A 60,948-nucleotide genomic window follows, 5' to 3' on the forward strand; every position below is an offset into this window, starting at 1 on the left:
GGTACCAAAGACATGTCAGCATTGGAGAACCATTGACGTAGAAGGATGTTAGCGAGGCTTGGAGGACAACACAAGTTGCAAGTAATCACAAAACTAGGGACTAGTTCACTACCAAGCAGGTTGAGCACAATTTGCCTTCGTGGTGCAGTTGCACAGCAAGTTGGGTTGACTTGCATCGTAGCAAAACCAGCTTTCTTGAACTATATTTGACATCGAGGCTTCCATTCTTAGGCCAATCAATATCTCGAAAACCATAATCCAAGAAAAATATATGGTTAGACACCTTTCCAATTGCTTTCGAATTGCAAGGGCACAATTTTGACTTCTAGAACACCTTGACTGCGTTGCTAATCTTGACGTCAATTGCAAACACAACTTTCTAAAGTAAAGGATGATCACAGTCAACAGAGAAATTGCAGATTCTATACCCTTTTGTTTGCTGTTCATAACTCACAATCTACAGCTCCATTATGCATGAATTTTGGTAGGCATATAGATCCATGAGTCTTCTAAATACTCACCAAAATTCAACTCAAACGGACACCGTTTGACCATCCAAACAATTCATCTACCAAAACTGTTGTGTTCTGAAATGGCAGCAAACCGAGCCGACAAGATATCTCTCAAATCCAATGTTTTACTCAACCAATACTCCAACAAACTTGAGGCATCGACCTATCCTAAGTGAGGAATGAGGTCACCAAAATTTGAGGCCATTCCAACCACGTTTGAGTCACTAATTGCTGGCTCGAAGATACCCAATTTTTATGTCACAAAAGCTGGACAGATTTCTTGTTCTTTCTTTTCTTTGCTTCACACGTTGAGGTGTGTGTTTTGCACTCTCTAATCTTTCTCATAGTAGCAGCAGCTTTTCTCTAGCCAAGGATGGAGGCTATAGTCTTCCTGCCATGCTTCTTAGGTAACAATTTCCGCCGTTGATCTAGATACCAACTTGATGATGCACAAGCATTGGACTTGTGGGCTGTTTTCGCAGGGCACAAAACATTATTCCACATGTAGGACATTTCTACATTGACAAGGAACCATTCCTATATATCCTTCGGCACTTCGTCCAATAGAGTCCGGACACATGTGTTAGTGGCACCTTGGGGGCACAAAGATGCTGACTAAAACTAGGGACGTGCTTTCGCTAGCTCCTACCTAGCCGATACAACATCTTGTACTATATGCATGATTGTCCAAGATGGAATTGACTTGATAGCACATTTGGAGAAGAAGTAGCACTTGCATTGCAGGGCCAGGTTTGTTGTTTCCTTGATCAACATTGTTCTGTGAGATCTGGCCTTCATAGTTACCAAATAGTCGCTACCTAACTGAAGACTAACTTTCCTACTGGTAACAAATCAGTTGTTTCTCAACACTAAAAGTTCTAAATCTGCACTCTTGCCAACAATAGTTGTGATTGACGCATAACAGATGGTCGCCATCGAAGTCAGTAGGCAAGGGGTCACACTAGAGATGGTTGATCTCGACTGTGCGATCTGCATGCACATAATATCTCGGTCCATTTATCATCTGACTGATAACTTGTTCAACCTTAAGTGTGGTGCACCTTTCTGATCCAATGAAAATGACATAAGTTGCTCACTAGATGATCGACGTCATTACAGGGACAGTCACGTCGAGTAGAGTCACTTGTCTACCCTCTTGCAGTCTGTTTATGTTCCCGTTAGTGACCTATTCTTCAAAGGTTAACCGTTGGACTACTCCAGAAGGAGGTCCTATTGCATCTAGTTCAACATATAGATCTCCTGACATGATAAGGAGAGATAACCAAGGAAGAGCTCAAGTGAGAATAATATATCGGTGCAATTCTGCAATGGATCATGACTAGAAACCTCGATACCAGCGCGTGTCGAGCAGCACAGCCTTGTGTGTGCACCCACAGGAGGCTCTCGGTTTCGTCGCGGCACCGTAGATCGCTAATTGTGGCACCATTACTGAACATACAACCCACAAGAAATCTCACATGACATAAATTGGGTTGCATAGGAGCAAGCACTATGCGAAGGAGGGATAGCAAACAAAGATAGTCACAAGGTTAGGAATCAGCAAGGAGGCGATCTGAAGATCAAAACACAGCGCAAGAGAACATAGCTTAATTGCCAAAGACAACTAAGTATGAGATTCTTGATTAAATTCCACGCACGCCTCGCGTCTACCAAGGTGATTACCATATGAAAGATTATTATAAGATCTGGTCATGTTGAGCAACAACATGAGACCAAGACTGATAGACATCCCGAGACGTGGGAAGGTTGGAGACAAGATAAACAAGATTCAAGGGACAGAGCCAAGGCACTGACTAAAGATTCAGTTGATAAGGCAACGACATGATCTGCGAGGAAAAGGTTCCAAAGCAGAGTAGATAGTGATTAGCGTTGCACCAGCTCATCAGTAGAAGAAAGAGCAATGAGATCTAACAAGGATTTTTGAGCAAGGTCCTTCCACACAAGAGTGGGACAACCACGACACATGCAAGCAAAGAAGGGGGCTAAGCTTGGGTTGAAGGTCAAGCAAAGGCAGGGATAAAGGTCTTCGTAGCGCAACGTTCAAGGGCTAGCAACCACATGTACAGGCTTAGGCTCCTAAGAGAGAACTTAATTGAAAATGACAACCATGAGATTACCAAAACTTGGACGTGGTTCTAGGATAGCGCTCTTCAACACTCGTATGCTTACCGAGGACAAAAGGGGTGATAACTATGGCACTAATTAGATAACAAGCATACATACCCACCACTTGGCTAAGCTAGAGGACATTATAGGTTAAGCATGTAACCACAATTATTTCTAGCAAGGCTAAGCACACACTTTTCTCAAGCACTTCCTATTCAAGAAACATGGAACAAGGCATTCTTGTTTAACTCCACACAAGGAAGATAGTGCAATACATCGATCACAAGTTACTTAGTACTTAGAACAAAGGAAGGGAAGCATATTTATGCACAAGCACAATCATGATGCATGCTCGCCCTATTCGTCCTCACGAAATTGCCAGCCTATGGTGGCAATCACGTTCTATGTCGGTGGCATAACACGTACTCTCTCGATATATAGCTAGTCGTCAGCTACATTCAATCTACGCATTCGTGGTTAGCGTACCTGCAGGCAAATTCATTGCAGCCCATCCCCACAAGAGATAAATAAGCGCATAATGAAAATAGTAAACTAAGATACCCCCCATATACACATCCCTAGATATATATACTTCGGTATCCATAGCTACCCGGCAGATATACCCACAATTAAGCACCTTCATATATACATGTGTGTAATATGTAAATATTCTAGTAACCATAGCTAACTCTCCCCTAGACCGACAGTTGGATGGTCATACTCTCACAACTCACACTTACCTGGGCGTAGAGGCAATTGATCCATACAGTACCATTCAAGCGAATGGCATCCATACAATAGCACGCCGTATGGACAACGAAAGAAAAATTACAATACAGTACATCCCGCAAAGTTAGTACTTAGATAGCCACCAAATAGTCCTTAACTGGGCATAAAGGAGGATGTCGCTAGTATAGTTTTGCAAATAAGTTTTGACAAATTTGCCTGTAGCTAAAGTTTTAGTTAAAATAGACCTTTTAAAACCAAAACTTGGCTTTTAAAACTATGTACCTGATAGTATTATGCTTAATCTCGCTCTGATACCAGCTGTGACAGAACCGCCCAATTTATACAAGATCAAGTACGGTTGTCCCCGCTAACACGTTGACACACCCATACTTTCACTCATATAAACCCGGTAGTCCGCCGAGTGTCCCAAAAGACCTCGGTAAATCAACATCACAACCAAGATCGCGTGATTAAGCAAATACACATCACATACATCGAGTTGCAGCGGAAATAATATTACAAAGGGGTTAACAAATAATAGTACAAGTTTGGGTTTCAAAACTGATTAGTGAAAACAACATAGCTTTCAAATGATTACATTAATATAAGTTCCAAATATATGGCTAGCATAGTGACATCATCCGACAAAAGCATATAGATGAGAAGTAAGTATAGAATCACCGAGCCCACCGGTGGTTAGCCACCATCATCAACAGGTCGAGAACATCACCTGCAACAAGGTGGGATAAACCCTGAGTACTCGAATGTACTCAGCCAGACTTACCCGTCTTAAACCAAAATAAAGCGACACCAAGGATTATGCATGGCTTTCTTTAGTGGGCTAGCTGACTTGTTTGCGAAAAGCATAAGCTATCATGAAGAAACCATTTTAAGTACTTTGCATCATCTTTATTATGACCTATCCATCTAGGTAAGCACCTGTACTATAGCAATCACTTGATTAACCAATAACATCCAGTTACCAATTTAGATTTAGCATATCCCATATAATCTAGATAACCATCCTTGTTCCATAATAATTACTACGATGCTGTAACTCGAGTCAAGTGCTCACTATCCAGAAGCGATGGCAATTCGAATCGATTCCTAACCAGCTGGTGATTTATTCCTTACACAAACCTCACTCACCCGCTAAAGTGAGATATTGATCACCGAGTCAACTATCCAGGAATCTCGAGTTTGCCAGGAACCACATGTACCCAGGGGCCGACCGACTGCACTTTGGTCTTATCATCTCGCCCCCATGTCCTACCACACCTGCTCCAGCACAGTGCGCTGCGGGCAATCTACTCGGCCCGAATAATCTCCCAGCTTCGCGGTCGGAAGGTACTTTATCCGGCCAGCTAAATGTAAGGCATGCGTTCAACATGACTCGAGGCCCAACAACGGTCGGTCCTTAATCGACACAGACGGAAACTAATAGCACCCTAGAACCCTGTCTGGTTGCCTCCAACTTTTTCCATCCGGTCTCCAATTATCCATCACACATGGTTAATTCTAGGATATCATTCTTTCCGTAGCTAAATTCTTCCAGTAACCACCTATAATGTAGGTGACCGGATATCACCGATCGCTACCGATCTAAGCAAGGCTAAGCAGTTATTCGATCCTGACCTAACAGGGTAAAAAGGTAATAAGGTAGGCAAGGATAGTAATAAATGCATCAATAGTTTCAATCAACTCCTACAACTTAATGCAACAATATATAACTCATATATAGAAAGAATTGCTTTTATAAATTAGGAGACTTATAATGCTCTGGGGCTTGCCTGGGATCCGACACAAGTCAGTTCAGTTAGCTTGCACCGTCCTGGTGACGTCTCAGGTCCTAGCATTCGCTTAGTCCTTCCATCTTCGGGATAGATCCATTAAACAATGTCTTCGGGTTTGTCTCCAACATCTCATCCTTCACGTGGTTCATCTAGCGTACCTAAATAAGATGCAAGATGCATGTGTATGAATATGAAGAATGGTAATACAAGAGGCACCACATAAACATTCAAGACAAACACAAGATTATGCAAGACATAGACACCAATAGCTATTTAACTAACCTCACACAACTAACTATAGAGAGCAAGCTATTCACATCAAACCAAACATCGAGATAGCAAGTACAACAAGCATTGCATATTAGTTTACTTACGTTCTATTCAAATTACTTTGACTTGCCAGGTTTAGACAACCTAATATACAATTGCTCATCTTTAGTTAAGGCTTGGCACCTGCAACTAACAAGTTATTTTAATTAGCCTAGCATCTAAATCATCACATCAACTCATATTAAGCAAACAAGTTATTCACGGCAATCACAAAGTCAAGGCTGCAAACACCAGCAGCTAATTTTACTCATAACAGGAGTTGTACTAATCCAAAAGACATGCAACAAGACAATCTGGAAAGCTTATGAAATTTTCTACAATTCATCTTTAATCATATTAGCATGATTCTCAAGTTAACTAAGTTAAATATATCCATTTACAGAAACTGGTCCACAATTGACAGAAAGCAGTCATTTCTGAAACCCAACTTTAAACAGCTGTAACTCTTAAACTACTTGGCCAAATGACACCAAATTTTAATAGAAGCTAGATACATGAATTATCTATAACTTTTGTATAAACAAGTTTCACAACAAAGCACATTATCATGAAGAACTTTACTAAGTTCCCAGATCTGTCCATAAACCACATCGGCAAGAAAATAATTATTAACTTATATTGCAAATACATAATTGGGCAAAACCAACTTTACCAACATTTCACACATGACTAAAGAACACCAGAAAACCTAGTGTCCATGACCAAATAAATTCTTTTAATGCATTTCTTAATTTATTTTAGATAACAAGGTGACTTAATGAACATATACCAAAAGTGCACAATAACTTCTACAAAAATTACAGTGGCTCACATATACTCTCAATAGTCTAATGTACAAATGTTACTCTATTTAAATATGTATAGCAACCTCTATGAAAAGAACAAGTTGCTAAAGCAAGAATTCATGTGAGAGCGAGATAAACCAATAACTCACTCATACTTCACCCAATATTCATGAAATTTTTACCACATATCAACTATCACATGAGTAGCATGCCACAAAAATTTCACTTCATTTGGAGCCCTAGATCTACAGTTATGAAAAATAACAAATTTAACTAGCATTACAACCTTACTGCACAAATCTATTTTTACTGCCAAATATTTAAACTAAAACATGCCATATTATAGATCCACTGCATAGATAATTTCACAAGGATTCCAAAAAGTCCTCATTTACTATTTTACGAATTTTCTACGATTTACTATGAATTTCTAAAGTTCCTGCAAAATATTTACAAACCAGTCCTTACGGCACTATTCATATGAGTCAGTGGTTACGCACTTAGGCCCTCCCCTTTCTTCTAATTGTTGCACGCAGCCCCTCACGCGAATCAGAGCAGGGGAGGTCGTCGGAGATTGCTGTTGCGGCCGGAGGCTGCTCGTCGGCGGCGGTGGAGTGGCGTGGAATGGCCAGGGGAGTCGTGCGCACCCGTGTGTGTCCGCGGCTTGGCCAGAGGTGGGCCGTGGCACCTTGGCCACACACGCCGGTGGCATGCAGCCATGTGGCAAGGCGGCGGCGTTGTTCCGGAGGCCAATAGCTTGGGCGAGCATGTGCGCGAGATGGAGCAAGGCAAGGAGAAGGTAGTGGCAGTGGCTGTTGGGCTACGAAGCGCTCGGAGGTGGGAGAACGGCGGCGGCCAAACTCGAGCTCGCGGTGGCCATGGCCGTTCTTGGCGTTCGCGTGAGGGAGAGCGAGCGGAGGACAGTGAGTGGGAGAGGCGAGTGAGGGAGGCGAGGGCAGCTTCTGGTGCTCGGTTATATCAGCAGGGGCGCGATAGAGCGGCCGACCACGCGGCAGCAGCGCGCGGGAATGGTGGGGGCGTTCTCGGTGCATGGTCGCCATGCACAGGCACGCGTCGCCCTTTGAGTCATTCCACCAAGCAGCTGGCAGGCGACGACGTGGCTACATTAGAACCAAGTTTTGGGCATCTACAGGGCATATTCGGTTCTAGGAGCCTTAAGCAAAGTGGTTGCTCTCTAAGTCCTCTCCAACATTCATTAAGGGTGACTGGCCAGTAGGGCAGCAGGTTAGTGGTTAATTAAGCCCCAAAATGACAGTGTCAGTGCGTTCACAACGGTTAAGTAAACTCAAAATTGAGGACCAAAACGGAGTCAAACTTAGTCCAACTTTTTATATGCTCTTCTCTACCATGTATACTCCAACTTTTGTTTTGGTACCAAATCAAGTTGCTTAACAAAATTTGGAGAACGCGGAATGCCGACGTGTCAATGTCCGATAAGTGACAACGTAACTTTTGCTGTTTTTGGAGAGTATTTTTGAAGATCCAAATAAACTCCAAATTTGATGAGACTTGATTTATTGTTTCCACCATGAAAGGTACTTCAACTCATCTTAAGGAATCCAATTGAGATACCATATGAATTTTGAAGATAAAAATTCACAAACATTGTCGACTTGCCGTTGTCGATGAATTTCAGACTTAGAATATTTCTAAGTGCTGAAATCAGCAGTAGATTCAATCTTGTGACCTTTGTTTGTCCAGCTTAGAGATAGATTTAGACTTAGGTCCTTAAATAAAGTTTGTAGTACACAAACTATACTACAACTTTTATTTAAGGTGAAACCTTGTATCTTGAATATAAACCATTCTTTTACTTTGGTCAAAGCAGCATCTCGTTAACCCTTAGAATTAGAGTTTTCGACCAATTGAGGCCTTTTCTTGACATGTGCTCAACACAAACCCTTCATGACTTTTGTTGTAGAGTTCAATTAGAGTTGTTTGAGCAAGGTTGCAGGGGTTGGTTGACTTCATAGGTTTCCATCCACTTGATAAGCAATTCATGCAAAGATATGACTTATTATTTCATGTGACTTTTTTATTCCAAACTTCATGAAACTTTTCGAGTGCCCAATATAGATGGGTATTGATGTGAGACACATGAAGATATCCCAATCGCACCACCCAAGCATATATCTTGAAAAGGAGTCTATAGGCGAGCAAAGGTGCAATATTCAAATTGAGGTTGGGGCTCGTTTCTATAGGTTGGACCTTGACATCTTCATCATCACTTAATATGTCATGTTCGAGCTCAAACCCATTGCTTAACCGGTGGCAAACACCTGGGGTGTTACAGATCACTCTTGCAAGAACAATGCTTGAAGAGTACAATACCCTCGAAGCTCTATGGGCGGAAGTAATCAACACCGCATGCTATGCATCTAACCGCCTATTCCTTTAAAAGTTCCTTAGCAAGACACCTTATGAGTTGCTCAATGGGAAGAAGCCGGATGTCTCCTTCTTTAGGGTGTTTGGTTACAAATGCTACATCTACAAGAAGCGGCAACACCTAGGCAAGTTTCAAAGACGTTGTAATATTAGTTTTCTTATTGGTTACTCATCAAAGTCCAAAGCATATAGAGTATTTAATCATGCCACTGGCTTGGTTGAAGAAACATATGATGTGAAATTTGATGAATCTAACGGCTCCCAAGGAGCACATGAGAATCTTGATGATGTAGGTGATGAACCATTGAGGGAGGCTATGAAGAACATTCCGGTTGAAGACATCAAGCCTAAAGATGATGAAGATGATGTACAAGTGATTGATCCACCTTCTTCATCAAATGTGCCACAAGATGATGAAAAAGATGGGAGAGTAGAAAATGAAGATACTCATGTCTTCCATGAGCAAATGGTGGTACAAGCACAAGATGTTGATGCTCCACAACCTCCTCCTCAAGTGGTCAATAGAAGAAATACACCTCTACTACAAGATCATCCACAAGATCTCATCATAGGGAGTCCATCAAAGGGTATAATGACTCGCTCACAAAAACTTGCTTTATTTATTGCTCATCACTCTTTTGTCTCTTGTTTTGAGCCTACTAAGGTTGAAGAAGCTCTTTAAGATCTGGATTGGATAAATGCCATGCATGAAGAGTTGAATAACTTCACTCGCAATGAAGTGTGGACTCTTAAAGAGCGGCCAAAAGAAGCAAGAGTCATTAGAACAAAGTGGGTGTTTCAAAACAAGCAAGATGATCAAGGTGTTGTTGTGAGGAACAAGGCAAGACTAGTTGCAAAGGGGTTCTCTCAAGTTGAAGGTTTGGATTTTGGAGAGACCTTTGCACCGGTTGCAAGATTAGAAGCCATTTGTATCCTCCTTGCATATGCATCACATCATGAAATGAAATTATATCAAATAGATATGAAAAGTGTATTTTTAAATGGCTTTATTAACGAACTAGTCTATGTTGATCAACCTTCTGGGTTTGAAGGCCCTAGATATCCTAATCATGTTTATAGGTTGTCCAAGGCACTATATGGGCTTAAGCAAGCCCCAAGAGCTTGGTATGAGTGCCTTCGGGGCTTCCTCATTGAGAAGGGCTTCACAATTGGGAAGGTCGACACCACACTATTCACCAAGAAGCTTGATGGGCATATCTTCATTTGTCAAGTGTATGTTGATGATATCATCTTTGGATCATCAAATGAAGACTCTTACAAAGAATTTGGTGAATTGATGTCGAAGGAGTTCGAGATGTCCATGATTGGTGAGCTTACATTCTTTCTTGGTTTTCAAGTCAAGCAAATGAGAGAAGGGATCTTCATCTCTCAAGAGAAATATACAAAAGATCTCCTCAAGAGATTCAAGATGGATGAATGTAAGCCAATCAAGACTCCAATGCCAACCAATGGACATCTCGACCTAGATGAGGGAGGTAACCCGGTTGATCAAACTCTCTACCACTCTATGATTGGTAGCTTATTGTATTTGATCGCATCTAGGCCCGACATCATGTTTAGTGTGTGTATGTGTGCTAGGTTTCAAGCTAATCCTAAGGAAACTCATTTAATTGTTGTAAAAAGAATCCTTAGGTATCTTAAGCACACACCAAGCATTGGCCTTTGGTATCCCAAAGGAGCTAGATTTGAATTAATTGGCTATTCTGATTTGGATTATGCCGGGTGCAAAGTTGATAGAAAAAGCACATCCAGAGGGTGCCATTTGCTTGGTAGATCACTTGTGTCTTGGTCCTCCAAGAAACAAAATAGTGTGGCTTTGTCCACCGCCGAAGCGGAATACATTGCCACGAGTGCTTATTGTGCACAAATACTTTACATGAAACAAACTTTGCTAGACTATGGTGTAGTTCTAGAGAAAGTACCTCTTTTGTGCGACAATGAAAGTGCGGTAAAACTTACAAATAATACGGTTCAACACTCTCGCACCAAGCACATAGATATCTGCCATCACTTTCTTAGAGATCATGTTGCTAAAAATGATATATCACTAGAAGGTGTAAGGACCGAGGATCAATTGGCGGATATCTTTACTAAACCGCTAGATGAGGCAATATTTTGTAGATTGCGGAATGAGCTCAATGTGCTTGATTTTAGTAACTTCACTAAAAATTGAGCTTGTGTTGTTCCTTGCATTGCATTGTAATATACAACATGTTTAATGCTTTATATTGCATATAGGGATTGTCTAACATGGTTAAGATAACCGCCGAAAAGCGTGTGAAGAAGCTTAACCTTGGATCAAACTTGACAAGCAACTAGATTTACTTTCAAGTATTGCATTGCATATGCATGAATGTTGTTTTGTTGTTTATCTTAAATCGCCCTCTTATTGCCTATTTTCTTAAAAAGAATTATAGCCTAAGGCAAAATATTTTGAAAAACTTGAGGGTTTGAGAGAGGTCACTCACATCAGTCCCAATTGGTGTTTATTTGGATCTTATTGGAGTTGGGACTTGATTGGGAACAGACAGCGTGAAGGACTTTGAAGATTTGCTGAAGGAGTGACCGGACGCTGCACCGAACTCTGATGTCCAGCGTCCGATCAGTTCACAGGAGGTGAACCTGCTGCCGAAGGAGTGACCGGACGCTGAAACAGTGTTTTCCCAGCGTCCGGTCAGGAGGTGCTTTAGCGTCTGGTCGATGATGAAGACGTCAAGGCTAAGTGATCGGACTCTGGCTACGTCCGATCGGTGTCCACCGGACGCATCCGGTTGCGATTCCAGAGGATTTGGACCTCTCTGGAATCGACCGGACGCTGGGTGGTAGCGTCCGGTCGCTACCACCGGAGCGTCCGGTCAGTAGAAAACGTGCGGCATACGAACTCTCTTTCGGTTTCCTTCTTTATCTCGTGGGGGCCACCTTATAAGCTAATCTCCATTGCGGTTTTAACCTAATCCACCGCATCTCGACCTTAGCCACCGACATCGCCGCCTCCTGTGCCCATGCGCCGAGCCGCCGCCTCCCACGCCGCCTCGTCTCTGGTCGCAAGCCTCCTTAGCCACGTACCACCGCACGTCGTCATCCCCGTACGCTGCCCGCATCGCCAGCAGAGCCACCGTGCCCTTGCCTCCCACGCCGCCGCTCGCCCGCGCGCCCAGCACCACGTGCCGTCGCCGCCCGTAGTTTGCAGCGCCGGCATGTGCCTCGCCGTCGACAGCAGCGCCTCCCCGCGTCGCCCTACCTCCTGGCCGTTGCCGCCCTACTCCTCACCAGCGTCGCCGCCAGTGCCCTAGCCTCCACGTCGTAGCCACCGCAATAGCAGAGCTGTCGGCGAACTTTCACCGCAGCAGTGCCATCCACGTCCAGCGCCGGTAACTCCCTGACCTAACGCCATCGCACTTGATCTAGCTCAGCATCCTCATTGCAAGCACTGACTTGAATTGCATCCAGAGCCGTCGATCCATCACCGCAACCCTAACCCTCGATTCGGTGTCCCCTGATCCGTTCCTCCTCTCGCCATTTCGCCATTTCATCAGGTAGCAAGCCTCGCGTCTCTATTACGTATCTAAACTGCTTGCTTCCTAGGGTTTCGCATCTATTAGTTACATTGTATTTATTTGTATAATCCTTCTATTCCATCATGCAGCGAGTCGGTGCCATTGAGATCGTGTGGCAATTGTCAGTTAACTCGGGGCCAAGCTCGCGAGTAAGGATCGAGGCCAAGCCTCGAAAGTGTCAGCGGTAGTTGATCTTCGATAGAGGCAGTTGTTTCTTTGTCAGCGGTAGTTTTTCCTCAGATCCTTTAGATCGCTCGGACGAAGAACGTCGGAGGTGGTCCTAGTGATGAGGATCGGAGGCCCCCGCCTCGCCAGCCTATAGATCCTAAAGGCAAGGCAACCAAGAAGCTGGCTGTTAGGAAGCGCAAGTATCTAGATGCAGATATAGCGAGGGCCGCCGTAGTTGCAGAGGCCACAGAGCGTGCTGAGAGAGGAGGAGCTCATAGTGGAGTTGTTATTGCAGATCATCTGTCGCTAGAATCATAGGGTAGACTTGAGCGTATTGAGCGTCTTCATGGTGGTCCACCTAGGACTGTCATCATGCAAGGATGACGTCTTGCCATTGAGGAGCCTCAGCCTCAGGGGGAGTCACAGCAGGAGCCACAGCAGCAGCCCCCACCAGTAGAGCCGACAGAGCAGACTTAGGAGGGCCAGCAGGCTGAGGAGACAGAGCAGGCACCTCAGCCACAGCTTTGCCGCTCTAGTCGTACCCATGCCCCAGTCACACCAAGGGCTGACACACAGCGGAGGGGTTCTCGTCCATTGCCCAGACCATAGGGTCCGCCTCTTGTGATCCATCTTGACTTGAGGGCTGCCATGGCCAAGCAGGTTCAGCAGCTGAGATTTGTTGATTTTGAGGTATGGTTTCCGCTGAGGAGGGATAAGAGAGCTTCAGAGGGCTTCTACACTCCACTGCAGGAGGATTTCTACAATGCTTATCTCAACAGTGGGGTAGTTTTCAGATCTCAGAGGGTGTGCCATATTGACTCTATAGTTGCTGCAGCTGGAGAGCACATTCGCCCCTACCTCACATATCTGCCTGGGCTATCAGGTTTGATTGGATGGACCGAACTATATGTTCTATCTTGGGTTCGGCAGTTCTATGCTTCCCTCTAGATTGACCCGCGACATAGATATATTCACTTCGCATTCGGAGGAAGAGACTACCGCCTAACAAGCCAGAGGGTCAGGGAGATACTGAGACTTCAGGAGCAGCCAGTCAGACTTCACAAGGTATGCTATGGCCAGACAGCACCCCCTAGACGCCCTCATGGTGGTAATGTGCCCCCTACTGACTTGGTTCACCACTGCTTCACCGAGCCTTTCGACGAAGGATCATGCAGGAACCCCAGTGACCTAAATCCCACTGCTCGCATTCTTGAGGCTGTTATGAGGAGGACACTGCTTCCCAGGATGGGATACAGAGTGGGCTTGACACGTATATAGTTGTGGCTGATCAACTCCCTGATGCAGCAGACAGTCTTTGATATTTGGGATCTTATTCTATCAGAGATGGAGGACACTATAGCTGAGGGCTTCAGAGGACACAGGCAGCTACCTTATGCTCATTGGATCACATGTCTTATCCATAGGGCAGTCATAGTGAGGCCACCAGAGATGCTTGCTGAGTACAGTGGTGCCATGATAGAGTTTCCTGCCTATAACATGACACAGATGATCAGGCACGGTACACCCACAGCACTCAGTCAGCCGTGTCGACGTCCTGATGTGCCAGAGTCTGCAGCCCAGCAGGATAAGATCATCAGGGGTATTGCAGCTACTGAGGAGGAGCAGCTTGAGGCTTAGCAAGAGAGGAGCGATCCCAGTGACAGCTCAGATGATGATTACCAGCCTATTCGTCAGATGCCTGCGCGTCAGCATGATCATGAGGCCGGTAGCTCTAGTTCAGCGCCACCTACCCCGCAGATAGACCTCGCTCTCCTTGCTATACTTGAGCGGATGAGGCAGGACCAGGCACGCCAGGCTTAGGAGACAGCTGCTATGTTTGCATAGTTTCAGACTCGACAGGATGAGTTCCAGCAGCAGCAACAGGCGATCCAGCAGCAGCAGCTAGCTATTTAGCAGCAGACTCAGGCTCTATAGCAGCAGCAGCAGGCCATGCATCAGCAGCAGATACTCATGCAGCAGCAGCTCCTTGGATTTATGTAGCATGTACTGACAGCTATTGGGGCTCCACCGACAAAACCTTCGCCCCAGCTTGGTCAGGCAGCTACTACTTCGATGACTCCAGCATTACAGCCTAGTGGGCTTCAGAGTCAGGGACAACCACCAGTGCCATTTGCTTCTCCTACAGAGCAGGTGTCCTAGTACTTTGCTTCGCCAGCACTAGCCCCGTAGTTCACACCTTTTTAGACGGGCTTCACACCGGCTGGGACGTCTTCGCTGCTTGTGCCAGAGACCACCATGTCTAGGAGCCTTGGTGCTTCCTTTAGTGAGTTGACAGGGATGCCTACTCTTCCATATCTACATGGCCTAGGTCCTTCTACTGTTGCACCAGTCACCGGGACTATAGAGACGCTCCCTTCCTCAGTGGCATCATCAGAGCCTACTATAGTCCTACCAGCTCAGTCTATAGGAGCTCCAGTTCCTGATCTGACCTAGACAGCTACAGCACCGATACAGCTACAGAGGGTCAGACTGCTCAGAGCTCTGGATCAGATGATGATGCCAACCAGTTTTAGCTTGCTCCTCGTACTTCAGCGCCCGGCTCGTCCGCTGCAGCCCCGCCGACCGACCCTTAGGTTTTGGTGTTTGACGCCAAAGGGGGAGAGGGTTCGAGTATGATAGTCTCAGGGGGAGCAACTATTTAGGGGGAGCTTAGTTATTATATTAGCTTATATATTACATTTGGAATTTTTATGTGTGATACACTATTATGCATTCATCGTGTGTTTACTTTCATGCATTGAACTATATATATGTGATAGTGATATCTACGTGACCGTGATATATGACATGTGTGCTCTCTACTTTGAATTATTTATATGTCATATCACTTGTGTTATGCTCATTTGCCTTTGCTTCTGCGCTTTACTCCGATGCAAATGAGCTTTATTACTTGTACTCATGCTTATTTCATATCTTTTGAGTACATCATGTTGGCTTGGTTCATATAAGCTTGACTAACACCTTTGTTCTTATTGACAAAAGCTTATATGATCCAAGCATGTTAAAAACCTCAACTCTTTCACATACTCGAGGTGGTATTGTCATCAATCACCAAAAAGGGGGAGATTGAAAGCATCTAGGCCCCCTAGTTGGGTTTCGGTGATTAATGACAATACAAGATTACTATGACTAACATGTGTTTTGCAAAGGCAATTAAGTTAGGTCATGGTAATGGAGATCAATTGGGCAATTAAGGTGGTTATGCCCCTACGATGGAAATCGTTTTGGTTTTTAAAGGATGGACGACAAGGTTAAGGATGGACTAGTTCTAAGTGTCGATTGGAGTTGAAGAGACGCTTAGAGTAGTTTAGGACTTTATTTTTCCTTTGGCCGTACTATTAAGGGGGTATGAACGGGTAGCTTGACCTAGGTGAGTCCAGTGAGTTAGGTGTGGTGCACACTTGTTAAAACTAGCGCTAGGTAGCTCCTACATATGCGTAAGATCCAATGGAGCAAACTTCATTCACGTATGATCGAGAGTTGGAAGTGAATGGAGGGTCAAATACTGACCGGACGCTGGCCTCGGTGTGACCGGACGCTGGCGTAGAGTTCGGTTAGTTTATTTGACTAAGGTGAAATCGTTCGGTGTGACCGAACGCTGGAAGGTCAAGTGACCGGACGCTGAGAGCCAGCGTCCGGTCGTTTCCAGTAAGGTTCCAGAGAGGGAAAATCGTGATCGGACGCGTCTGGTCAGTGCTGACCGGTGTAAACTCTGGAGTTCGGGGTGTACTGACCGGAGCGTCCGGTCAACATGACCGGAGCGTTCGGTCACCCCACAGAGGCACATAATGGTTCGTTTTTTAGCCCATGTTATAAATAGAGCCTCCACTCGTGTGTGGGGGCACTTTTGCTCATTCCAACAGCTGAGAAACACCTTAGAGAGTGCCAAGAAGAGCAAGGTCCTAGTGAGGTGATTGAGATTCAAGAATCCCAAAGAGAGCCCTCATTAGTGAAGATCAAGAGTAGCAAAGTGTGCATCCACCTTCTCATTAGGCTTGTCGTGGTCAAGTGAGAGTTTATGCTTGTTACTCTTGGTGATCGCCATCACCTAGATGGCTTGGTGGTGATTGAGAGCTTGGTGATCATCCAGAGAGCTTGTGGATGACCCAACTCACATTGTGAGCGGTTGTGGGTGATTCACCGTGACGGAGTGTCAAAGAATCAACCCGTAGAGAGCACTTGATCCTTGCGCGGATCAAGGGGGAGCTACACCCTTGCGTGGGTGCTCCAACGAGGACTAGTGGAGAGTGGCGACTCTCCGATACCTCGGCAAAACATCGCCGCGTTCCTCTCCCTCTCCATTTACTTTGAGCATTTACTTTGAGCAATTCAATACTTGTCTTTACATTCATAGAATTGCCATGCTAGAGTAGGATTGGAATTTAGGTTGCAAGTCTTTTGTGCGGTAGAACACTTGGAAACACTTTCTAGGCACAAGAGGTTAATTGGGCTAACCGTAGGATTTAATTGTTGCAAAGAAATTTAGAATTAGCCCAATTCACCCCCCCCCCCTCTTGGGCATCTTGATCCTTTCATGAGTAACCAACAAGAAAACCAATATCACAACGTCTTTGAAACTTTCCTAAGTGTTGCCGCTTCTTGTAGATGTAGCATTTACAACCAAACACCCTAAAGAAGGAGACGTCCGGCTTCTTCCCATTGAGCAACTCATAAGGTGTCTTGCCAAGAAACTTTTGAAGGAATAGGCGGTTGGATGCATAACATGTGGTGTTGATAGCTTCTGCCCATAGATCTTCGGGTGTGTTGTACTCATCAAGCATTGTTCTTGCAAGAGTGATAAATGTCTGGTTCTTTCTCTCAACTACATCATTTTGTTGAGGCGTGTATGTTGTGGAGACCTCATGCTTGATCCCAACTTCATCACAATAGGCTTCAATTTTTATGTTTTCAAACTCTTTTCCATTATCGCTTCTAATCTTCTTGAGCTTCACTTCAAACTCATTTTATGCTCTCTTGGCAAACTTCTTGAAACATGAAGCAACCTCGGTCTTGTCATGAAGGAAGAACATCCATATATATCTAGAGTAGTCATCAACAATCACAAGACAATAAAGATTTCTTTCCAAACTTTTATATGTTGTTGGTCTAAATAAGTCCATGTGAAGGAGCTCTAGCACTCTTGTTGTTGACATAAAAGCTTTTGTAGGATGAGTGTTTGCAACTTGTTTGCCGGCTTGATATGCACTACAAAGCTTGTCCTTCTTAAATTTCACATCCTTCAACCCTCTCACCAATTCATTCTTCATAAGCTTCTTGAGTGAACTCATTCCAACATGAGCAAGTCTTCTATGCCATAGCCACCCAAGTGATGTTTTGGTGAATAGGCATGTCTTCAAGTTAACATCTTCGTAGGTGAAATCCACTAGATATAGGTTGTTGTATCTAAAACCCTTGAATATAACTTGATCATCATCTTTCTTAGATACAACCACTTCCTTCGCGGTAAACAAACATTGGAAGCCAAGATCACATAATTGTCCAACGGATAGCAAGTTGAAACTTAAAGAAGCAACATATAGAACATTTGAGATAGAATGATCATTTGATATTGCCACTTTACCCAATCCTTTGACTTTGCCCTTTGAATTGTCTCCAAATGTAATTCTTTCTTGGCCATCTACTTCTTCATCTAGTGAGTGTGAACATACGGGGATCATCGGTCATATGTTGTGTACAACCACTATCAATTACCCAATGACTTCCACCGATCTTGTAGTTCACCTACACACAAGAGATCAAGCTTGTTTAGGGACCCCTACTTGTTGAGGGCCCTTGACTTTCTCTACTAGTGACTTTATAACCTAAATTTTCTTAGGTTTATTCTTGTTGGGAGGTCCTAAGAACATAACTTTTATTTTTCCATTAGAGTCCTTTCTAAGCATGTAATGAGCATTGAAAGCAAAAGGTCTAGCATGCTTGGGCAAGGGTTGTGGTGGTGGAGTTTGACACTCATGGGCAAAGTGACCTTCTTGTCCACACTCAAAACACATCTTTGGCTTTGGCTTTGACTTGTGTTGTTGTTGTTGTTGAGCTTGAGCCTTCTTCTCTTGATTTGCCAAATACCCAATTCCACTTCTATCCATCTTTATGATGGTGTTCATGAGTAACTCACTTTAAAGATGTTGACCTCTTGTGAATTTGCTCAACCTAGTCTTGAGGTGTTCTTTTTCTATCTTGAGCTTCTTGTTCTCTTCTTTAAGCTCATCATGGTTTTTCTCTTTCTTGAGTCTCTTGTTCTCTTCTTTGAGCTTCTCATTCTCAAGAGCTAGATCACTACCATGGTCAAGGTTCTCTAACACAATGGTGTTGGTGGTTGATAGCTTTTCAAGATCTTTCTTAAGCTTCTCATTCTCATTTTTGATCTTGACATACTCATTATAGTCATCGGACTCAACCACTTGCTTGCCTTTGCTACTAGAACCTTGCTCAATGCTCTCAATAATCAAATCATCACATGATGTAGCTATATCAATCTTAACAACATTGTTAGTAGCATCATGTGGCTCATTGGATAAAAACTCATGAGAGATAACAAGATTATCATGATTAACTTTAAGGTTGGTATACTCTACTTTTAGCATGTTATAGCTAGTGGTGAGCTCATTATGTATCCCCTCAAGTTTATCATATTTTTCTTTAAGCTCTTTCTTAGAAGATTTGAGCTCCTTGAGTTTGGATGACATAGCATCATTTGCTTCTCTAAGCTCAACACTAGCCTTTTTCGCTATGTCACAATTAGCTAAAAGAGAATCATTCTTAAGTTATAGCTTTTCATTCTTAGCTCTTGACTTCCTAATGATCTTAGTGTATTGATTTAGCAATTTAACAAGATCATCATATGAAGGTAATTCAAATTCATCATCATCACTATCACTATCACCATTGCAAGCATGTTCATCACCACTACTGTCATCATCATTTGATACCTTTTGTTCACCCTTGGCCATAAGGCATAGGTGTGTAGATGATGGTGGCGGTGGTGTCGGTGAAGATGATGAAGAGTCAATCACAATGGCGGCCACCTTCTCCTTGTCACTATCATCATCGGATGAGCAACTTGATGAATTAATGTCCGTGAGCCAATCACCGACGATGTATGCCTTGCCATTTTTCTTCTTCTTGTGGAAATTCTTCTTGCCATCCTTCTTGTATGGCTTGTTTTTCTTCTTCTCATCTTCATCTTCATCACTTGCATCATCTTTCTTTCCCTTGTTCTTCTTCTTGTATTAGTCTTTCTTAGGCTTGGGGCATTGATGTGCTAGATGACTAAGTTCTCCATAATTATAGCAATCCATCTCGGAGTTTGGCTTCCTTCTAGTGCTAGTGAAGAACTTCTTTTTCTTGCCATCAAACTTGATGCCATTTTTGTTGAGCTTTTTTAGCATCTTGGCGGTTCTTCTCACCATGAGAGCAAGACTTGTATCATCAATTTCATCATCACTTGAGCTCTCATACTCAATTCTTGCTTTGCCCTTCTCTTGGCTAGCCTTGAATGCCAAGTCTTTGTCTTTCTTCTTGGTAGAGGATGAGCCATCTTGTGGTGTGATGTGCATGTACATCTCATGAGCGTTGATCTTTCCCAAGATTTGAGTTGGTGTAGTGGTGGAAGATCACCTTGATGAAGCACGGTCACAATATGCCCATATTTGTCAATGGGGAGGACACTCAAGATTTTTTTTACAACATCGGATGTTGCATTTGAGTAAGTCCAAGCCCATTGACTTCCTCTACAAGAATATTTAAGCGTGAGTACATTTTATTAGCACTTTCTTCCGGAAGCATCTCAATGAATTAAGTTTTTCATAACAAAGATGATAGCGTTCCTCACGCTCGCTCTTAGTTCCCTCATGGAGCGTACAAATATCCGACCATAGTGCATGGGCGTCCTTGTGGTTCCTCACCCGGTTAAACACATCTTTGCAAAGGCCCCTAAAGATGATGTTTCTAGCCTTTGTATTCCATTTTTCGTAATTCACTTCATCGCCTTGAAGGTGCGTGGGATCCCTAGGTTTTGGGAAACCTTGAGAGGTGGCTCTAAGAATTCCAACATCTAGAGCTTCAAAATACGCCTCCATGCGGATTTTTCAATAAGGAAAATCATCTTCTTCAAAGATAGGAGGAGGTCCATCCCCGTGAGACATCTTTCTCTAGGCGGTTAAGCTTAAATATATGAGCACGAGGCTCTGATACCAATTGAAAGGATCAAGATGCCTAAGAGGGAGGGTAAATTGGGCTAATTCTAAAATTCTTTGCAATAAATAAACCCTACACTTAGCCCACTTCCCCCCATGTGCCTAGAAAGTGATTTTATTGATCTACCGCACAAAGTTTAGCACCCTAAGTTCTAATCCTACTCTAGCATGGCAATTCTAAAAATATAAAGACAAGAATTGAATTGCTCAAATGTAAATGCTTAAAGTAAAGAGAGAAGAAGGACGCGGAGATGTTTTGCCGAGGTATCGGAGAGTCGTCACTCCCCACTAGTCCTCGTTGGAGCACCCGCGTAAGGGTTATAGCTCCCCCTTGATCCGTGCAAGGATTCAAGTGCTCTCTACGGGTTGTATTTTTTGACACTTCGTCATGGTGAATCATCCACAACCGCTCACAACTTGAGTTGGGTCATCCACAAGCTCCGTCGGATGATCACCAAACTCCCAATCACCACCAAGCCGTCTAGGTGACGGCGATCACCAAGAGTAACAAGTAAGAACTCTCACTTGACCACAACAAGTCTAATGAGAAGGGTGCATGCACACTTGCTACTCTCTTTTCACTAATGAGGCCTTAATCTTGGATTCTCAAATCTCAATCACCTCACTAGGCTCTTGTTCTCCTTGACACTCTCAAGGATGTTTCTTAGCTATTGAAATGGGCAAGAGTACTCCCTTGAATGAATAGAGGAAGTATTTATACCCCCACATTCAAAACGAACCGTTATGTGCCTGAGTCAGCACTCTGCGGGGTGACCGGACGCTCTGGTCAGTTTTCCCCGCCACAGAGCCGTTAAGTTGTGACCGGACTCTGACCAGCGTCCGATCAGCACTGACCGGATGCGTCCGGTCACAAAAACTGCTCTCTGGAACCTTACTGATGTTGACCGGATGCTGGCGCCCAGAGTCCGATCACTTGTTGTTCAGCGTTCGGTCAGTAACCGGAACCTGACCAGCGTCCGGTCAGCACTGACAGGACGTGTCCGATCAGGATTCTCCCTCTCTGGAACCTTACTGGGGTTGACCGGACTCTGGCACCCAGTGTCCGGTCACTTTTCACTCAACGTCCGGTCGGATCCAGACAACTTCGCTTGATCAAATGAACTGACCGGACTCTACTGTCAGCGTCTGATCACACCGGGACCAGCGTCCGGTCAACATTTGACCCTCCATTCACTTTCAATTCGAAATCATATGTGAATGAAGTTTTCTCCAATTGATCTTAGGGCTACTTAGGAGTTACCTAGTGCTAGATTTGGTAAGTGTGCACCACACCTAACCCACTAGACTCACCTAGGTCAAGCTACTAGTCCATACCCCCCTTAATAGTACGGCCAAAGGAAAAACAAAGTCTTAAACTACTCTAAGTGTTTCTTCAACATCAAACGACACTTAGAACTAGTCCATCCTTAACCTTGTCGTCCATCCTTTAAAAACTGAAACGATTTCCATCGTAGGGGCATGACAACCATGATTGCCTAATCAATTGCCATTACCATGACCTAACTTAATTGCCTCTACAAAACACACGTTAGTCATAGTAATCACGTATTATCATTAATCACCGAAACCCAACTAGGGGCCTAGATGCTTTCAAAATGCTTGCAATGTACCTCTAAAACACTTGAAACATTTGAAATGTGAGCTTGCAACATGCATTTTTCACCCTTCTTCCGTGTGACGTGGAGCATAGCGGGGAATGGACAGTTCGGCCGAAGATGGTGGCGCGGCCTAGCAGCGGCCAGCTGCAGTTGCGTCTGGCCTAAGCCCAACCAGCGATGCCCCCCTCTCCTGGGGTGCTCCCGGCAATGGCCGTGAGCAAGAGGTGGACGCTGGGCCGCGGCGCGTCAGAGACGGAGATCTTACTAGCTGTCGACTAGGCGTCCGGACCTCGTGGTGGAGGCGGCAGCGGCGGTCGGGCGGCTGCAGTCTCCCTCTCCACGGGCGAGCAGCGGTCACTAGTCGGGAAGCAGCACCGGTCGATCGACAGGTTTGCTAGCCGCGGTGAGCAGCCCAGCGGCGCAGAAAGCGAAGGGCGGGCGATGCGGTGGAGGCGCCCACGGCGGTCGATGCTTAGTGGGGAAAGTGTCGCTCTTTTTTTTAGAACTGTGTGTGTGTCATGAGGGGAGGAGGATTGTGGACCGGTCCGCAGGCCCAGCTAGAAGCGTCTGTTAGGATGGATGCGGGACGGACGCCCGCGCTGGAGCATTAGCGTTTCTCTTTTCTCATTATCTATGTGCATTACATCTATTTCATTTGACATAAATTCATCCAATAATGTTACTGTTTTATACAAATAATTACTACTCAAATCTAGAAATTCAAGTTTCAATTTAAATTTAAAATAGATCACATAGTTCGTCCCATCACATAACATGAAACATAGGAACGAATCACTTCCCTTCTCCATTGCTGTCACCACTGCTAGCCTCGCTATCTTCACCAATTGCACCACTTTGATCCACCGAAATTGTTAAATGACGCCATCCGCTTAGCTGCAACTGCAAGATGAGCCCTCATTGCAACAATATATGTTTCCATATACGGTTCTAGAGTGGTGATGTCAGAGAATATGATCCTTTGTTCTTGCTCCCACGTCAACCTCCGAGCCTGTTTTGATCTGCCTCCACCTTGCTTTCCTCCAGTGATACCTTGAGCTCTTGTATCATCTTCCTCTCCTCTCATCTCTTTAATTTTTCTTTCTCCAAAAATGAGGTTTTGAAGGACCTGTTTGTACGGTCCATCATCCACTCCGCTCTTCATTTTCTCCTTCGCCTGCTTTCTACCAATTGGCCTTTTCTTATCAGTTAGCATGGTTAGTGCCACTCTTGTCACTTGCCCCATCTTATCCATCACAAGATGGGTTTTGCGGAAGCTACATTGTTGTCCTAGGGGTCTCTTGTAATTGTCTAGTGACATAAGCTTAGGACAATGTCACACCTGTAACCAATAATGAACAAAAGCATAGCCTTGTGCTTCGACGCATATGCTCTGTGGCTCTAGCAACCACACACACACACAAAAAAAAAAGGTCAATTCAAATTATCATTATGCTCTCTACATAAATGAGAAATATTTTTTTACGCTGCCTTTATAATGATGTTCCAACAGTACTCAAGGGTGTTTGCAGTCGCCACCCTCAAATGTCCCCGTTTGCATGAAAATTGGCATGAATCCTTCCTCATTGTCAATGATAGGATCAACGGTAAATGTTCTCCCATGGTTCACACAGCTGGATGTCTTCTTTCTTGCCGTAGTCCATGATCTTTTACATCCCTTTGAAGACCCTCTAGTTGCTTCATTACTGTGGGTGATAAGAGCTTCTAGAGGATGAACAAAAGAGATGTAATCAATGTTGGTATAATTGGACATCATCCCAGAAAAATCTCCAGTTGCCATTCACAATTTAGTGACAACCAATTAAATAACAACTCGCAACAAGTTAACAGGGCAAAGGAGGTTTAATTTAAATGCTCAAAACTTAACATCGTTCACGTCCACTGCCAACTGAGAACCGAATTCCTAGGCAACAACTTTGGCATCAAAACTATGGTTTTTGAAGTACATTGGGAGCAAACTAGTTGAGACCCCAATAAAACATCCAGATTCAACGAAATGAAATGGAGATATCCAGGGCATCATCTTTATGCATTTTCGGTCATAGGGTACTCAAAGACCACCTCTTTCCCACACAGCCTACGGTAGACCGCAGTGTAGGTCTCCAGCTTGTATTCGGTGTTGTTCTTCTCCTTTGGGTCCAAGAAGATCTGAATGGCATCACAAGAAAAGGTTCAGTACTTACTGCAAGATGTTACCAAAACCATAAATTGTATCCAAAACAATTGTAACAAACAAAAGCCTAGGCAAGTTTTAAGTGTTTATGTACAAGTGAATACAACTCAGTAGAGATGACAGTGACAACCTTCAGTTACTGAATAGGAAATGTAGATTATCTTAAGAAAGCAAGATGGAAGCATATACCTTGATGATCTTGGCACCATCCAGGCGGTATCTGACACGCTTCCCCACAATCTCAGCTGGGCAGACAACATCCTCCAAGATGCCATCATGAACAGCAGTCAGAGTTCTGGTGCGAGGGCGCTGAACAGCTGAACCCTTCTTAGGTGGCCTCACGATCCTCCTTGTGGCAACAATTACCACATCCTGTGACGAGTAAAATACATGATCAAGTATCCTGGCAAACTTGACTGTAATATTGTGGCCCAAACAAGATTGTTTAGCCAAAAGTTTCTAAACATCTTCTATAGTACGAGAATCACAATAAAAACAAACAGACTCATATTATGACAACAAAACATATATCTATATCACAAAAAGACCAAGCAAGCACTCAAGTGCTAACAAAACAAAAAAATAGAGGTACTATGTGTAGTACAAGTAGATATGTCTAACATGTAATAAATTGGCAAAGAGAGTCAGAAGTTTCTTCTCGTTTCATCAAGAACTAATAATTCAAACATTGAAATAAGCCAAAGGAATCGACTACATATATGAGGACGACAGTATTGACAATCAGCTGTGACCACAGCTTAGCTGTTCATGACAACCAATTTTATGGGAGAGTAATAGAATTACAATAGGATGGTAGCTTAGGTGCTACTAAATCTCCTAATCCTGATAATAATCAACATGAGTTGCATACATGTATGAAGTCCCACACGGCATCTAAATCCATTACCTCGTCCTAGCTTATGCAGTAGCTACAATTAGCATATAAACTAAACACAGCAGTAGAAAAACAAAACGAGAAATTCACCTTGCCGCTGAATTTCTTCTCAAGCTCCCTGACGAGCCTGACGTGGATCTTCCTGAAGGCCTTGCGCAGGCGGTACGGGACGTGGATCACAACAGCCTTCCTGCTCCCGGCAACATCCATCTGGCTGCAAAGTCACAACAAGCATCGTCACCCAATGTCCAAACCAAAAACCACAGGCTACTACATCTCAACAGGCGACAATAGATAGTAGGAAGAAACGGTAATCTTACATAGCATTGTTGATGTACAGGTCCTTGAGGTCGCTCTTGAGCTCCTGGTTGCCGTTCTCCAGGTCGAAGAAAGCCTGCAGGTACAGCAAAAACCAGCCGAAAACACATCACAACCCCGACACATGGGCAACCACACACAGAGCACCAGTCCGAAGGAAAGGAAACGCAACAGTGGGAGGAGAGAGGAGGGGGGTTGGCACTCAGCTCACCTGGGCGACGGAGTCCTCGAACTCGGAGGGCTCAAGGCCCTTCTCCTTCTGGATCTTCTTCCTCGCGGTGTACATCTTGCCTTCCCTTCGCCGCCGGACCCTGCGGCCAAGGAGGAGATTCGGAAAGCAGAGCACGGATCAGCAACCAGCGCACGGGGAGATAATAATCAGAGAACGCGGCGCCAGATCGATGGTGGACTCGGAGGCGGAGATGGGATACCTGAGCGGGAGGAGATGGGGTGAGGAAGCGAAGTGGAGGCGCCGGCGCTAGGGTTTGGAGGAGGCGGGGTGGATGCTCGGGTGGGAGCTCTTATACGCTTCGTTAAAACCCTAGCCCCGGGGAGTGGGCCGACCAGGCTGGGTGGAATGCCAGTACGTGAGACGGGCCGAGTATTTGAGAAGCCTATTTTGTGGCCGGACTTGAGAGGTGTGTTACACTTGCGCGTCTTAGGCCCATAGCATTGTGGCCCAATTGTATCACGGAAAGGCCTTTCCTTTGATTAGCATCACGGGCCACGGCGGAGGTTTCCGGAAGTCAAGAGGCGAGACGTGAGTACGTGGCTAATGTGTCGTAGAGCTGCACCTTACACGCATGTTCCATCGTCAGCTGCCGGATTTTCCATACGCGCAAGCGCAACCGTGCCGTGCCGACGACCAAGTGACCAACCAAACCCATGCGAGGAGGAAAGAGCCGTCGCTTTCGTTCGGCAGGGGGGGGGGGGGGGGGGGGGGGGGGGGGGGGGGACACATCTTCCTCGCCGCTTCTGGCTTTTGATTTGATCCGGTCGCATCCAACGCGCGACCTGGTGAACCAGGACGCACCCTCCCACGATTCCTTTCTTCTTCGTCTCCGCGTAGCAAAGAAGTAAACCTAGAATCAGAGCAAGAGATCGCACGCAGGAAGGAGCAGCGACAGCAGCAGAGAGATCGCCGCCCAGGCCCGCTCGCCTGTTTGGAGAGAGGAAGGAAACAAGAGATGGACGAGATCATGAACAAGGTGGGCGCTTACTGGCTGGGGCAGAGGACCAACAAGGAGATCTCCTCGGCCGGCGACGACCTCGAAGTCCGTGAGACAAAACCATCCCATCCCACCCCTGCTCTTTCTTGCAGCTTATGTCTGGTTAAATTTCTGTTTCATCCTAGCGCCGTTCAGCTCAAGCAAGTCTCACACACAGCTCTGTTCGTCCTTATTATGCCCTCTGACGAATAGATAGAGCAGCTGAAAGTTACAACAGTCATGGATGAATCGATTAGTGATTTTAATAAAAGTTAGTTATAGAACAGCCATGAGCCATGGATGAACAACCCTGGTTTCCATCATCCTTTTATCGGGATACTTGGCATCATGGATTCATGGTTCTCTTAATTAAAGCTGAGTTTTTTTGTCAGACATTTTCAGAGGGAAAAACGAAAAAGGAAAGGTCTTGTCTCTTGTTTGCTGATTTGCTGATCGCGCCGATGATGTTTCCTACTGCATGCAGTCGCTGTCGACCAGCGCCGGGGACGGGGCGAAATGGCTAGTGAACAAGCTGAAAGGCAAGATGCAGAAGCCGCTGGCGGAGCTGCTCAAGGAGCACGGCCTCCCCGTGGGCCTGTTCCCGCGCGAGGCGACCAACTACGACTTCGCGCCGGAGACGCGGCGCCTGACGGTGTACATCCCGTCCCCCTGCGAGGTCGGGTACCGCGACGGCTCCGAGCTGCGGTTCGACGCCACGGTGTCGGGCACGCTGGGCGACGGCCGCCTCACGGAGGTGGAGGGGGTCAAGACCAAGGTGCTCGTCTGGGCCAGGGTCACCGCCGTCAAGGCCGACGCCGCCAAGGTCCACTTCACCGCGGGAATCAAGAGGTCGCGCAGCCGGGACGCCTACGAGGTCGTCAGGGGCGGCATCACCGTCGACAAGTTCTAACTTAATTTTGCTATCGCGGCTCGCATGGGTGGACGAGCTTCCTCTTGCTTGCTGCACGATGAGATGGACGAGCTTCATCTTGCTTAATGCTTATTACTGCACGCTGAGATGGTTGCTTGCAGGAATAAATTCTACAGTCATTTAGCTAGCTGAGAAATTTGCTTGCACCGGTGTGTTTTGTGCTTTGCTGTGAGAATTTAATACCTGGAAGGATTCAGAACTTATGCTCATTGCATATATCAACATATATGTTTCGTGTCAGTACAAAATGGCCCAAGCAGAGCTCAAGACAGCTCGAACAATCTGTCAGATTTTAAACTGAGTGTGTGGCAGTTTATCGGAACGACTGAACGAGGATTAGATGTGAAAGAATACACGAGAAGCTGCTGCTCCAGACGCGGTGGACTGAAGGAGATGCTGACAGTTTTGCTTAAGAAGAAAAAAAAATACATGTCTTTTGTAACAAAAAAAATGCACCAGCCGGCAATCGAACCCGGGTCTGTACCGTGGCAGGGTACTATTCTACCACTAGACCACTGGTGCTGCTTTGCTTCTGGGGGAACTAGAAATATTAAACTTATTAATTATCTCTAATATAATAAACATATCCAATCAGGTTTCTGCGCCGCCACGGCAGCAAATTCATGCTAAGCGCCCGTTTGGATCCTTAAGGATTCTAAGAATCCGGATAAAAAAAAACATCAGCCTAAAATCTCTTCAAACAGTCTAGGATTCTATCAGATTTTACACACAGACACAAAATCCAATAAAATACATTGAGTTTTTTAATCCTGATTCTTAAAATCCTAAAGGATCCAAACGGTACCTAAGCTCGAGTTAAATCATTAGTCATTGTTCATTCCAGCCACATAAATAAACATTTAACGTATTACCAACCATGTTCAACGAAAACAAAGCCTTTGCATTATAAAAAAAAAATCTGGGGCTACAACAATGCAGATAAGCTTGCTGACACTGAGCAATTCTGATCAACACATGGAAAAAGAAGTATTCTCTTCTATTATTTCCTCACCCCGAGGCTGGAAAAAATAGTACACCAAATTATCTGGAAAGAAAACATGGTACAGACAGATCTTTGTTAGACAGATATTGATGTGCCACATCTCAATTTCCAGTGATAGCTCTTGGGCACAACATCACAACAAATGCATCCTGGAGCTTCGTCTTTCTGTCAGCTGAGCGAGTATGCTTCTGTATGGAAGTACATTGACTTCAGGAAAAATACATGGGGCTTAGAGAAATGCCCAGACTATTTCCGCCTTTCTTCATTGAACCTTTCAAAAAATGACTTTGAGGCCTCGTATGTAGACCAACATATCGCAGCCGCAGGTGCATGGAACAGCATTCTTGGCTTCCATCCCCTCATGAACCCGGAATACCCATCTCGCTTTATGATTGTTCTAAACACATCGCCTATCGAGCTGCTTGAAAAGCGCTCACAGCCGCACACACCCTGATCACCAAAATGAGTGTTACTATCTTGATGAAACTGAAAGCAGGTTGATAGAATTCACATTCACAAAGATTAAAAAAAAATATATCAAACCTTATAGAAACCATCCACAATAAAACAGAATATACTCCCCTCAGTCCCAAAATAAGCAACTTGTAGAGGTTTAAAATTTGTCTTAAAAAATAGCATCCTACATATTCTACAAAAACATGGGACACTACCTCCTAACGCGGAAGCTAATCACGGGTGCATGCAAACTATAACTACCAAATCCAAGAGATATCCTCCGGGAAAGGAAAGGAGATGAGGGTAAATACGATTGCCAACATTTTTAATCTGCGAGAAAAATATTTATTTTGCCAGCTGCGTCTTTCCTATTGATTTGCACCCAAACCAAGAAAGACTTTATGATTCACTTAATGGTGCATTTGCACTTGATAACTTCCCATAGAATATGAAACACTATTTTCAGTATACAATTCAAGAATTAAATGAAAAAACAGTTAAAACAATATTCAAGCAAGGTCACACTGGTCTATACGTTACAGGAAAAGCCTTCCCAGGTTGTTTTCATGTTCCTTTCATGTATATCCATTTGTTTCTCTTTTTTTTTTATATCATGTTTAAGCTGGCGGAATCAATGTAGATCATGGAAGCTAGCGAAAGATAAAGACAAACAGATAAGTCAAGGAGAACATGTGGTATTTAACAAGAATGTTTAACTTAAACATAGCCAGACAATCATAACATTTAAAGTTCTTCAAACACACACCGCAAATGATATGACAACCAAACAAAGGAGTAGACTGGACAGAGAACATGCAATCGGTGGAGACTGCAATCTAGAATTCTAATTTGACGTCACGTTAAGTATAAACTCTATATGTGATAGACAGGTTATTCAAACATATTTGAAGGCCCGGAGTTTGAACTACAAAGTTGCTGATGTGTGTGGTTAATGATTTCTAGGAGTTTCCACTTCGATTTTCAGCACAAATTTGCAGGTCAGCTCAAGGTTAGAGAAGGCGCTAGGCGGTATCTAGGCGGTGACCCATCGCCTAGAGCCTAGGCGTTTTTCTAGTCGGTGGCTAATACATGCATAAATACTTAAAAGAAAAGAAAACATAGGAGATCAGTGGTCATGGAATAGGGAGAAAGAGAAGGCCCATTTAACAGCCCAACTCTCCCACATTACAGCCTCTCCCGCATCTCTCTCTCGCCAGCATCTGTCTGCGCCCGCCGCCACCCCGCATCTCTGTCTGTGCCCGCCGCCGCCGCCAGTTCCTCTCCCTCTCCCGCAACTCTCTCTCAGTCCGCGCTTGCTGCCTCTCTCTCTCAGTCTGCGCCCGCATACGCCCGCGCCTGCCGTCTGACTCCACCCGAGGCTGCTCCTCCCCCACCGGCCCGACGTCCCTTCCTCCTCCACCACCTAGGTACCACCTACCCCCCTAGGCAAGGCGGTACCCCTCTTCCCAGCATGGAGGCGCGCCTAGGCGAGCACGGAACAGCGCCTTGTTGAACACTGGGTCAGCTATTGGCATGTGCTATACCATCTCTATAGCGTCAAACAATTATACCTATTGCTTTGACGTTGATTTCTCTTAATTCTTATATCCAAAATTGACACAACATGAATCTAGTCCTTATATGGACATGTGGCTCAGACTCCGTTTGGAACACAGGATTTTTCCCCGAATACTACGTTTTTCTTGTGAAATTCCTGCATTCCAAACTGGCCCTCAGAATTACATCTCACTCTTCAGTGGCAGCAGCACTAAAAAGGTTTTGTTACTATGTCACTAGGCTTCCACAGTAATGCCACTGGGCATCCTTAGAGCAGTGATCACCACTAGCAGATCAAAGAAACACAAAAGGATACTAGCTTCATTGCACAATTGTTTCCAATAATCTTGGAGATGAATAGGATAACTAGATCCTATAAGAGATCCCTCCTTTTTGGTGGGTAAGCCATCAGAAATCACTCAAATCAGCTCTAATATTGTTGCAGAGCATTAAAAATCAGAGCTTTGGTCAGATTGCAAATCAAGTGCGCTAGATCTTCACCTGGCACTGTAGCTGCGTCTTGACAACATCGAGGGGCGTGGTGACCGCCGCGGCAAGTGCCCCTGCTGCGGCCCCAGCGGTGGCGTGTACGGCGAGGGACTCCTCATCGGCGGCCATGTCCCCGAGCATCCGCTTGGCCGCCTCGTAGGTGGCAAAGTGGACAGCGGTGTAGGGTGCGTTCATGACCACGGTTGTCCGGTAGGAAACGAAGAAGGCGCCAGGTCCCTCGTCGCGCAGCACGGTGCGGATGCAGTGCCCTACGCCCGTGTAGGGGCTGCTGGTGAGCTGCAGCCGCTGCTTGACGGTGTCCATAGGCGTGAAGACCGCGTCACTGGCGACGGTCGCGACGACCCCGGAGGCGGCGTGCGCGGCGGGGTTGTTGGGGCCGAGGCGGTCGGTGAGGGCCGACTTGGCGAACTCGTAGACGGAGAAGTAGACGGCGTGTGCGGGGCCCGCGCCGAGCGCCATGGCGGGGAGTCCCCGGTAGAGGGCGAGGGCGCCGCCCTCGCCGGCCACGGCGTTGCGCAGGGCCGCCCCCAGAGACAGAGCCGGTCGGCAGGGCGTCATGCTGGCCTGCATGTGGGTCTTGAGGGTGTCGACGGGGAACATCGCCGTGTGCTCGACGACGCCGGCGACGGAGCCGGCGAGCATGTACTGCCAGAAGCGGAGGCCATCGTGGGTGGCGTCGGGGACGGCGGGGGTGCTAAGCACCGGATTGGAAGGGTGGCCCGGCGGGGTCGTCGGCTCCTCAGCTGCGGCGGGCAGGAGGCGGTCGGGGGTGCGGAAATCCGCAGCCATGGAAGGCGGCTGCGGCAGGGCTAGGGTTTTGAGCGGGGAGCACGGGGCGAGGCGAGGGGAGCGCACGAGGAGGAGAAGGAAATAAAGAGGAGAGATTTGAGGGGAAGGAGGATGTCGCCATTCAGGAGGAGGGGACGGCGAGGAAGAGGAGGTGGTGGTCAAATCGATCTCGCTGCATCCTTCCAGTTCCGGCCTCCTTGCGCTGTTTCTTGACGGTTTTACTGGGTGCGATTATAAAAGATTGTAATTAGTCACGTGACCTATTAAAAATTTTGAGCGGTTACTGGTACCATCAGTAGAAACTTTTATATCCTCCATGTCATTCCATTCCAGCTCCTTACGGTGTCGAACTGCGCTGAAAAAAAATCTAGAATGCCCTTATATTTGACCGCCATGTTAAATTTCCTCTAGTGCCACTGAAAGTTCTCCACACACACAGGCCAGCAGCGCATGCACAAGCTAGTTCCAGACTACTGCATGTCCACACCACCACCATCGGACATGTATTAGGGACATTTAACCCCATGTGCACCAGCACGTGGCGTTCGGTTAACCGAAACCGATCGGTTCTTTTGAAATATGGAAACCGATCAAATTCGGTTTCGGTTCCGGTTATGACCGAACTAACCGAGGTGCTAGGAACAGAGAAAAAAAATCACAGCATCGCACATCGAGTAACACAAATCACTAATTCTAGCAGCGATGAAGAACAAAGCATCGATTTCTAGGTTACAGATCGAAAAACGCGTCTCCTTGCTCGCCCGCGCCTACGGCCCTGCGTGGTGCGCACCACCTCGCCTGCGGCCCGCGCCTCACCCTACTCGCCTCTGCGCCGCTTGCCTAGCTCGCCGTCGCACGGCTTGCCTCGCCCTGCTCGCCGCGCGCGCGGCTCCCTATCTCACGTGCTGCCGTCGGATGCAGGACGAAAGAGAGGGAGGCACGGGGCCATGCCGGAGCGGAGGAGCCGCCGGATCTGAGAGTTGAGAGGAGGGGAAGGGAGATTGGCTGCGCCATGGCCAAGTCGTCCGAGCGCTTCGCCTCCGCGTCCGCGTGACGCGCAGCCGAGGAGCACCGCCTCCGCATGATGCGCCGCCGCCGCGGCTAGCCTTCGCGCCTTCGCGGGCAGGGGAGGGGAGTGGGGAGCGACGGGATTGGGGGCAAGCGAGGTAGCGAGGAGCCGAGGAGGGGAGTGGGGAGCGACGGCCGACGGGGTAGCGAGGAGCCGAGGAAGGGAGTGGGGAGCAGCGGCCTGCGGGGTAGCGAGGAGAGCCGAGGAGGGGAGTGGGGAGCGGCGGCCGACGGGGTAGTGAGGAGCTGAGGAGGGGAGTGGGGAGCGGCGGCGATGGGATTGGGAGTGGCGACTGGGGAGGGATTAGGTCATTAGGATTTAGGGGCAGGCGGCCAGGCGGGGTGGGATGTGAGGGGCGTGGGGCAGGCGGGGCAGCGACCAGCGACTCAGCGAGGAGGGGATTAGTTCGGGTATTTTGGTTAACCGAGCACTAGAACCGAAATAGTCGTAGTAATTTCGGTTCTTCAGAACTTGGAACCGAATATTTCGGTTTCGGTTATTTCGGTTTCAGTTTCGGTTATTTCGGTTCGATTCTCGGTTATTTTTGCCCAGATTTACCAGCGCGAAGAGGTTGACGGCGGCTGCGTAGCCAAGGACCGATGCGGCGAGCACAGACGTGATCCGAGGTCGTTGACCCACTCTAGGCTTTCCAAGTCTGCATCATGCCACACCACACTACAACGATGTCGCACCTCCCCAGCATAGCTGGCCCCGCCGCATGGGCAAATGCCGGTATCTGCCAGAACATGGAGATGGACACGGTGTCGTCCTCGGCATACAGGCCATGCCACGCGATGTCGCACAGCTGAACCATGTCCAACATGCCCACCGCGCCCATGGAGAAGATGGAAACGACAAGGCCGATGCCCATCCGCTGCAGCTGCGTGAACCTATGGGGCCGACCGATATAGGAGGGTACAATGACGCGGTCCTAGAGGGGGATCCAAACGATGACACCGATGGAGTAGTGATGGTGTCCACCATAGAGAGAGTCACTGGTAGCTCTTGAGCTCCTCCACCAGCGTGATCGAGCACAGGAGCCAAGCGCTCGCCGCCACCGACGTCGCTGGCGAGGAGGCCAGTCAGGTGCACTCGACACGACGCCGCCGCGTGGGACTCCATCGCCTGGAGCATGTAGGAACGTGCAGGAACAAATCCGCACGCGCAGGGCGGACGCGGTGAGCTCCATGAGAGCACGCGCGGGCGGCAGCCGGCTCAAGCGGCGACGTGCACGGTCTGCGAGCTGTCGGCACTAGGTGGGCGCATGGCGAGCTCCACGGCACTTGGCGGCCACGTGCAAGCTGGGCGGCCATGGTGAGCGTGGTGGCGCTGCACGGCCGTGGCGAGCTCCGCAGGCGGCGCGTGAGCTTCCCGGAAGGGCGGGGGCACAGGATCTGGGGAGAAGAGCACCCTGTGGCGGCGTGAAAGGTCCTTGTGTGGTTTTGGTAATTGAGTGACAACCTAGGTGGACTAATTATGTTTATGTGAGATACATAGGTGATTAGTCCACAGGTACATATGTGTGAGTAACATATGCCATGAAGGTGAAAATGGTTTGGAGATGTTGCAAAGCTCACACATGTGATGATTGAGGAGCTCATTGCACATGAGACATGACATTGAGTCATGTGATCAAGGTGGAGAAGATCAAGACAAGACTTGGCTTGATGGACCAGTTGCAAGCATGAAGGGCAAGTCGGAGGCTTTGGAGCGATGGACCGCATGGCGGTGAAGCTTGAGCAAGACTTGGCACCGATGGACGAAGGCAACGGTTAAAAGCAAGTGATGTCAAGATCGATGAACCAATATGATCACGTGATGATATGAAGTGGATCATATCATTGTTGATCATGTTGGTGCATGTGCTGCATCAATATTAGAGGAGATGGAATGGAATGCGCAAGGCAAAGGTATAACCTAGGGCATTTCATTTCATCGGTCATAGGTGTGTAGAGAAGTTGATGACCGGGTTTAGGATAGATGGACGTACTATCAAGAGGGGCAAACTTGTTTGCATATCGGGCATCTAGTGCCACTTGAGTGATCTAACTTTGCATCGTCGCTAGGATTGAGTGGCGTGGCAAGTTGAGTGGCTAATCCTTTGGAAAACGTTTGTGAAAATGCTAACACATATACATTTGGTGGTGTACACTTGGTGGTGTTGACACATTTACAAAGGAGATGAAGTTGGAGTTGATGTGAATCAACTTGGCGAAGGAACGAAGAGAAGGGTTTAAAACTCCACCGGCGGAGTGTCTACCCGTAGAGTGCGGATAGTCCGACGGTGCCACCGGTGCCCTATACAGAAAAGAGAAGTCCCACATAGTGGACCGGACTCTGGTCATGCAGTGATCGGACGCTGGGTTCCAGCGTCCGGTCAGTAATGGCAGACAACGTGCAGGCGTCGGTCATCGACCGGACGCTGGCACTAGAAGTGATCGGACGCTGGCGCTGGAAGTGATCGGACACTGACTGTGTGCGTCCAGTCAGGGTGACGTGTGGTGACACAGGCAGAGCAGAAAGGGCAGAGAGTGACCGAACGCTGGTGCTGCGTCCGATCGCGATCGACCGGACGCGTCCGGTCATGTCTGGTACCTTACTAGAAACGACCGGACGCTGGGGTTGCTGCGTCCGGTCAATTGTTGCTGCAGCATCCGGTCGACAGATGACCGTTGGGATCTGCGAACAGCGTTTGAAAAAGGGGACACATGGCATGCATCACACGACCGGACGCTGGGGTTCAGCGTCCGGTCGATCGAACCGGAGCGTCCGGTCGTCCCAAGTTTTGCCCAATGAAGGGGTAACGGCTAGTTTAACCCATGGGGCTATAAATAGAAGGTGGCCTCGGCCATGGCTGGTGCTGAGCACCTCGGGAGACTTTGTGTCCATGCTTGTGAGTGCTTGGGAGCCCTCTATCTCACATATGCTTGATAGTGATCATCCGATTGTGTGAGAGAGCGATTCTAGTGCGATTGCATCGAGTGGCACTAGGTGATCGAGTTGCAAGCCGGTGGTGCTTGTTACTCTTGGAGGTTGCCACCTCCTAGATGGCTTGGTGGTGGTCTCCGTCGAAGCCCGCAAGAAGCTTGTGCAGTGCTCCGGAGAAGAGCTTTTGTGAGGGGCATTGTGCTCGCCCCGTGGGAGCCGCGAAGAGCAACTCTAGTTGAGCGTGTCATTGAGCTACCCTCACTTTCGGGATAGGTTCTTACGGTGCCCGACGTGTGGGCTTGGCGGGTGATGCCAATTAGCCGCCGAACCACCAAGTGGGTGGTCGACACAACGGGGACGTAGCGTGTTGGCAAGCACATGAACCTCGGGAGAAAAATCATCGTGTCAACCTTATTCTTTCCGTTGGTTTGCATCCTCGTTACACAAGCTTGTAATTACTTTCATATACATTGTGCTTGTGTAATTGCTCTTGTAATTAGTTAGATTATGTAGCTTACTAGTTACCTTCTTGCTTGTGTAGCATAGAAGTAGCTCCCTTGCGTGGCTAATTAGGTTTGTGAAACCTTGTTAGTCGCTTTGCTTAGTTTGTGTAGCTAAGTATTTGCGCTCTCTAATTTGACATTGGTTGCCTTGTTATTGAGCATTGCTAGTGAGCTTAGTTGGCTTTGTGTTTTTGCTTACTAGCATGTGTAGGAGCTCCCTTGTTGCTTAAAGTACTAGTGGCATAGGTTTGTGTAACATTACTTATAGAATTGGTTAAGTGAGCTCTTGCTAGCCCGGCACCTTTGTTGCTTAATTAGTATCTTGAAAGGTGCTAGAGAACATAGATAGAGGGGTGTAGTCTTAGCTAGACCGATAGTTTTAATTCCGCACTTGATTCAGTTAGCCAACGTGATTAATTTTAGAAATGACTATTCACCCCCCTCTAGTCCGCCATCTTGACCTTACACGGCGCCAGGCGATGAAGCCATGTCGAGCAGCACCCGCGCCTGCTCAGCGTGGTCAGCCCGACGAACTTCCGCTTGGCATGCTCCATGAGCACTTGCGTCCTCCTGGTCCAGAGCATCCAGCAGCTCGCGTAGTTGCCGGCGGCTCAGCCCGGCCAGGTACTACGTGACGGTGCCGCAGGGGCGGATGTCGGGCGTGAGGAGCGATGTGGCGTGCGTGGCGCCGTCGACGCCCACGCCCTTGGTCGGAGGGCGGCGGCGGGCACTGCTCTAGGCCCACGCGGAGGTCGCGGCCACGGAGGGCCCGGCCATGCAGGTTGCGGCAGGCGCTGAGGGTCGTCTCGTTGTCGAGGTACTCGACGAAGGCGACACCCCGGGGCCAGCTGCCGCCACCCTTGAGAGCCCCTGCACCTCGCCACCTCCGTCACCGCGGCAAGCTGCTGCTGCAGCAGCGTGCAGTAATCCCCTTCCCCCTTGCCTTCACCTGCACCATCCCCGCCATGCGCCGAGAGGGGTTGCGGAGGCCGGCGAGGTCGGAACGGGGCCACGCCTGCCGTAGCTGGTCCTCGGTGACCAGCAGTCATGATGCGAGGAGGCGGCCCGGCCAACGTGGGCGAGCTCCGGTCCAGCCGCGCGCGAGCTCTAGACCAGCCACTGAGAGCGGCGTGGGCGAGCTTGCCCCCGGAGCAGCGGGAGGCGGCAGACGGCGTTGACGTGCAGAGGATAGAATTGGGAGAGGGGAGGGCATTTTGGACTTCTTAACTAGACGGGCCCACGTGACAGAGTTGCTAAACGGAGAAAACTCAACGGATGCGTAGAGAGCAAATAAATTTAGACCGATGGTATATGTGACTGTTCAAAATTTTTAATAGTTTATAGGTAATTATAATATTTTGTAATGGCATGTAGGTAAAACCTCCTGTTTCTTCCCCTAGTTTTTCTGATTCGGGCAATCTGGGTATTCCGGACTCCGAACAGCTACATCCCGGCCATCGGATTTGTATATTTGTATTTTCTAGTATATTTTCTGATTTGCTGTGTGCAAGCCGAATTGGGACTAAATTATTGAATTTTTTTACGAATTATTATCTGGTTTATAAGCAGGACGAAGTTGGGTTTTGTTTCTGTTGCAGAGATCAAGTCGTGGTCTAGTTCTGTTGTGTAAAGGTGACTAATTTGTCTGTGTTATATTGGACGCTTTGACCTGGCTAACCAAGTTTTTTATTTGGAAAGATGAAGCCAATTTGTGAGTGCCATTCGTACGTGTGATATCGGTTGTGCGCTTGGAAGAAGGGGCGAGGAGAAAGGCAAGTCCAACACGAGGATCGCAGGTCAACAGCACCAAAATTTGCAGGGAATCAGGGATCCACATACCATCAACTTCACGATCAGAGATCATATGATCTATCAGATATATAAATATACAAGTTAAGTGGGCTGTTATCAACTTGCTAATGCTGCATCCTGCATTGATACGTGAGACTCATTGGATGTTCCTCCAGGAACGAGGGAGAGAAAAAATATGCTACTCCAACACGGTGGCTGTGAAACGAAAAAAAAGGAGGGCAATGGCGGCCTGGTAGCAGTTGGTACAAGCAACAGCCACTCTCTAAAAGCGGGCAGAATATTCAACCTGGCAACGAGTAAAGGGTGCCACCATTACAAACACTGAAGCAGCCTGATTTCCCAAAACACAATCTCAAACACGTGACCGTAGCGCTCTAGCGCGACCCAGCTCTCCCTCCTCCTCTCCCGCGCGACCACGCCCACACACCGGAGACCAAGAAGAAAATGACGGTGGCTAGGGTTCCGGCAGGTTAGGGATCTGCTATCCGACGAGCTTAGAAGGGTTTTTAGGGTGGAGGCCATGATATGGCAAGGAGGGTCGGTGGAGGCGGGAGAGACAGCGGCAGGGCAAGGTGGCGGTGGCGGCGCCGGCTGGGACGACGGGAGACGGCGGTTGGATGGGGCTTGCGGCGGGGGCGTCGTGGCGGAGCTCATCGACGCGCCGCCCTATGTGTCGGGGACCAATATTAGGGTACCCGAAGAGGAGGAGCTAATTACCATCAAAATTGATTCATCCGCGCGACCAAGAGCGCGACTACACCACTTGCCGAGCTCCGCCTCGCCCGACCCCCGAGGGCTGGCTCCGCCTCGCCCGACGTCTGAGGGCTGGCTTCGCCTCGCCCGACGTCCGAGGGCTGACTCCGCCTCACCCGACGCCTATGACGACATTACCACGATACCGACCTAGGAATCAGGCGGAGCAGATAAGGCAAGACGCTCGAGTCAACCGCAATACCGAGGACCGTGCCCTGCACGCCTGCAGGAAAGTACCGTCAGGATATAACAAGAAAGGCGCTTTGCGACGTTCTAGGCATGTCAGAGCCCCAAAATAGTGTTGTAGGTGCCGACATTTGCCTCATAGTGTTGTGGGCGCCGTCATTTGCCCTTAGGCACGGATCCTGACGGAAGCTCATGACAACCACTACGGTCCAGGAGGAAACTCACATCACCCACGGTAACGGACGTGCAGTCACTGCGCCGTCTGCTCCCTGTATGGCCGCAGATCAGCACCTTGGTCCGCCGCGCCGCCCGTCGGGGCGGATGGGACGTGACAACTCGCTGACAATGCCAGGACATGGCATCATCAGCGGGTAGACACTCAGCGTGGCCTTATCAGGGTCAGCAAACATGCACCCAGTGTGGGGCTATCTCCATCACCGTCTGCCATGTCAGGGGGGCCCGCACAGAGGAAAATGAAGACCCGGCATACTTGAAGGACTTCCTTTTGCCTCTCATTTTCCTCTTTTCTCCCATCTGTAATCCATACTCTCTCTTGGCCTATAAAGGGAGAGCGTAGCACCCCACTAAGGGGGTCGAATCAACACATCACGCATCACATCACACATAGCTGAGCAGCAATCAAACTCTCAGCACCATTCGACCTCTCCGTCAGAGACTTGGGACCTATCCCTCTCTCGTCCGTTTGTAACCCCTACTACGAATTTTTCAATGCTATAACACGAGCAACAGCCACGAACTGGACGTAGGGACATTCTGCCTGAACCAGTATAAACCTTGTGTCTTTTAGCACACCATCCGGACCAGACACGTAAAACACAAATTTACTCGTTGGTGTTTACTCGAAAACACCGACACTATGATTAGGAGAGGACGGGGCCGAGGGGGTGGAGGCGGGAGGTGGGTGGCGCGGCGAAGTGACGGGAGCCGCCGATGGTGGAGACGGGACGGGGGCGGGGGCGGCGGGGTCTGGGGCACGCGAGGGAGGTGGACGGTGCGGTGAGGTGGCGGGAGCCTCGGCATCAGTGTGAAAGGGCAGTGGAGGAGGGCTGCCAGGGGGGAGGGGTGCCGTCGTGAGGAAGACGACAGGGTTCGCGCGACCCGTCGCGCTGTTAGCGGGTCCTTCTCAAAATGGGTTCTCCCCGTATGCAACTTATTTAGCCATGCTGGCCTTCTCCATTCGCTACATCAGAGCAGTAGAATATAAGGCAACACAAGTTGACAAGAGTCATTATAATCTACAGCTTCGTGATAGAAATAACCAAACATAATCAGGGATCACTTTTGTTTTCTTTCCCTTCCCAGCTAAGAGTCCTACCTGACTACTGGATCCAAGGTTTGCGATTACATGCCCAAAGAATTTTGCGACCAATACAGATGAAGCGCGGCCAGAGGCGCGAAGGCCGCCAGCGCCTAGTCTTCGCCTTCCTTGATCGCCGCCCTGACGACATCGAGCACCGAAGATGGCCCTCTACCAAAGACTCGACAATTTCTTTCCTTCCAAATTGTCTAGGCAACAAGGAGCAGCAAGAGTCGAACAGGGCCTGGACGCCAGGTCGATCCAACCCCTTGTTGTATCCACCACTCGCCGAGTTCCTGTACACCATCCGGCAATAGGGTCAGCAGATGTATGGGCTCCAACAGCGCGTGCCAGACTTGTTTGGAGAAGACGCATCCGAGGAACAAGTGGCACGTTGTTTTGGGTGCCTGATCACATAGAGCACATGAGTCGTCGTCTTGAAGGCCATGCCGCTTGCGACGGTCGCCGAGCCAGAAAAAGAGCTCCCGTGGCGGCGCCTTGGTACGCCAAAGCTCTTTGGCTCCCAGGAGCCTGGTTGATCCTGCAAAGAAAGCCCGGTACGTCGAGGAGACCGAGTACGCCCCAGAGGAAGACCATCTCCACACAAAACGATCCGGTTGCAGCGGCTGCAAGTTCTTTCCCTTCCCCTTTGCTGTGGAATCTGCAACATGGCATCGTATTATGCCCCGACAGACTCTATCAGCATATGATAACTTGCAATTGCAACTCCACATCAACACTCAGAATCAAATTCAATTACATGATGAAAGGTCACAGTGTAATTCACAATTGATCTTCCAAGAGTAAAACAAGTGACCATCATAAAGTCACAACCATTAAAAAGGAATCTGTCAATTTCAAGCAAGTTCTCATTTCCACTACACCATCATATTGGAATGATTCCAACCCAGCATCCAAAGCAGCACGTGGCAAAATTGCGCAACAGCAGCTCTATTTCAGTGAAGTGAAGCTGCCTTCTAATGTGAGATTCACATTCTGAAATGACTGATGCACAAAGATCGTGCTAGAGAGGAATTGCAGAAATAGGCTTTTTTTTTAGTGAAACAGGAGGGGCTTGCGCCCCTACTGAAATTTATTAGAAAAAAACAGGCAGAACAGAAAGTTCAAGGACTACGAATTACAAGCTACAGAGGACAGAGAAGAGCTCAAGAGACAAAGAAGGAAACAAAGAAAATAAGCATGATTACACATTCTGAAATAGGCATATTTATCTCTGCAAGAAAAAGGAGCTCCATGTTTTGAAAAGATAGGAAATGGAAACATAAATATAAACACTTTGCAAGATTCCTTCTTGCCATAGCTCACAAAAAACAGTTACATTACTTTCTAAGCTAAAAGAATGGCAAGAAATGAAGCAAAACTACCAGCATTCCGAATGATAATTAGTTCCTCTACTCACAATAAAGTCACATCACATTACTTTCATTACATTTTCACAAGAGTGATTCATCTGCCTTCCATTGAACAGATTTCTAGCCTTCCAATGCCAAAAGAACAACAGAGAATCAGCTATTGGAGGTCTCAGTCTTATGTTCTCTTGCCCACATCCAGAGCACAAGCATCAAGTTGCAAAAAAACTATCAGAACCTTAGTGTTTGCATAACTTAGCCCTACAAGTTCATTCGACAGAAAGATTGTATGATTCAGATTGTGAGATTATCTTTGTGTAGAAGAGTTCGCAAGCAACAAGCTAAGCTAAATTCATAACAAAGCATGCGACACCAGTCTGTTTCATGGTTCCAAATCCAACCAATCATTTGCATAATAAAATGTTCATCTAGATAAACATACTATCAACCCTCTAAACAGTGTAGATTTGTGCTACAGCATTTGCAAAAATTAGTAGAACGGATGAAGGTGAGGATTTTGGAAGTTTACATCAACCTCATGGCACATTTGATGGTGATGATGGTACATGTTCAAAATTATAAAAATTTCACCAGAACTCTTGTTGCATGGCATTCAAATACTCCATCCCTTTCACAATATAAGTCCCACTTGCATACCTAGGAAGCAAAATGTTGAGTAATAATGTAATATATTACAGAATTGTATCATACTTGTAACTATTTAGATAGATCAGTAGGTTACGGAAAGCATGATTAAAGCAGGATTATATTTATTATTATGCTTCCGAGGTGGACTAATATTTTAAAATGGAGGGATTAGTTCTGAAAAGGAAACCAGAATTAAATAGCTCACCACATTTGATTGACTATTACTCGCATGGTGAGATGATATTATTATGTACATAAATCATACCTAGGTTTTAGTTCAGACTTCAGACTGATGCACACATTATGTAAGTTTGAGACAAAACGATTCCATACTTGAAAGCAATGAATTGTGATCATGACATCTGTATTATAGTGCAATGGTGCCATTTGTTATGAAATAATTGTTGACCAGCAACTATTTCGGCTACCGCCAAAAAAAGTAAGAGAAAGAAAAGAAACCTAATTACAGGTAATATATGAACCTGTTGATTGTAACTGCAATCACTTGTCCCAGTGAAAGTTCAACCAGATACAGCCTAAAACTAACACAAGGGATAAGATACATGACTCATTGACAGTACCTGTATCTCGGCAAGAACAAAGATACATCCTGCTGTCCAGTCCATACTATCATGTGCTTAACTGTATGGCTGCCAATAAAATTTCTTGAATGCCCACCTTCTCAATGGTATACAGGGGCGTATGTGCCTTGACCATCTCTGTTGTAACTTACGTGACTTCTTGTTGCAGGAACAAAGATAGTCTGGACAGATGGATGAGCAAGTTATAAGGTTACATTTGATGATTGATGACACTCAGAACATGAAAAGCAAGTAAAGGAACTCTAGAAATTTTCAACAGACACCTGTAAATTGCAAAACTACCTTTTCCTTTCAGAAGGAAAAAACAACAGCATGTTTCTTATTGCGACTGGTCAAGTGCAGGTAACTAAATACTCTGCAGTACTGAAGACCTTGGTATATTACTGCTATAATTGAAACTTGTTTACAAGTATAAATTACTACTCATTGCACCCATCATGTGAAGTTTAACACTAGGGCTGGTTGTATTGGTAATTGATAAATGTACAGAGCAAATATAACATGTAAATCAAAAGGGACGAATGAAACGAAATCCTCACATACAGCAGGTTGCTAGTAGAGAATAGCAATCATTTAAAAGTGAATATACATCTCTTACCTTAATGCGTTGGGGCAGACCAATCCAAAATTCCAGGTTTGGAATGGCCTACAATATAAGAAAAGAGTAAGACAAGTAGTTCAAAAGCATCATGAAGTTGAAGTGTAATGGATGGAGTGGGTTCCTAAGTTAACTGCTCACAGAAATATCAGCACAAGTGAAGGCTGATCTAATCACAATTTCAAGGGAATGTTCATTGTTTACAAGGGGGAGCTATGATTCACTTGTATTTTTTATTAAAAAAAAATATGATTTATTGATAAATTTACATTCTTTATTCGTAGTTTGTTTTACCGTAGTTGTTTAATTAAATGCATTTCTTTCACAATCCAATTAGAAATTGGGAAACCCAATTGAACAAACCAATTTCCACCAAATCCAAGTAGAATGGTCAAAAAATTTATTTCATAGCCAGGTGGACCTTGTTGTCCACAAGCAATCAATAGTTTCACTGCCGCTACGTATATTCAAGAAACATGAAGCTGGAATCGAATCAATTACGAGATTAAACTTGTGGTCTCACAGATTGATTTTGGTAAAACTTCAGTACAATTCAACATTTTGAGGAGCAAGTTGTCTCTAAACACTGGGCTCAACTACAGTCCAAATTTATTTTGAAATCGTGCCTTGAGGAGTTGGTCCAACTCAAGACTAATACAAATTTTAACAAATTATTAGTATAAGTTTTCTTTACCTAGAGATCTATGTTTGAATAGGAGTGCTTGGAAAGAAGCTATTGAAGTGCATGAACCGTGACTAGGGGCTCTTGGCGGGTTTCAACTCTAGCCTACCCCAACTTGTTTGGGACTGACAGGCTTTGTTGTTGTTGTATTAGTAAAAGTTTTCTTGAGCCCATTCCCAGTGCTGGGAACATTAATCAAAAGTTATCTAGCACAAAGTTAGGACGAAATGGTACTTTTCCCTACAGATTTCGGGGAACAAAATTATTTAGAATAACCATCAATGCGCACACGCATGCAGATGTATAAGTGAAGTGGGAGTTGTGTTAATGAGATTTTTCATGTAACTCTAGTGATTAAAACTATGGATCGGAGCTTATTGATGAGAAACCATGAGAGTTACAACTAGCCTTACCAAGCAAATAACATCAAACTCCATATAATTTGACATAAAACGAATGAGGCATATAAATGGAGGACTCTTGAAAGACAAGCTTTACCTCTACAGAATGAATGCCAAGGAAATAGTATCTGTAAACTGCTCCAATCAAAATGTACCCTCCAAGAAGGCACAGAATTCTGCAGAAAAATTAGACATTAATCAAGCTGAGAACTGCTAAAAGAAAAAACTGTGAAACTCTGCGATGATGGGAACTCACAAACAAGACTATAGTTTTGTATTAAAAAGAAATGGGCACCCAAATTCAAGGTAAAATAGACCTGAACCAGGGAGGTTAGGGGTGTATTACTCACCCCTTCCAGTAGCTGAGCTAGATTCCATTTCTTCCTACTGCAGATTAATTGTCTAATATAGCAGGTTCCAGGTTCACATAATTATATGCAGCTCAAAAGAACATACGTCATGAACGAAGTGCTTAACCATCCCCAACCACTTCCAGAAGCAGAAACAGACCTTGCACAACCAGAAGGGTGTTTAAGTGTTGTAGCCTGCGAGGTACAATTATGTTAATGTCTTAAGGAAACAAAACTGCTGTAGAAAACTGCACCATTGCAATTTTTTTGGTACCCACATAATCACAAAGACCAGATACGACGAATTTGTCTGGTACCTATGAGTGAGAGGAAATAAAATAGCAAGGTAAAATAAGAGGTGGCAGAGAAACAAACAAAACAATAAACTTCAAGGAGATGTAAATGAAAGAATCTACTCACTTGGGCTGCAGTTGACTCGCAAAGAACGGAAACAGAAATAGAACACTTTGATGAGAACATCTTAACAATGATACCCTTTTGAGGATTACTCTCGTCTATTATTTCCCCAATGAAACAACAATCATGTTAATTCGAGACATCGATACAGAAAGAATAGTTCTGAAAGAATTTTATGTCATTCTTACCAACTAGAGATATATGGGATTTAGATAAACTCCCAATAGTTGTGCAGACATCATACCCTGCAGACAGAAAATGCAGGTTAAAGTTACACACATTAACAATTTTTACCGATATTTGAAAAATGGAAATGGGGGACACCAATGGTCCCACAGGTACCATTCCTGATACACAATTAAGAAAGTAATAGGGAAAGACTGCTGAAAACATATCCAATCAGGACTCAGGAGAGAAAAAAAAGCTACCTCGAATATAATTTGACACAAGTGCACTGCACTGAGTTCCACACCTCGATGGACCACCACAGTCCTATTATGTTACATAAATAGTTTGATTATTGTACATAAATAGTTTGAAAAAACATAAATAAAGTAACAAACAAGAAAATATAATCTTTAACAGCACTCAATGCGAAGGTACAGAGGAGCCTAAATTATTAAAAAATAACGTTATTTCAATCAATTGGATCCCATGGTCTAAAGTTTAGCCACCAAACTTTAGACCACTTTTCTTGAGAATCCAAATGGGTGGTCTAAACTCTAAAGTGATGTCTAAACTTTAGCCAACCTCACAAAAATACTATTAGCTCATTAAGACCACACAAGTGAGCTAAAGTGGTCTAAAGTTTAGCCCTTAACTTTAGCCAACTAAACTTTAGACCATGGATCCAAACAGGGCCTAAGCTTGTCCTTGGCATGACAATTTTTCAAATTATTTAATAAAAGACTGTCACCTAGCACATGAATAAGCTAATTGCAAAGATGAAGTGAAGTATCACTTATAATGCTCCAATCTTCCAGTGATAAAACGTATCCTTCGTCAAATCTTACCAAATACAGCTAATGAAGTTGCTATTGAAACCGTGTCCATAAAAAAGAATACACACACAAAATAGCAAATGACAAGTAAATAAATTGGCAGGGTGGATCAAGTGGCGACTGTAACAAGAGGGTACCACAAAAGCTAAAAGGCAAGTTTTATAGAACGGCGATTAGACCGGCTATGTTGTATGGAGCAGAATGTTGGCCTACAAAGATTCGACATGTTCAACAACTGAGTGTTGCAGAAATACGTATGTTGCGATGGATTTGCGGTCACACAAGAATGGACCGAGTTCGGAACGATGATATACGTGATCGTCTAGAGGTAGCACCAATTGAAGAAAAGCTTGTCCAACATCGGTTGAGGTGGTTTGGCCATGTCCAAAGGAGACCTCCAGAGGCACATGTGCATTGTGAAGTCCTAAGCCAAGCTAATAATATGAGGAGAGGTAGAGGAAGACCGAAATTGACATGGGGGGAGGCAATAAAAAGAGATTTGAAAGCTTGGATATACCTAGAGATCTATGTTTGAATAGGAGTACTTGGAAAGCAGTTATTGAAGTGCCTGAACCGTGACTTGGGGCTCTCGGTGGGTTTCAACTCTAGCCTACCCCAACTTGCTTGGGCCTGAAAGGCTATGTTGTTGTTGTTGTTGTTGATAATACAATCAGGAAAGGCTGAGACAAACTCAATATAGTTCCAGATAAAGCAATGCAACAAGGGATGATGCTTTGCTTATTCAGCGCGAGCATGGAAATTAAATGCTGAAGTGGCGTGAGTGCCAAGTGTGCAAATGATCCGTAATGGAAATCCTAGAGAAAACCTGAACATCTTGCGTTTAACTGATGGAATAGCTAGACCAAGGGAGTATACCTCACAATTAAGACACATAGGTGGGTCAAAGTTGAATAGCATTTCATCGCAAAGCTGCACGCATGGCACAAACAAAACTATCATTAGTGGAAGACCAAACCTTGAAAGTCTCACCCCTCCAGAAAGAGAGTGTTTTAGGAAACTCAAGAGTCTATTTTCAGTTATTAACTAGCTTATCATATTAGCTTTTGGAAATTTAGAAAGTACTATCTGCCAGCATATGCAATACGCACTCATACATAAAGGAGTATACTATCTTAACCAACCTGGAACCAGAGTATGGAATCATTCACAGCCACCTTGTAAAACCTGAAACACAAGATGGGCATTACATTATTATATGGGACACACTCAACATATAGGTATAATAAACACAACAAATGCCATTCCCCAGAACAAATATTTCTAACACATTAGAATACAAGTATGCAACTGAGTCAAGCTGATTGAATTCAAATTTGGCGAGGCACACTTCTAAAGGCTGCCCTAGCCGCCAATGAGTCTGGAGGTCTTAGCTTCAACTCTCAGCAAGTAAGACAATCAGGCCCAGTAATGAATTCGCGGCAATCCCCATCCCGATGGACGCAGGGGAGCACTGTTTGGTACACTGGTCTTAGTATATAGTAGTTCGTCATGGGTACCTACGTCACGTACCCGTCCTCGCTGAGCACGCCGTGGCGGTGCGCCGGCGTCGGCGCCTCGAGGGCGAAGCTGTAGAGCTCGCCGCCGCGCTCGACGGAGAACTCGCAGGAGCCGCCTTCCCCCGCACCGGTGAGGCCGCTGCTGCAGGCGGCCGCGAGGAGGAGGAGAAGGAGAAGCGGCGGCAGGCGGGGCCCCGGAGGCGGCATTCGCAGCGGCGGCGCAACCGAGGATGGGCGGGAGCGTGTGAGCTTTTTCTGCTTGTGACCAAGGATGAGGGGAAGCGAGGAGGGACCCTTTGGCGTTTGTTCCGCATCGACAGTCACGAGGCTCAACTGCTCAAGCGTCGGGACTCCGAGACCCGACGATTCCTTGGCCGGCCTCGGGGCTCGGCCGACAGCGGCAGCGTCCCCATCCGTCCTGCGGCGCGGCCTGTGTCGCGGCCTCATTCCTTGGCCTCGGGTCTTTCTGTCGCGGTCTGTGTCGTGCAGGGTGACGGGTGTGATGTAGACGCCGAACCCACACACAAGGCCAGAACTGAATCGTCAGAGCACATACAGGTTTCTATGCAAAAATTTATACGAACATAGTCAAATTTAAATTATTTTTGAAAAACTTTTTTTTTGTTAATAAAGCAAGCCGTGATAAAAGAAGTGGTGTTTAGCATAAATTTTTTAATAAGACCACTTAGGGTAAAAAAACGAACTATAATTTAAAACGGATTTAATACCAAAGTTCAAGGACAACATTCTGCAGCAGGGAGTAAGATTTATCACTATTATTCATATCGGCAAAGCCAAACTTTCTCGAGACAATTTATTTGGTGTATGTTATGTACAAAGCCAGCAAGATTGGACGTGGAAACGAACCACATCATGATCCATCTATCTATCTGTGCATCGAGCTCTTCCTTCCCGCAACGGCAGCGACGCTCTCGCGGGCAGCAGCACCGACCGCGTCCGCACCGCGCGGCGGCGGCGAGCCGCTCTGCCCGCCGCCGTCGTTGTCGCCACCCGCGTTGCAGTACCCCTTGAGCATGTCCCCTTCCTGCGGGGTGAAGCCGATGATGGACAGCACGGAGTCGGCGGCCCAGCAGCTCAGCTCGATGACTCGGATGGCGCGGCAGCACCCGGGCCCCAGGAACGCCTCGCCCTTGATGAAGAGGATGATGATCTCGCCCGTGCACGACTTGATCTCCACCAGCGCCTCCCAGCACTGCTGCGCCTCCGCGCCCTCCAGCCGCTCCGCCAGTGCAGGCAGGCCCCGAACTGAAGGCGACGACGACGGGGCAAAAGCCATCGGCGGCGCCCGTTGCGCGGCCGTCGACGCGGCGAGCAGCGCCAGGCAGGTGAGCGCGGCCAGCAGGGACAGGCGGGAGAATGCCATGATTGGTGGTGGTGCCTTGTGCTCTAGTAAGAGTAAAACTTGGGACGATGAATGAAGGTTAAGTAAGATATCCGCTAGTTAATTTGTAGCTGAGGCTCGCGGCTGTACTTTATAGATGGTGCAGGCAGTAACTGCAGGCAAGCCAAGAGTCACAATTAGTTTCAGAATGTGTAAAAGCCACGCTTTTTAATCTCTCCCTAATGGAAAAGAAAGTGGACAGTAAATTAAATTCTCTGGCACTACCGCACTAATGTAAAATTCCACCGTGCCATACTGCCGTGGAGCCACGGACACAGTCATGCCTGCTTATCTTCCAATTTTATGTATTTTGATTTGAAAACAGGGTATTTTGCACGCCAATTTGATTGTCAACCTTGAACTATAAAACCAGATCCGAGAACGTGTCCTCCTTGCTGATTTCAAATGTCGTTTTTTTATTTTGTAAAAACTTGATAGCTAATTTACTTTAAATAAATAAAAAATATGAAACTCATAGTCATGCTTATTATCTATCTATCTATCTATCTATCTATCTATCTATCTATCTATATCTCTTATAAAACAAAACCCCACTAATCCTATTTTTCTACTTCCACGTTGTGCCACGTCATCACCATTGTTTTAGCCATCGTATCTTAAGCAGTCATTTCCATCCTGGCTATTAATTGTTTGTGCAATTTATAACTCCACTTATTTTCCATCTCTTTCATGGCCATTAGTATCTGCCGCGCAGCCATTACAGACCTCACGAAGAGGCAGAGAGGCACAACAATAGCCCAATCGTTTCCTTCACATATCTGAAACTGACGCACCAATGAAGCCACCTTCACAAAATTGGAGCTGACAGTCACTGGACACTCCCCTCTTGTCCACATTACCTGTTCGCTTCTCTTATAATACGTTTTTTTCAGCTTGTTTTTTTTTTCAGCCGGAACAATGTTTTTCTCTCACAACAAATCAGTCGGAATAGTATTTCGGCTTGCTTTTCAACAAAGCGAACGGGGCCATAAATGGGAACACAGGAGGCCATCATCTCTAGGTAGTGAGTGCAGTATGATGTCATCAACACTTGCATAAAGTATCCAGAGTATCGTCGTCTCCTGCAAGCTTCATCACCAACTGCTTACTGCTGTAATGCCAACAATGGTCACCGTCTATGTCTGTGCTCCATCCACAGGCTGCTGCATATGTGTCCTCGGAGCCAAGAATGCCTCAGGCTAGCAGCCACAGTCACCTTCCATGTCCATTGTGGATGACCTCTCAGTTATCCCTCATTAAACAAATCATTGATCTGATGTTATTGATCTAAGATGGAGAGGTACAGAACTTGCCACTATGCTGCATTGCTGCTTCGCAAGTGATTGATAGGATTCCTTGATTACGTGGCAATAGGTTTGCAAGAATCCTCTTCTTTGTCTAAAAAGAATTGAATATATACTTATCAAAGTTTTTTTCTTTTCCTTCAGCAACATCCATACCTTCTCACCTCTCATTAGTAATTTCATACCTCATGCCCATTGATAATCATATGAGGTCCTCAATCTTCTTGCTAATTATTTCCTTTCCAGGGCAGCTAGCTATTACTTCATGTTGCTTCTACAGTCAATTTTTTAGGTATAAATCTCTCGAGCCTTCAGTCACTGGTCCACATAGTGCACACTGCACAACATTTTCCTAAATTTTGGTATTTCTATTTTTCTACACAACGAAGGATGGCCTGCTTTAGTGGATTACTGTTATATTCTCTTCGTGACTATCCTGAAGTTCTGCAAAGTGTTTAACAACAATGTTGTAAATGATACACTGATGGAATCAGTTGTAAGAAAGTTGATTATATAGGCCCTGTTCGCTTGGGCTTATTTGGCTGATAAGCCATGGCTGAAAGTATTGTTAGCTGATTTGGTGTGAGAGAAAAATATTGTTCGTTGACTAAAAAAGTACGGCTTATAAACCAAACAAGCCAAAACGAACATGGTGATAATTGGCACGAATTAACAATTAGATGAGTATTTATCGGTTTACCTCACCCACTTATGTGTGCAACATGTGCAGTTTTCACCTGAGACATGGAATTCATCCGAGAGTAATGTATATTTCAATTCATAATTTTTTAAATAGTATTGTTTGTTTCATCCAATAGACATCTAAAGTTACTCTAAAAAATTCCTACGCGTAGGGAATTCTTCTAGTTTAAAACAAATAAGATCCAAATAAAACACCGGTAGATAAACAACATTTTCAAAAAAATCGGTACTACTAGTTTCATATCTTTTTTTCAAATTCAAAATAAATTTGTTATGTATTTTTTGAGATTAAACTAGATTTTTATTATTTCTAAAAATAGAAAAACACCTTTGAAAATAGCTAAAGGACTAAACTCGTCCGCTTTCAACAGTTAGAAGACCTTTTAAGTAATATCCGATTTCATAATTTGAGGTTGAAAAACAAACTGATGTACAAATTAGAGGTTGAAAATGAACTTATACCTTTTGGTTATGATTGGTGTTATATGTATCTCTGAACCAAAAACATCTCATACAGTGAAGAGTGCACCCCTGACTTATGCATGCAAAAACAAACAGATTTTCTTTGCGTGACAAATTTTAAACACAAGGACCGTTTGGATCTCTTCATTCTGGAGAAATTGAAACCTACGTAATAGATTATGCTATTTGGCTTGAAATTTAACATTCCATAACTTGCACAAGCTCATAAATAAGCCTATTTCAAATTCATAGGGTGAAAGATGAAAATAGATTCTATAGATCACTATGCTATAATTTTATTCTCCAACTTATAACACATTCTTCAACTAACTCCCTTACAATAGAAATGTAAACATATAAGTATGTCCTTTGTATGCTTAACAATAAATATATAAATATATAAATATACAACTATATTAACTTAATTAATCTATGCCTAAATTGTAATTATTATAATGAATTCAATTCAAGGATCCAAACGGCCTCTAACGTCTTTGTTTATGGGACCGAGGGACTACAAGGCATCTCAGCAAGTCAGCATCCGTTTACCGGTATCTGAACGAAGTTCCTCTACATAAGTCAGTGTTCATTGACTGAAAGATGAATAATTGACCGTGTATAACTGTGTAACACATTTTCTTAGGCACTGACAATTGCACAAACAAAAAGACATGCTCCCCTCTGTGGCAGGCCCAACCCCAGCTCACAGAGTCACAGCTGTGGATTAGACTTTGTACACTGCTGCCTAGGTCTCCATGTAAACTGCGCGGTTCACTTGTAGTTAAAATGCATAACGTGCAGCACCTTCTGTTGATTGGACTTTCTAAGATGTAGTGAAACCAAGAATGTATCTATCATGAAATGGCAACATTACCAGGTTCAAATTTTTGAACAAGAGAAGAGCTGCTGGTTGACTCAGCCAGACTATTTTAAAGCACATCATTACATTTGGACTAAACCTACCAATTCTGATAGCCACTCTAAGAGACATCAGAAATTGTGCCATTCCAGGAATAATATTATCTGATGGTGCACCGAGACTTTGGAGTACATTCAACAAGAGGCCCAAAGAAACACTTTGAAGGCTCAATCTAGTCTCACCAGACTATATACAGACAATGCAAAACCACAAAACTAATGATAGCAACATGGGCAATGTTAGGTGCAAAGAAGTGGCAGCAGAAGTGCAAATTGCGAGAGGAAACAAACAACTGTCGACAGATGGATCAACAGTAGTTATCAAACCTAGGCCATTGAAGTAGCAACTATCCTCACTCTGATCATGCTGCTGATAGTAGTTGTTGAACGCATATGACACATTACCAGGCCAGGCAAGACCTGAGCAGGAGCCACCAGGTAACAGAGAAGTGCAGTCGCCATTGGAGCAAGCTGACGAGAAACTAGAAGAAACATTGGACAAATCCTTATTGTTGTCTACCACACACCATTTTGATAGAAGGTAATTGACATCAGGGGTATTCTTGAGTGATTTAGGACCTTGACCTATGTTGGCATAGTACTTTGCCTGGCCATCAAAGGTAAAAATGCCATGGTGCCTTTCATAACCTCCACTAGCTATACTCCGTTGATCTTCATCTAAAAGGCTGAAGAGATACATCTCAATTGGAGGGACTTTTGGGCGAAGTGGAGTCCCAGACTTTTTGGCCAGGTGGTTGACTAGGCCAGTCATGAACGACTGAGCAATAGCAGGAGTTGCGTTCACAGCTCCATCTGTTGGCCATCCTGCTCTCCCAACAATGATGTCCATGTCACTGAAGCCAGCTTTGGTTAGAGAAGTGACCAGAGCATCTATGCTTGCATCAACGTAGTTGTCATACTTGTTTTGACCATCTTTTACAGGATGAGACATTAGTTGGAAAAGGTAATAGTCCAATGACATATTTTTGTTGTGTTGAAAGCTAAAAAATGGATCCAGCTCGACCATAAATGGAGAACTGCTGTTGGCAAGAAATGAGAGGAGATCTGCCATGGTCTTGTTAACATCAGATCTGAAGCTAGCTTTCGAGGGCAGGGTAGATGCATTCTGGAATGTGTCAGCACTACAAGGTACTACCACCTTCATCTTGACAGACAATTTTGCATGGACTAATGCTTGTTGAACATTTTCTGCTGCACGAACTACAAAAGGATGAAAATTCTGTCCATGACGTAGAAGAAAGGGCTCATCCCCAACAACAATATACCTGTGAAGTCAATTTGTTTGTCAATTTTAAAATATTATTAAAGATACAATTAAAAAACAGACTTGCAACATAGATGCACAAACAGATTGAACACAAATAATGGCATTATTTAACACATGATTCCCTTCATCTATGCAGTGGGATATACAATGTCTTCATGATACTTGCTCTATAACACACCGCATTTTTTTTTTTTGCAGAAATGAAACATAATCATCTGCCACAAAAGGTACACATCACTGAAGACCCAACTATGTACTCTTTTCGGCTATTTAGGGTCTAGGCGCAAGCGAACGCTAGACCAGTTGGTTTGGCTGTGCGCTTTGCACCCTGCTGGCCAGAGTTCGAACCCCCTCGGGGGCGGATTTGTTGGCCGGAGAAGGCGCAGTTTATCTGCGCGTCAAAAAAAAAATCCCCTCGTCTGTCCCACGCCAAAGCACAGGCCAGGTCTAAGGCCAGCCCAGTCTCACGGGAACTGCGGTGCCGCTGTGTATGGGTGGGGCAGAGGTTCGGGGGTTTTCTCGACCTGCGTGAGAAGGTCTTCTTCTTAAGCACAATGCCCGGGTTGAGTTTTTATTTAGGGTCTAGGCTTTGACATAGCAGTGAACGTAAAATACAACTCTATTATTCTGCTACTTTTGAACCTGATATACAAAATGAAGAATATCAAAAGATAACCTAAATGTCCTCCCAGGTTCAAAGTTGTAACCTAAGAGGATTATATTCACATTCTGCCCATTGAAGTTCTACGAAATGGTAAATTCTACCTCCAATTGTTTACTTGGCATAGATAAAAGTCATTGTAGCATCCCTCAATCGCATTCACCAATCAGGAACCTGTCACTACCAGCATATCAGTAGTGACATTTTGTGGATTTTTCATAGTTTAAATTTCACAGAAGAGGTTCTCCAGGTACTATTACTACCTAGTTATAAGAAAATTCCAGTGAACTATTGCAAGGCAGAAGCACCAAGTTATCAACTGAAGCCAACTAATACATTCAGTAAAGAAATGGTTCCCTTCTTCGATTCAGATTGATCAGCCACACATCCGACATAATATACAATCTTATTATAGAAATAAGGTAACAAATGCACAGGCAGCACAGCCCACTTTTCCGTGGGATCCAGCCATCCACAGTAGAACTGCAGTGACTACTGTAACGGGTTGTGAGTACGAAGACTGCAGTCATATTGATTAATCGAGTCAATTGGAAGTCAGCTGTGCCCAATTGGTCCTTTTCTGTCGACATGAGAATTAGGTCAACTAAAACCATCATCCGTGCTTCGTTTTCTCTCAGAACATTCGACTAGCAAAAGACTCCGAGGCACCCAAAAATCGTGCATTGGAAGGGAGCTCTTACTCGAACCGCACGCTGGAGGAGTAACGGGTGACATTGTCGTGGACCCAGGCGGTGGCGGCCTTGGTGGAGGAGGCGAGGGGCCGGAGCAGCGCGTCAGGGACCCCGACGCTGACGGCGATGCCGGTGCCTGCAAGCACCGCGAGCGCGTCGGAGGAGGCGGCGGCGAGGCGGACGCGGGGAACGGAGTTGGGGAGGAGGAGGCCCCGTACGACCTGCGCCGCCGGGAGCGAGTGGGAGGACGCGAAGCCCCAGTTCACACCCACCGCGAGAGCCGGCGGTGGAGGCGCCATGGCGAGGAGGAACAGGAGGAGGCCAGGTACGAGCGGCCGCAGCGGGCGGCGGCGACTGGAGCTGGACGGCATTGCCTCGTGTTCCGTGCGCGCTGTAGCCACTAGTGCTGCTATGCCGTCTGCGGTGTGCAGTTGCGGCGGCCTCTCTCAGGCTCTTTGTCTCGGCCCTCTTTCCTCCCGTGGTGCCGTGGGCAGAGACGACTACGTCTACGCGTAGCTGAATATATATACTATTGCTTTACTTGTTTTATTACCTACCAAATCTCAATATATTTACATAAAGTAAATTTCTCATGAAAGGGAAATTGAACATGAGGGTTTTTTAGGAGGGCAGAAAGTTGACACGAGTTTATCTATTTTCTTGACCCTCCACACTATAGTATGACTAGGGGTCCCAGGGACCGGTCGGCTGTATGCCTTATATTTTCAGCAACGGTGGCTTGTAAGACAATTAAGAATCTTGCTATTGAGTAAACCGAAAGATAGAGAGGCTTTTACCTGTGTACCTTTAAAAAAGATGCCACACTCCTATGTACCCTTTAAAAGTTGGTCGTCACCTACATGTCATCGCTCGAACTTTTCTTTTCCCTCACGCCATTCCGTCGGCATTTGCCCCTAACGGTGGGTAACGGCTCTGGAGAATGACTCAGCTGCCCTTGGGCTTGTACGAGCGTCTGAATTTTTTCGTTTCCCCTGTGCCATTGCCAGGCCAATTGGCTTTGGCGCCAGAGACGCCGCTGTTGGCGCCAAAGGACAGGGATTTGGCGCCAAAGAGCCTGCCCTTCTCCTCCTATATATTGGCGCCAAAGGCCAGGGAGTTGCCACTCTCCTGAGCCCTCTCTCTTTGACAGCCATGTCACAAGGTAGCAGCAGCTATGGTGGTGCGCCAAGGCGGCGTGTGCTTTGCCCGAACTGCAATGTGTCGGAGATGAGGAGATGGTGATCCTACAGTTTGGGAAGATCGAGGACGACGCGTTCACCATGGACTTCCGGCAGCCTCTGTCTTTGGCACGAAGCTGGCCTGTGAATAACTTGCTCGGTTGGGCCGTCAGTCATGTGGGGGTCACGGATTAGCTGATATAGTCTGAACTAGCATGCCCTGATCTGGGGTAGAAAAGGCTACGAGAAACAAGGGCACACGGTGCCCCTAGCTTGACAGTTTCTTAGTCGGCCGATGATCGAGTACATGGATGCTCGTCTATGTTGTTGAAGAGATGACGAGGACCTTTATTGTTGTAATGGCACTCCCTTTCTTTTGGTGAGATTACTCATAATGCCTTCCTCCAATCCAGTGTGCTGATACCCGTTACCTTATCTTATAGATGACGTAGAACCGCATCTAGTTGTGGTTGCCGCGTGCTAATGTTTGATCAACCAAGTAGGGAGCAAACATGAGTGATATGATGTATTGTATTTACTGTCCAATATATATACGGGTACTATACCGATATTTACCTACATCTACTTTGTCTCTTTGCATAGTTGCATTGCTGCGTGGAGCATTGCAGACATAAGCATGACTTACAATTTACAACAGACATATTCCTAGATAAGCACATGATGATGATCGGCATATTACCCAGTAGCACTACCTTGTACGGAGCAACACTGGCACCGTGGTCATCCAATTAAACCAGCCTTTTTTCTGTCACCTGAACATTCCGGACAGTGTCGATCAGCAGTAAACAGCAGGCGGTGCGATCACAACAAACGCCAGAACAAGTTAAAGTCACTTCAGCGGACCGTGCACACGTATGTGCCGTTGGCCGCCATGACCGTCCACCCTGGCCGAATCAATGGAGCACCACGGCAACGGAGCGTGTTTCCTGGACTGCACATGGAGCCCCAGGAAGGACGTAGCCGGGGGCCGAGTCGACACGGACGGCAGCGCGCGCGAGAGCCACGACTCCGACGGCTACTTGGGCAACGGCGGCTGGACCAGCGGCGGCTGCGGCGGCGACAGCACGATCTCACGCCCGGCAATAACGGTCTCCTTGTCCTCCAGAAGCAGCGGGAAGCACGATCTCGCTGGTCCTCGAGACCTGCTTCCTCCGCGCCGACGAGCCGTGGCCGCGATCCTCGTTTGACCTGTCGAGAACCAGGAGCAGCCCCAGATGGCTCGTTTTCGGGTGCACCGCGGCCTGCCCCCCTCGGCGTCTGTAGAGCTCGCGCACCGTCCTGTCCAGCTCCGACTCCGAGGCCACGGTGGCCGCTGGCCCCTGGCCCCGTCAGCCCGCCGCGGCCTGATCGGAGCAGCGACTTGACGTACACCCCCTCCCAGGATTGCTGCGACATTCCATTCCACCAGGCGTCAGTTGTTTGGGACATGGCAATCAATTCATTATTCATCAGCACCCAAGCAAGTGAATTGAAGTTCATGCACGCGAGGAAATGGAGCAGTGACAGCAATGGACTACCATGCTGGAATCGTCTCCGGTATGCTGCAGCTGCTGCGCGTTCTGCAGCAGCGGATCCATTACCCTCTTGCTCCCGCCGCAGGTTGACAGGAACGGCCTGCCCGTCCCTCGCCGCGATCCGCAGGAGAGCAGCAGGGCGCTCTTCACGCACCGGGTGGGCAGCAGCCCGCACCGCCTGGACGCGAACCCCCGCGTGCTGTGCGCGTCGGACTCGGCCTCGTCGTCGTTCCCGCCGTCGTTCTTGCGTTCAGGAGAGAGGGGCGGCAGGTGGTTCGTGGCAATGTGCTGGAAAAGCAGCCGCCTTTGGCTGCACGGACCCCCGCCTTCCGGAAGGCGCACGGCGGGGATCCAGCGGCCACGGCGTGCGCAGCGGGCAGGAACCGGTGCATCATCACGCCGCCGCGGGCGCCGGGCCCCGGCCCCGCCCCCGCGGCGCACAACGACGAGGTGGCCCAATATGTCAGTGACCCAGAGGGCAAGGAGTATATTTTTCTAGCCCGGTCCCACATGTCAGAGCCGCCAGACGACCACGCCGCCGCGGGCGCCGGGCCCCGGCCCCACCCCTGCGGCGCACGACGACGCGGTGGCCCAATATGTCAGTGATCCAGAGGGCAAGGAGGATATTTTTCTAGCCCGGTCCCATATGTCAGAGCCGCCAGACGGCCAAAACCCAGATAAGAGTGCATCATTTTTTTTAAGGGTATATAGATAAAAGCCTCCCGTCCTCTGCTCCTTCCTCGTCGGCAATAGCCATCTTTTCTCTCACGTCTCCGGCGATCACCGTCGGTTGCCACGGGTGTCAAAGACCATCTATCCTCGGCCCGCTGTCCGATTTTACTTTCCCCTTCCGATCTCGATCTCGTTTGCTTCGATCTCAGATCGTAATCCCGGGTGGTTGGTAGATCCCCGACGGCATCCTTGCGGTGCTGTGCTAGAGGTCTTGTAGTTCCACTCTTTGGTTGATCCGAGGTCAGCAGCGTTTTCGTTTTCGTCCACCTCCAAAGTCACCAAATTGGCGAGCTCGAGCACCGTGGCACGCATCCTCAGCGGCAGATCGTGGTGAGCGGCTTCAATCGACGAGATCCGGCGGTGCGTCAACTGTCAGCAGCGCCGTCATCTTCGGCTACACCTTCTTCGACTAGGGTTCTGCATCGACCAGATCCGGTTCAGCGGCGTGTACTCTATCGCTCACCCTTTCTTCTCTAGCTAGCATCGTTTACCAACCAAGGGTTGCGAAGCCTCTATCTCCGTGCAAAATTCCGTAAGCTGCGAGCGATTGCTGAACGGTGGCGTACGGCGGGGAATTGTCCTTCGGTTTGGGTTGCGGGACGCGTGTTTCCGTGTAAAATCCCTCGATCGAGCCTCAGTTCCAGGAGTTGGGATTCAATGTAGCACACGATAAGAGATGTTTCGACTGAACCTGTTGCTACACTACTTGTTCATTGCTGTTTCACAATAAGTTTTGCATCATGGCGCCTTCCAAGCAGCCTAAACCTTTAGTGCAGACGCAAATCTTGTTGGAGCAGATGTCGACGAGTGCTGAAGGGGATCGATCCCGTGGGGGCAAGTGATGGACAATTTCGATCTCCTATTCACCAGGATGAACGATATCGGTATCATTCAGCAAGAGGTTAAGCAACAGTTAGCTGACACCAATCTGAAAGTGGCTCAATGTACAGCAGACCAACAGTTCATCGCTCAACAAATGTGTGCTAATGGTCAGGCAGTTGCTCAACTGACTCTGAGACACTTTGAGAGGGAGGCTGGTTCTGTCAGTGCTGGGTCAGTCATAGCTGATGATGAGATTGAGTTTGAGAATGTCTTTGCCAATGGGAAACAAAAAGCTAAGCCAGAACCATCTCACCAATACAAGTCCACCAAGCCACCACCAAAACCAGAATCATTGCCTCACCACACCTTGCCCAAAATGCATTTTCCCTCTGCTGATGGTACTCAACCAAAGATCTGGCTGGACAAATGTCACTACTATTTCTCCATCTATTCAATTCCTGAAAGTTTGTGGGTGGAAGCAGCAACAATGCATCTGGAAAGGAATGCTGCCAAATGGTGGCAAACTTATAAGTTAACTCATACTGCAGTTACTTGGCAGCAATTTTCTGCAGATGTGCAAGAACAGTTTGGCAGTGATGATTATAGATCAGCCATCAATGAGCTTTGAGATCTCAAGCAAACATCTACTGTGGAGGAATACACTACAAAGTTTCAGTCCTTCCAATATGATGTGACTATTCATGGGCCTAGTTATGACCCTCTGTTCTTTGCCACTCAATATGTATGAGCTCTCAGGGATGATATTAGAGCTGTGGTGGAACCCCAAGTCCCAACAACTGTAGAAAGAGCTGTTGTCATTGCCAAAATCCAGCAAAAAATTGTGGACAGGAGCAACATTAAGTATCAACAGGAGCAACCTAATCCCAAAGTTCAGCATGCAAAACCTGAAGCCAAACCTCCATCCATATATGGCAATCTCTGGAGGCACAAACAATTG

At 46.5% G+C, this 60,948-nt stretch overlaps 6 protein-coding genes, 1 non-coding gene and 1 pseudogene across 12 annotated transcripts; 1 reads left to right on the plus strand and 7 right to left on the minus strand.

Annotated features, from left to right (window-relative positions):
• Nucleotides 1-24,122: 24,122 nt before the first annotated feature.
• On the minus strand, nucleotides 24,123-26,184 carry LOC136540107 (small ribosomal subunit protein eS7-like). Its single transcript, XM_066532098.1, has 6 exons — nucleotides 26,117-26,184; nucleotides 25,897-25,996; nucleotides 25,688-25,761; nucleotides 25,458-25,581; nucleotides 24,662-24,844; nucleotides 24,123-24,447 (listed from the first exon to the last, which is right to left on the minus strand). Exons 2-6 carry the CDS (start codon nucleotides 25,969-25,971, stop codon nucleotides 24,325-24,327), a joined length of 579 nt encoding a protein of 192 aa, XP_066388195.1. The 5' UTR covers nucleotides 25,972-25,996; nucleotides 26,117-26,184; the 3' UTR covers nucleotides 24,123-24,324.
• Nucleotides 26,185-26,642: 458 nt separating this feature from the next.
• On the plus strand, nucleotides 26,643-28,072 carry LOC136540108 (uncharacterized protein At5g01610-like). Its single transcript, XM_066532099.1, has 2 exons — nucleotides 26,643-26,959; nucleotides 27,378-28,072. The coding sequence occupies exons 1-2, from the start codon at nucleotides 26,873-26,875 to the stop codon at nucleotides 27,801-27,803; spliced, it is 513 nt and encodes a 170-aa protein (XP_066388196.1). The 5' UTR covers nucleotides 26,643-26,872; the 3' UTR covers nucleotides 27,804-28,072.
• A 203-nt stretch (nucleotides 28,073-28,275) lies between these two features.
• TRNAG-GCC (transfer RNA glycine (anticodon GCC)) lies at nucleotides 28,276-28,346 on the minus strand. The gene has a single exon. It is a non-coding gene; the product is annotated as a tRNA-Gly (tRNA).
• A 364-nt stretch (nucleotides 28,347-28,710) lies between these two features.
• On the minus strand, nucleotides 28,711-32,317 carry LOC136540109 (uncharacterized mitochondrial carrier C8C9.12c-like). The gene is given in 3 exon segments (XM_066532101.1): nucleotides 28,711-29,277; nucleotides 31,342-32,293; nucleotides 32,295-32,317. Coding segments are annotated over 3 exon segments (1,179 nt in total). The 3' UTR covers nucleotides 28,711-29,073.
• Nucleotides 32,318-40,632: 8,315 nt separating this feature from the next.
• LOC136540110 (uncharacterized) lies at nucleotides 40,633-48,672 on the minus strand. 6 transcript variants are annotated; one of them, XM_066532103.1, is made up of 13 exons: nucleotides 48,299-48,672; nucleotides 47,920-47,962; nucleotides 47,654-47,707; nucleotides 46,205-46,268; nucleotides 45,965-46,021; nucleotides 45,780-45,874; nucleotides 45,638-45,676; nucleotides 45,466-45,554; nucleotides 45,107-45,185; nucleotides 43,927-43,974; nucleotides 43,308-43,489; nucleotides 42,614-42,735; nucleotides 40,633-41,369 (listed from the first exon to the last, which is right to left on the minus strand). In XM_066532103.1, exons 1-11 carry the CDS (start codon nucleotides 48,499-48,501, stop codon nucleotides 43,409-43,411), a joined length of 852 nt encoding a protein of 283 aa, XP_066388200.1. In that variant the 5' UTR covers nucleotides 48,502-48,672; the 3' UTR covers nucleotides 40,633-41,369; nucleotides 42,614-42,735; nucleotides 43,308-43,408. The 6 variants fall into 6 exon arrangements, with proteins under 6 accessions (XP_066388200.1, XP_066388201.1, XP_066388199.1 ...); XM_066532104.1 differs by having other exon boundaries at nucleotides 42,608-42,735; XM_066532102.1 differs by lacking the exon at nucleotides 40,633-41,369 and having other exon boundaries at nucleotides 42,457-42,735.
• A 429-nt stretch (nucleotides 48,673-49,101) lies between these two features.
• On the minus strand, nucleotides 49,102-49,787 carry LOC136540111 (egg cell-secreted protein 1.3-like). Its single transcript, XM_066532108.1, has one exon. It carries the CDS (start codon nucleotides 49,676-49,678, stop codon nucleotides 49,181-49,183), a length of 498 nt encoding a protein of 165 aa, XP_066388205.1. The 5' UTR covers nucleotides 49,679-49,787; the 3' UTR covers nucleotides 49,102-49,180.
• Nucleotides 49,788-53,113: 3,326 nt separating this feature from the next.
• Nucleotides 53,114-56,215, minus strand: LOC136540112 (glucan endo-1,3-beta-glucosidase 9-like). Its single transcript, XM_066532109.1, has 2 exons — nucleotides 55,733-56,215; nucleotides 53,114-54,368 (listed from the first exon to the last, which is right to left on the minus strand). The coding sequence occupies exons 1-2, from the start codon at nucleotides 56,092-56,094 to the stop codon at nucleotides 53,270-53,272; spliced, it is 1,461 nt and encodes a 486-aa protein (XP_066388206.1). The 5' UTR covers nucleotides 56,095-56,215; the 3' UTR covers nucleotides 53,114-53,269.
• A 752-nt stretch (nucleotides 56,216-56,967) lies between these two features.
• On the minus strand, nucleotides 56,968-58,948 carry LOC136537265 (uncharacterized; annotated as a pseudogene).
• Between the last annotated feature and the right edge of the window lie 2,000 nt (nucleotides 58,949-60,948).

The sequence above is a fragment of the Miscanthus floridulus genome, chromosome 2, assembly GCF_019320115.1.
Source record: "Miscanthus floridulus cultivar M001 chromosome 2, ASM1932011v1, whole genome shotgun sequence".
NCBI classification, from domain to species: Eukaryota; Viridiplantae; Streptophyta; class Magnoliopsida; order Poales; family Poaceae; genus Miscanthus; species Miscanthus floridulus.

Coding starts and splice junctions, on each gene's coding strand:
- LOC136540112 (XM_066532109.1), bottom strand. CDS start 56,094: ATGCCGTCCAGCTCCAGTCGCCGCCGCCCGCTGCGGCCGCTCGTACCT. Junction 54,369..55,732: donor TCCTCCAGCGTGCGGTTCGA/GTAAGAGCTCCC, acceptor TTGACTTCACAG/GTATATTGTTGTTGGGGATG.
- LOC136540108 (XM_066532099.1), top strand. CDS start 26,873: ATGGACGAGATCATGAACAAGGTGGGCGCTTACTGGCTGGGGCAGAGG. Junction 26,960..27,377: donor CGGCCGGCGACGACCTCGAA/GTCCGTGAGACA, acceptor TACTGCATGCAG/TCGCTGTCGACCAGCGCCGG.
- LOC136540110 (XM_066532103.1), bottom strand. CDS start 48,501: ATGCCGCCTCCGGGGCCCCGCCTGCCGCCGCTTCTCCTTCTCCTCCTC. Junction 45,875..45,964: donor ATCCCATATATCTCTAGTTG/GTAAGAATGACA, acceptor GGGAAATAATAG/ACGAGAGTAATCCTCAAAAG. Junction 45,555..45,637: donor TATCTGGTCTTTGTGATTAT/GTGGGTACCAAA, acceptor TGTACCTCGCAG/GCTACAACACTTAAACACCC.
- LOC136540111 (XM_066532108.1), bottom strand. CDS start 49,678: ATGGCATTCTCCCGCCTGTCCCTGCTGGCCGCGCTCACCTGCCTGGCG.
- LOC136540107 (XM_066532098.1), bottom strand. CDS start 25,971: ATGTACACCGCGAGGAAGAAGATCCAGAAGGAGAAGGGCCTTGAGCCC. Junction 25,762..25,896: donor TCGAGGACTCCGTCGCCCAG/GTGAGCTGAGTG, acceptor CTGTACCTGCAG/GCTTTCTTCGACCTGGAGAA. Junction 24,845..25,457: donor AGAAGAAATTCAGCGGCAAG/GTGAATTTCTCG, acceptor TACTCGTCACAG/GATGTGGTAATTGTTGCCAC.